At 37.8% G+C, this 55,602-nt stretch overlaps 1 protein-coding gene across 1 annotated transcript; it reads right to left on the bottom strand.

Moving 5' to 3' along the window:
* Nucleotides 1-426: 426 nt before the first annotated feature.
* Nucleotides 427-30,197, bottom strand: LANCL3 (LanC like 3; the record flags this gene model as incomplete). Its single annotated transcript, XM_033201409.1, is given in 5 exon segments — nucleotides 427-9,027; nucleotides 17,786-17,800; nucleotides 17,802-17,991; nucleotides 25,930-26,127; nucleotides 30,053-30,197. Coding segments are annotated over 5 exon segments (708 nt in total), but the record flags the coding sequence as incomplete, so codon positions are not given.
* Between the last annotated feature and the right edge of the window lie 25,405 nt (nucleotides 30,198-55,602).

The following is a 55,602-nucleotide window of genomic DNA, read 5'->3' as shown; positions in this document are numbered from 1 at the left end:
TTCCCTTGTTGAAATTGGGGGATTTCAATCTTCAGGCATCTCTGGCATTTTTCTATTTAGGAAAATAATGTAAACACAAATAGAATGTAAAGATTCAAAAGGAATCAAAACAAAAAAAGGTACAGGGAGAGAATGTGGTGGGCTGTTTTCCTGTTTTTTTATGTGGCATGAGAAAATCCATTTAGGAGTTAAAGGAAAGATTCAGCCAGCAGCTGAGAGGTAGCAGGCCCTTTCCCTAAAAGAATTACTAATGTCTATTTATAGAACACAGAAGGCCACCATGTCCTGGGCCAAGATACATACACTGCCACAAATACAGAATCAGCAGCAACACTCCACAGAGTATTTGTGTAATGTTTTACTTGACATCGTGGTTAGGTTTAAAGAAAAAATTGGTAGCTTAGAACTATTAATCAGTACACTGAGTATTTAGCATTAGATTTTATTTTAAGGCGAAGGATTATCACAGGTTTTACATTAAGTGTACTGTACATAAATGTATTATAAGGAGGGACAATAAGCCAATAAATAACATTGCTTTAAACACTATAAAGTCCAGCTTATAGCGAATTATTTTCTACAGTACAAAACGAATACAGAAAACACATTTGGAAAGATCACAGTGTTTAGAACATTGTAACAGCAGTTGTAAAAACCATAAGGTGCATCGCTAAGCTTCTGACTCTATCTTGCTTATAAAGAGATTTCACTATACCATGCAGTGGGCTGTGAGCAAACTCCCACATGAAAGGGAAGCAGTATCAACTGACTAGTACTATCCCCTCCAGAAACAATCAATAACAAAAGCTAAATTCTGATGAGCATTTGCAAGTTGATCCTTCTTAGTCTGCACACTTGCTCACTCAGTCTGCACACCAGCTAACTTGCTCCAGTGATCACGTCTTTCTGTATTATCATTTGCCATTTTGTCCTTGAGAATAATATATACCTTATAGGTTATGATTGCTAGTTTCCCTGTCAGACACCTCAGTGGGTTTTGACTAAAGATTAATATCATGTATTGCATTATACTTTTTCACTAGGACCAAAATACCCATTATTTTTTAAAATATTATGTACATAATAATAGACTTATAGAAAGTGATGTTTTGGTGTATTAATATGTAACATACTAGAATACTTGAGAATTTGGTTTTATTATAAAATACAGTAGTATGACATTTTGTGATATAGTAAAATATGTGGCAAAATATTCTACTCTAAATTTAGACCTAATTGCTGCAGATGTCTTTGAAAGAGCCTCGAAGTGCCCCTAAGGAAATATAACAATTAGCAAGAGGTCATATAACCTGTTATGGTAAAAAGACATTTTTTAAAAGGCTTACATTTTGTGTCCAAGTCTTCCAAAATTCTACTTGTGTACAACAGATAACTGCTGTTGGATTTAGTGCTAATAGAAATTAGTAGGATTTTAAAGTAGTAACAACCAATCACTAATATTTGGTAATTTTTTAATAATTTTATGCTTTTAACTCTGCATTTGTGCCAAGGCAAATATATTGCAAAGAGTACAATTTTATTAATAATACTAATTCTTTGATCAGTTCCTCAAAATTCAATAGTACTTTAAATAATAGTAGTTATTCATTCCTAGATACAATTTGCAATAAGCAGTTATACTATATTGACAGAGTATTTCTTTGTACCTCCCCATAAGTAAGAAATTGCCCTAATGTGCTGTTTGTGAAATGTATCATTAGGAAGGTGAGCTTTGTTTTTTTCAATGATACAGTTATATTTCTGTAAAATATTGTGAATTATGCCAAGAAAGCTTTTTGGAGCAGTAAATTCTATTCACTGGGAAATACACATTCCAAAACTAACATGTGGTGCTTGACCCAGTATATATTCCCCAGTATATGGCTTTGCAAAGTGCTCCCCCTAATAATTTGATTCTACAAAATCCATTTTTTAATGTTTGTTAACTTAGAGCCATTGGATTAAAGATATTAAAACTCAGACTTCCAAGTAGAGTTCCCCCAGATGTTCAAAGTTGAGAAAGCTGTACCTTTTTAAAGATTGGGCCGTCCTTCCTTATCAGATTCTAAAACCAAACCTTTGCACTTCGAATATTTAATTTCTACTGCTGAAGAGTCTATATGCAACTCGTATTACATTTGGCATTTTCAAGAACATAGGGATTCCACTGCTGCTACAGTATTCAAAAGACATCTTTAATATTGAAATAGCAAAGTCCTAAAACACAAAGACAAAACTGATGATCGAAATCAATCCACATGTTTGAATATATTCACATATAAGGGTTACCACATTCAACATGAACCAAATTCAGCAGCAGAATTAATTATATTGGTAACTGCCACTTAAGCATAGATTTTAAAACGAAATTTATGGGGACAACATCAGAGACCCCACTAAAACCAAGTTGCAAAAAGATCACTTGTTAAAGACTGACAGTAGTCAATTATAGTCTGTATCTTTAAAACTGACTGCTATGTCACAACTACTTCATACATATTACTAGAACAGTACACATTAAAGTATGTACATTAACACCACACGCAAAATATAAAAATAAAACATCAGCAAGAATTGCATTACTCTACTTAAGAAACTATATGTATTTGGTGTTTACACATATACACATTCAGATGTCCCCCACCACACCCCATATCTTTTTAGAGTGTTCACCATTTCTGAAAGAATAAGAGAAGGTATATACTTTGGTACTTTCTGAAGATCTATGTCCAAGTGCAAGAGTTTAAAGCCATCAGTTGGTTTCAATTTAGGAGGTGGTTGTTCTAGAACAAAAGAGATATTGTTCTCAGGTGATTCTGAATACAAGGATAAATAGAAATTTATCCTTGTATTCATTTCCAAAAGGAGTGGAAAAAGAGAGGAAAACACAAAGTTTTTCTTATGGAGAGACACTTGTGGCAATTTCTAGGATTCTTATAGACACAGAACTCAACAACTAAACAACGTCAAACAGGTTTCTTTACCCAGGAGAGTTTTCTCAATCTTTAAAATGTTAATGTATCATGTACTCTTCAAAAGGGGGTAAAATAATAAAACTTTCCTAACTTATTTAATCACAGAATAAGTTTTTCCACAGGGCAGCTCTTGGTACTGCTGGGCTGCATTTGGGGAAATAGTGCAGCACTCATGTAATAGGCAGGTTCTGTTTCCATTTTCTCCCATAACAACAAAGGAAGGTAGGAAGACTTTATCAATACTAGGAACCAGGAATGGAATGCAGGCCCTGCACTGTCCAATACAATAGCCAACTCACATGCGCTCTTATACACTTGAAATGTGGCTACTTCGAGACTGGAGATGTATAGGAAGTATAAAATACACACTGGAATTTGAAGACTCAGTACAAAAATGTAAAATAACTCATTCATGTTTTTATATTGATTGTATATTGAAATGCTGTCATTTTGGATATATAAGGTTAAGTTGAATACATTATTAAAATTAATTTCATCTTTTTCTTTTTACCGTTTTGATATAGCTACTAGAAAATTTGAAAATTGCATATGTGGTTTGCATTCATGGCTCACATCACGATTCTAGCAGACACTGCTGCTGTATTTGTGAAACTCATGGCTGTTATCTTCTACAGATGGTTACTAATGGCTTCAACCTGGCAGAAGTTTTAATAAGCTTAGTCAAGCTTAATAAATAAGTTTAATAAACTTAATCAACTTAGCTTGAATATATCCTTTCACTGAGATCTATCTAATAGCTAAATGTCGGCTTTTGATTCATATGCGATATTGACTCTCCTTAAGTCCGTCTCATTCTTTTTTGCTCAACTACTTACACACACACACACACACACACACACATGCACACACACACACTTGCACACAGAGGGATAAACTTTTTCCTACAGGGACTAAGAAAACCCAAAAGGCAAGCAAACAGGAAGTCTTTGCAAACTCTTTTCATAACCCTGGGTAGTTAAGCCTCATGTATCTTTACCCCCTTCTCCCTCTTCTTCGTGAGTATTGGACAGGGAGAAGAAAGAGAAAAAGAAGAGAGGATAGTCTGTTCTTTTAATCCACATAATTCACCAAACCCCAAAAGAACAAAAATATGGGTGATTCGGTTATTTTAAGTAATTTTTTCAAATTGAGTTCAGAAGGGGTAATTAATAGGTGCACAAAGGCAAAAGAAGATTCTGGGAATTCTGCAGATAAATGACTTTGCCATTTGTGGAAGAGTCTAGATAAAAATGACAAGGTTCAATGATTCAAGAAAACAAAAAGAAAATAAAACAAAACAAAAACTCTAAAGGCATCATCCACCAGGCCTCGATTCATTAGTACTTTCAATTAAAGAAACAAGAAAAGAGATCGCACGTCCAGTATGAGATTTATGATAATGGATGAGGGTCAAGCATTTAATGTAGCATCAACTTTTCTGTAACATTAAAAATAAAATTACCAGGTTTATTTATGGAGGGGAAGCAGGATAAATGCCACCACCACCCTATTCTCATGAATAGCCACATTCACTTGTGATCTGACTACTAGACCCAACTTCTGTTGCTGCTGACCTTGAGGTTGTCCACCCTTCTGTCCAAAGGGTAATCCAGCCGTATTGAGGCTGGAACTCTTAGCTAAGAACAGACATGGATGGAAAAGATAAGGAGAAAACCTGCCCTCCCAGGCGAAAGGAGGTCACATGATAGAGCAGATACAGGAAAAAACATATCACAATGAACTACAATATTTAAAGAGGATAAGAAGGAGACGTTGGTGAATCAGGGGTGGTGCTGGGTTAGAGGTCCCAGAAAGCAATAAAACTCATGGGTAAAAATGGACTGGTTCTTTACAGTGTTAAACATGCATCCACAACTCACTCTGAGATACTGAGCTTCAGCAAGCTTCCCCTCACCCACCCCTTTGCCTGCCTTCTCATTTGCTTTCCTTGCCAAATTTATACCAATATTATGTGGGCTCGGCAAATTTGAGGCTCATTAAGCTATTAATTTGGGACAGTGCTGAATAAATAGCCCAGGTCCCCAAAGGAATGCCTAATATGCAATTGAGGGTATATTTTGATCACTATATGTCACATGGTTCTGAGACTTGAATTAAAGTGCAGATCAAACTCACCCCAGAATTACTTTATTTTCCAGTTCATTTTCTCTCTACAGACCTGGCTTGCCTGCTCCTTTTCTTGAGTTATTGGCACTGTAATCTTTTGTTCTCAGCAAGCAAAATAAATATTTGCATTAAAAGGAGTTTCTGAGCTAAATCAGTCTATTCCCATGTAGTAAGTCTTGTTGAATCAGAACTTTCCGAGGCAAAATGCTGTGCTCAGGACTGGTGGTAGAATATTTTAAAATGTACACTTGGTTTTTATCCATCTAGTGACCCAGACCTCAAGCACTGCACCCACATATAGAGATTCTATTTGGTGGAAATGCTTATTGGAAGTCATAACTGGGCATGATTTTTCTATGTATATAGTGGGTAAAATATAACATCCCTTTTAAATATATAAAGCATCTGCACATTAAAAGACTCACTTATATACATTTTATCATTGACAACTTTTATAACAATCCTGTGAAGTAAATAGGGTGATTATTATTATTACTATAGTGGCCCCTAAAAGTGGCAGAGCAAGACTTTGAGATTTCCAGCACAGGGCTCTTTGCACTACTAATGGTTTTCCTTTTAATTGTGTGTTAATTTAACATGGCTAGAAATTACAAGCACATTTGTTTCATTGAAATTACTGAGATTTGCTCTTTCAAATTCGAAACAATTTCAGCATTACCATGATTAAAATCTTAATATGTCAAAAAAGTTAAAGAAATAAGCTGCCACTGGAAGAGATGCAATTTAGCACAGACCAAGAAAACGACTGTTTCTCGAGTTATCAGTAAGTAAATACTGTTACCTTAATAGCATAGTCAACTACCTAAAGAAGCACAGGGAAATGTACTCTAGCAAACCCCTGTTCTACTCAGTTATCAAGTTACAAGTGGAAGTAAAAAACTACAAACTGATGACTGAAACAGGTTTGGGCAAAATAAAAATATATAATATTTTGGGGTGTGTGTGGAAGAGATGGTATGTAATTACATTAATGAAACAAAATACACAGAGTTGTAATGGTTTCCAAAACGTCCTGCTATCAAAGTATAATGCAGTCTCCCCGTTACTGAGAGACTCTTTCAATGTATCCTCAAACATTTCCACTATTACCTTCAGGGTTTATAATTGCTCACGCTATGTAGAGTAAATAATATTAAAGTTATACTAGTGGTGGTGAAAATGCCCCTGTAGCCTTTAAGAGACAACAGGCTTAAGTACTACATTAAAAATGCTACCACAGAGAAGGGGGGCAAGTTGGATAATTAAATAAGAAGTAACATGCCACACTTTCCTACAGCAAAATGTAAGGATCTTTTTTCCCCTTCTTGGAAAAATAATATAGAAGAGGACCTTCCAAAATCTACAATTCTCTCAGGAAAATGAAAAGCTTCATCAACATGTTTAAGTGCTAAACAAGCCTATCGTTGTTTCTAATTTACCGAGATGCCATTTCATAAAGACAATACTCAAACATGGTCTTTGCTTAGATTTGACACACAAAAGGGGTTGTCTTTCATAATGGTTAGCACATCATCATCAGACCTATCAGACCTTAAAAGGGCAGATAGGCCCGAAAGTGGTCTTGTTTTTCTGAAGTTACTAGAAATGGAACTGATATGATAATGAGCTAGAGTATCAGTTCTGAGTGCTCTAGGTTTCAGGTCTCAAGGATGAATTGTGAAAGAACAGCAAATGGAAACAGAAGGTAGCTTTGAGGGAAAGGTTGTTTTGTTCACTATTGTATCCCCAGATTCTAGTCCAGAATACTGAATAAATAAACTTAGAAAGTGAAACCCTGGGTTTGAATCCTTGTTTTATCCTTTTCTAGCTGTGAGACTTTGGAGCATTTACCAAACACATCTTGAGGGGTTCTTGGACGATAAAAACTGCATGTGTTCCATAAAGCTCTGTATATAGGATGGTTATTATATTCAGCCTATATGAAAGAACTTCTGGACCCAATCTGGAGTCATCTGAAAGCTGCTATTTACGTGGTATCACCCCAAACTGAGCATTTTCACTGATGAACAACTGAGGCCAATTTGATACAGTTATGTCTGAGGATGTAAAAACGAAACAGGAAACTTAAAAGTTGTATGCATTTCAAAATCATTTTGTCCTACTTTATTGCAATGAGTGCAAACATACACAGTCATAAAATACACACAGATAGTTGTTGCCTTTCTTTGGTCAGATTCTTTGAGAATGTTATGAATGCTAGAGACCCTTATCCCCACAAAATGAGCACACACACACGAACAAACTGGTCCATACACATACACACACCAACACACTTGTAGGTTTGCTTTGTAGGCAACAGAGCATTCCCTAACTCATTCCAAAGTCTATGATTCGAGTTAAGAATTACTGAAATAAAGAATAAGTATTTGGATTTACATGGGAATACATATGGAATACACACATACATACACACATACACATAATATATCCAAATATTAATGCCTATTTAAATAAGTCTTATAAAGTACACAATTTCCTACTCAATCTGATATATGCAATTGCCACTGACCAAATTCTAGGAAAAGGGTCAACTCATGCTCTGCATATTGAAGTGACAGATGCTCCTATAGTGTTCTGCAAACCACTGTTTACTTGAAGCAATTTCACAACTTCTATGTGTTTACAGCAGGGTTGAATTTAATATGACAACTTGGCTCAATGAGTATTACAGCCAATTTCTAGTGGATCCTGTGTCTTGGAAGGTAAGGTAACCAACCACAGAATTCACTCATCTCTTCATTTAATAGTATAAAATGGAGCAAAATTATTTCCACAATCACTGGTAACTTCCCCAGCCTGTCTCCCTGTCCCAAACAAAGGCAGAAATGACACATCTTTGTAGTGGTTACCCTGATCTTTGAAATTAGTGATTTTTAGCAAGAGTATATTTTATAGTTCAGCTAATAGCTCCATCAAGATTATGTACATAAAGGCATTTTAAAAATTACTAACAATAGACAATACACAGTTCACACCTCCTATGGAGAAAAACACTTGACAGCAACACTTGCTATAGTATAAGTTTACTAGCTTATAAATTTTGCTATTCTAATCGAGCTTTGAGGAAAAAAAGGAACCAGAAAAAGAGATGTTCTAAGGTCTAAGAAAACTTCAAATTTTAGTATCTGAACTAAGCTATGATATGATTTCTTTAAATTGCCCAGGGTAATGAAAAAAAATGGAGATTCATATGCAAATATCTTTACTCAGTAAAAAACATAAATTTCAATAAATATAAGCACAGGACAACCAAGAGTTTATTTTTATACTTCAGCAACCTGACAATTCATCCCTCATAGCAGTTTTCAGCTGGGCAATTATTTTAATTTTTGATTGTCTTTATTTCTGAATTTAAGGGTAGAGGGCACACACAAATGGTCAAATTCTCATTGAGATTGCAAAGGTATTAGCATATTTTTTTGTCATAGTCCACACTTGCAGTTTGGTTTTCTATGTCATAACTGAAAAACAGATCATTTCTCTTTCCCCTTTTCCTATGATCCCTTGTTTCACATCTATTCCCTGAAACATTAATCTCTGCAGTTTTGAGATGAGTTGTGGTATCTTTATTTTGCAGGTCCTTTCTCAAATCTGGCATCATGTTGCCTTCACCTGCCTGATTCCTTCCTTCTGGTGGCAATGTTAAGGCTCATGGTTGCAATACCATTGAATGTGGTTTATGTGGAAACTGCCTTGGCTTGGCTCAGGGGATCTCTGCAGGGCCACAGTGGAAGATGGAGCCTTCTAAACAAAGACGCTGAAGAGAGGGAATTCAGCCTGATTGGGCTGCAGCAGGTCAATCAGAAAGCACACTGTCCCGGAGAAGCCTTCATACAAGCTGTATATACTTTCAAGGACCCGAGAACCGGCCTTGAATTCCTCAGTAAATAAGAATTGAGCAAACCTAAGAGAAGAAGAAAATATGAACAGTTTACATGAGTGTTTCCATATTATGGACCTTGGGTTGCTTCTTCCTCTTCTATTAAAGCTTTAGCATAATTTTATTTCCAGAATTATATAATTAAGTATTTTAAGAAACACATTTTCTCTGTTAAAAAAAAAAAAAGAAGATCCATTATATAACTGTGTATGTTTCACAACAAATTATGCTGGCAAGCAAATCCAACTATTCTTAGAGTTTGCAAAGCAAAGCAGTTTGGAATTTTCAAGGATTTCATTCTTTCTGTCATCCAGTAATTAAAGTAAAAAAAGACAGATAAATTGCTCTACTTTTATTTATCTTGAAAAGAAGCAAAGTGATATGTGACTGTTCCTTTAAAAAAGTAAATATGCTGTGTTTCTGTAGGCATATTACTTCTGAGCTGGGTTTTCATTTATATGTGACAAAAAGCAGAGACTGAAAATAAATGGGCAAGATTTTATACAATCTGTGCTGTGAGCAAACAAGGGAATAAGATGAATAGGAAAAGGCAGCAACCTTTCACAATGATAACATCAAATAGCAAACGCAGCTACAAGACAGATTATTTTTGAGACATCCACCTTAAATTAAATCACAGGCCTCTAAATTCCCTATGAAAGACCTTTTTTCTTTTACCCATATGTGCCACAAATATTATTCAGATGATTTTTAACAAGTAACTTTTTTATAGTAGTTTACAGCTTCCAAAGTGCCATTACCTACATCATCTTTTTTTACTGACTTGCTCTACTCATTCCCATGAAGAACACAAATAATCACCAATCCAGAGGCTGAAGTTCACAGCTTGGTAAGACCCAAGCACTGATACTGTCATAAATTTAGGTTACTGCTACTACATAGGGGGTCTTACAAAGGGTAATTATTTATCTGATTTTTTTTAGGGCTTTTGGAATTACATACGGCAGCTTAAAATAAATCAGCAGGAGGCCGGGCGCGGTGGCTCACGCCTGTAATGCCAGCACTTTGGGAGGCTAAGACGGGCAGATCACGATGTCAGGAGATCAAGACCACCCTGGCTAACACGGTGAAACCCCATCTCTACTAAAAATACAAAAGAATTAGCCGGGCATAGTGGTGGGCGCCTGTAGTCCCAGCTACTCAGGAGGCTGAGGCAGGAGAATGGTGTGAACCTGGGAGACGGAGCTTGCAGTGAGCTGAGATCCGGCCACTGCACTCCAGCCTGGGCAACTGAGCGAGACTCTGTCTCAAAAAAAAAAAATATATATATATTATATATATATATACACATATATTGCTGATATATATATATCAGCAGGAAACAGATTGTAATTCTGTTTGGTACAATTTTTCTATAACTGTTTTTCTGAATATGCAACAATTTAAAAATGGAATTTAAAATTTTAAACAGTAGAATATTAATGCATCATAAGAGTTACTTCTAAATTTGTAATAATATAGCCAGCATCATGATATAGCTTCAGTTGGGCTCCTCAGAAAAAAAGTTTTCAAGTATATAAAATAAACCACACAGGATTCCAAAGGAAAATAATTATATTAAAACACAACAAAAATTTTAAAGCCAAATTTGTGATATAATAACATATGTATTATTTGCTAACACATTAAATGCCAAGGTACAATAGTGGATTTAATAACCGCTAGCATTTCTAGCTAGTGATGTGAATATAACATATTTTACAATATCTACAAGAGTAATATGACATGAGAATATCTATGAATTCTATTGTTTGCAAAGTCACAGCTACTAATACTTCTGTGACTTATTACCTACATTCAGAAAGTTAGGAAATATTACATTTAAGTTTGAGATACAATCTCTTTGTCAAGCAAACTCACAAATCCTAGATTAAGAACCCCTGGTATAGTAGAAAGATCAAGGGCTTTGGCAAATTTCTCAAATTGACTTTAAAATGGTGAAGTTGCAGAACTGGATAGTGTTATATGTAAAGATAAAGGATATCATATATCAGGCTCTGAGAATATAGCAAGCATTCAATAAATCGAAAATATTACTTTTTACATAAACATGTAATAAAAGGAGATTTATAAAACACAACTGTAAAAGACGATTTGCAAAATCATAGTATAAAAGAAACCCACAATGTTGCTAGCTCTTCTTCTGACCTTTCCCCCATGCACTCATTTATTTGTTGCATTATTACATGCTATTAAGGTATATATGATTTGGTATCCTGTATTTTTTCACTTAAAATATGCTAAATATTTTCTATGCTTTTCAAAATAATTTCTAAATGTTACATAGCAACTTAAAATAGTACCAGCAATGTCTGAGAGTAGCAGTTTCATTGTATTCTGACCTGTATTGTGCCATATTATTTGTGAAAAATGTTTCAAAAATCGATCCAGTAGTGCAAAATTAAACAAATTTTTTTCTAAAATTTTCTCAGTCAAAATGGAAGTCAGCGTGCTAATTACAGAACTAAAAAGAACAGAAGACACAATAAAATATGAAAACATTTCATATCAAAACCCATGATTATGACCAAAACTGAATGTAGAAGAAAATTCATAGATCTGTGAGTTACCATTATTATTAATAAAATGATGGAATGCTTTCTAATTAAGCATGTATAAACTCTAGAACATAACAAAATGAAAGGAAGTAAAAGTAGAAAACAAAAGGGAAAAACAAAAAAAAAATTAATAAGCAAAACCAGAAGCCAGTTCCTTGAGAGGATTAACAAGATAGAAAAAACACTGGTGCAGCTGACCAGGAAGGAAAAGCATTAGAAATCACCAAGGGCACATAGCCACAGAGATAGGAAATTAAAAATATTATGGAACTATACGATCAGAACTCTATGTCAAATATTTGAAAATTCTTAAGAACTAGATGGTTTTATAGAAATATATGCACTACCAAAAAGAAGAGGTAGAAAACCTGAGTGATTGAAAAAGCATAAAAGAAAATTAAGAAGTTGTCAAATATTTTTCTGCAGCCATAAAATCCAACTGTATGTTAAAAAATAATAGGTGACAACCAAGTAATATTCATTTCAGGGAGGTACATATTTTTTAACATGCAATTGTTAAAGTATGCCCCTAGCCAACAGACAAAATGGGCTCCCCTTGGCAAACTGAGGTGCTCCAAGTTAAAATAGGACCAGGCAGCTATGGCTAGGTGAGGGAGTGATCATGTACTCTGTGTTCTGAGAAACACACTGTAAAAGCATCACAGGACCTTTCTTTCTCCAAACCAGTTCCTGTTGTGAGTGCCAAGATATGCCAGCCCTCCACCCGCCATTTGGAAGAAACAGGTGACAGAGACTTCTGGTTTTGAGCTTGGAAAGTAACTAATCAGAACACACCTAAGCCAAACAATCAGAGTCACCTGCCATGGCCAATCAGGGCTCAGCTGCACTGACCAATCAGAACTGAGTTTCAATCCTTTATTTGCATAAAAGGACCTGATCCTGGGCAGGCAACTTTGCTATAAAACCCAGCCCTGAAAGGCTGCTTCATTTTACACCACAGGCTGTGTATCCTCTGTTTGCAGACTGTTCACTGGAATAGTCTCTTTCCTACACATTATGTTTCAGAGAACTTTTGTTCACACAATGCCCAAAGAATACTCAGATATTACCTCCACATTTCCAGTCTTCTACATGTTAGTGAGAACTGTAAGTTGTCTAAAGAGACCTGGACCCTAAATCTTATATCCAAGACTCTGTAAGCTAGGACTGGCCTGCCAGAAAATACTTAATGGGTACAAAGTTCATTATTTGAGTGGCGGATACCCTAAAGTCCTGACTTCACCACTATACAATCTATCCAAATAACAAAATTACACTTGAATCCCATACATTTACACAAATTTTTAAAAAATAAAATATTTAAAATTACAAAAAAGAAAATAGAGGGGTTGTTCTGATCCCTTTTAATACGCTTTATAGGTAATAAATGAATTTCATTCATTTCTGATGAAATTTAGCCCAAAGGTGAAATCCCACTACCCTAGATAATATCCAAAATTACTTTCTTTTTCTATATTTGTGAAACAACAGGTCTGGCTCCCACCTAAGGAGATTAAGAAACCATGAATCGGCCGGGCGCGGTGGCTCAAGCCTGTAATCCCAGCACTTTGGGAGGCCGAGACGGGCGGATCACAAGGTCAGGAGATCGAGACCATCCTGGCTAACACGGTGAAACCCCGTCTCTACTAAAAATACAAAAACTAGCCGGGCGAGATGGCGGGCGCCTGTAGTCCCAGCTACTCGGGAGGCTGAGGCAGGAGAATGGCGTAAACCCGGGAGGCGGAGCTTGCAGTGAGCTGAGATCTGGCCACTGCACTCCAGTCCCGGCGACAGAGCGAGACTCCGCCTCAAAAAAAAAAAAAAAAAAAAAAGAAACCATGAATCAATTATATTAACAGATTTCCTAAACAGTGGAGCTTCAAATCGAAGACTTACATAAGTTAGTATTTGCCCTTCGGTGCATTCATGTAAATATCACGAAAAATAGTTCTGTTTTCTAAACATTAATATTAGATAAGTTGACTTGGGAAGGCCTTTCTGAGAACGTGACTTTTGAGTGAAAGTCTGAATGAAACGGGGGAGCTAGGAGATATATGTAGAAAGTGAACATTACAGGTGGAGGGAACCAAAACTTCCAAGGCCTTGAGGTGGAGTGTACCTGGCATCCTAATGGGATTACAAGGAAGCCACAGTGGTAGAGAGAACCAGGAGGAAGAAGAGTAGGCAATGAGATTAGAGAGGTAATGGGAGGCTAGATCATGTAGGACCTTTCATTCATAGGAAAGACTGGCTTTTACTCTGAATCATATAGGAAGCCATTGGAATATACTGGACAGAGAAGTGTTATAACCTAACATGATAAACATTATAAGAAGTGAATATAAAAGACCATGGTAAAACATAGAAGCATTCCTAGTAAAATCAACATAAAAGCAAGGGTGTTTACTATCACTCTTATTATTGAACATTGTTATAGGGTTGCATTGTTATAGAGAAGAACCATGTAGTGGGAAAAAAATACCATGCACATGAGAAAGGAAGTAACAGAATCATAGTTATTTGCAGATATGTGTGTATCTATTTAGAAAACCCAATATAATCAATAAACTAATAGAAACAGTAATGGAGTTCATTAAGGCAACTAGATATATTATTATGATATTTATGAAAAGTAAAATACTTATAAGATACAGTCTATATTTATATGAAAAATTACATATTAGAATTGATAAACTTCAGTGATGTGTATGTTTTAAAAGCTTTCATAAATACCAGTAATAAATGATATGAAAATATAATGAAGGAAAAGAGTCCACTCACAATAAACCTGGAAACATAAAATACCCAGGAATAAAATTAACAAAAAACATACAAGACCTTCTTCACAAGATGAAAACTTTACCAATGACATTTGTTTAAACTTAAATAAATGGAAAGGTATACCATGTTTCTGGATGGAAAAATTCAATATTCTAAAGATGTTGATTCTCATTAAGTAATCTATAAATTCAATGAAATTCCAAACAAATTTCTGTAAGATTTTTTAAAAATATGACAAATTGACTCTAAAATACAATTAAAAGAATAAATGAGAGAATGATAGGTAGAATATGGAGAAACTACGGAACTCATATATTTATATAAATTGTTTATAAAAATTAGAATTTCAAATCATGAGGGTAACTGGTCAACAGATGTTATTAGAATTTTTTTAATAAACAAAAATAGATACCTATCCGAGACCATTTAAAAAGTAATTTCTAGCAGAATCAAAAATTTTAATGTCAAAACAAAATCATAAAATTATTACAAGCCCGTGTAAACTAATAGTTTTCTAATCCTGAAGTGGGAAAGGGTCTTTTTAAGCATAACACAAAATCTAGAAATTTTAAAGAAAAGATTGAAAACTTTGACAAGAAAAACACTTAAAACTTTGGTATGACAAAGGCTACGAACAAAATTAAAAGAGAAATGGCAAAGCAGGAAAATATTTACAGCACGCATTGACAAAGAGTTACAATCCTGAATAGAAGCATCACAACAGAGAAAAAAATGGGCAAAGGATAAAGACAGGCTATTTATAGACCAAGAAATACCTATGGACCTAATGACTTCAATTCTAAAATTTCTCTGACAAGTGCTTTCGTAAGTGCCCAGAAATGTATATATTGGATATTTGGGGAAATTTTGTTAGTATTAGTAAAGATTATACAAATGTCAAGTGTCCATTATTTAAGGATTGGTTAATTATGGTACACGCATAGTGAACAACTACATAGCCATTTTTAAAAAATGAGATAGATTCATACAAAATGAAATAAAGAACGTCCCTTAAAAATTGTTCATTTAAAATTATAAGCTGCAAACATAGCGGGGAGGTGGTGGGCTCACACCTGTAATCCCAGCACTTTGGAAGGCTGAGGCAGGAGGATAGCTTAAGACCAGGTGTTCAAGGCCAGCCTGGGCAACATAGCGAGATTCTCTCTACATAAAAAAATTAGTAGTTGTTGTTTCAGTCCATTCTTGCACTGCTATAAAGAAATACCTGAGACTGGGTAATTTACAAAGAAAAGAGGTTTAATTGGCTCATAGTTCTGTAGGCTGTACAGGAATCACAGCAGCTTCTGCTTCTGGGGAGGCCGCAGAAGCTTCCAATCATGGTAGGAAGTGAAGGAGAAACAGACACATCTTACATGACCAGAGCAGGAGCAAGAGGGGAGGGGTAAGTGCTACACATTTTTAAACAACCAGATCTCTTGAGAACTCTATCACTATACAGTACCAAGAGGGGATGGTGCCAAACCATCCATGAGAACTCTGTCCCCAGGATCCAATCACCTCCTATCTGGCCCCACCTCCAACACTGGGGATTATAATTCGACATGAGATTTGGTAGGGAAACATATCCAAACCATATCAGCCACATATGGTGGCATGAACCTGTGGCCCTAGCTACTCAGGAGGCTGAGCTGTGCCCATGAGTTGCAGGCTACAGTGAGCCATAAATCGTACCACTGCACTCCAGCCTAGGTGATAGAGTGAGACCCTTTCTTAAATAAATAAATAAAATTATAAGCTACAAACAGTACATACAGAACTATTATACATATATAGTAGTAGGAGCTCATTAAAATATATATGTACACATATACATTTATGTGAACATACATTTATGCATAAAGAAAAGTCTGGAATTACAAAACTCAAATTTATACTAATAACAATGAACATTTACAGTGCAGTTACTATGCGCCAAGCATTATTTCTAAACGATTTTTCATATATTAACTTGTTTAAACTACCAAACATTCCTATGAGGTAGGCACTATTTTCCATATTTTATGAATGAAGAAACTGAGAATCACTTGTTAAAATGAGCTAAGTGACTTGTTAAAGGTTGCGTGACCTTGTTAAAGGTCACTTAACAGTCACTTAGCTCATTTTAATAAGTGATTTGTTAAATGTCACACAATCAATTTGATAATCATCAGTTGTACACTTTCAGTGGGAACCTTCACAATGGTACAGGGGCTACTCTAGCACCCCCGCCCACCTCTGCCAAGTGACAGCTCAGATTCCTGGGAACCAGACTACATGGGTGGGCATGAGAGACCACTCTGGCTTAGAAGACCTAAGTGCCACACAGGAAAACAATATCTTTTGTAACCATTCATGGCTATGGACAGCTTCTAAGTCCCTTCAAAGTGAATGCTACTTTCATGCCACTCTGCATTCAGGGAAGCCCCTACTTGTGCTTTTCATCAGATTATTTATAGTTCATTTATGATCCTCCTGGCCCAGTTTACCCAGCTTACCAGTCAGAGGTAATATCTATTTAAAGCAATGTTGTCTGGTATATAGCAGATGTTCCATCTTTATCAAGTTTACAGGGAATAAACTATAGAGGAAAATTTTATATTGTCTGTCAAAATTACAAATTATATATATATATATATATATATATAGCCCAGCAGTTTCATTTCTAGAAATTTATCTTTCAGATATACCTATACATGTGCAAATGATATATGCACAAGATTAGTCATCATAGCATTATTTGTAGTACACAATATTGGAAATAACCTAAATATCCCCGTAATACACACACACACACACACACACAACACACACACACACACACACACATATATTATAGTTTAGATATTTGACCCTTCAAATCTCATGTTGAAATTTGATCCCCAGTATTGGAGGTGGGACCTAGCAAGAGACGGTTGGGTCATAGAGGCAGATTGCTCATGAACAGATTGATGCCATCCTCCTGGTAATGAGTGAGCTCTCACTCTATTTGTTCCCAGAGATGATTGTTAAAAAGAGCCTGACACTTTCCTCCTCTCTCCCTTCTTCTCTCCCCATGTGATACCTGTTTTCCTTCCCCTTCTGCCATGAGTAGAAGCTTCCTGAAGCTTTCACCAGAAGCAGATGCTAGTGATGCTTCTTGTACGGTCTGCAGAATCATGAGCCAAAGGAAACTTTTTTCTTGATAAACTACCCACTCTCAAGTATTCCTTTATAGCAGCTCAAATGAATTAAGACATTTACTTATACACCATGTACACAGAATATCTTTGGGAAGATAACCAAAAAACTGTCTCTAGGGTAAGTCAACTGCATGGCTACAAGGCACAGTTGATGTATTTATTTTTACACTTTTCAAACCATGTGACTGTATTACTAATTCAGAAAAACAATTAGATTAAAATTTTGAAAAAAAGAGAGCTGACCTTTGAGCTCGGTAGATATTTAGAGTTTCCTGTGAGCCGGTACAGCAGCAGGAAGACATAGGCACTGCCGGCTACTCCATGGCAAATCCCAGGCCCCTTCTTTAGCAGGCCTTTCTGCCAAGTGAGTTCCCCACACCGAATACATGTGTCCAGGTACTGCGGTTTCTTGGAAACTAGATAAGCTTTGGCAAACAGATAGGCAATTCCTGTAAAAACATCAAAGACATTAGAGGTGACTTTCAGGACTTAACACTTTGGAGCAGAACTTCTAGAACTATAAAAAGCTCATGAATCCACCTGAATACTGGTAAAACACAGATTCTAATATTGTAGTTCTGATGTGGGGCCTGAGACACTGCATTTCTAACAAGCATTCTTCTAAAGACCACACTTTGAGTAGGAAGGTGCTAGAATGTTCTATAAGAGAATCTTATTTTCCCGGTGAGATTTTAATTTGTTTTAATTGTATTGCAGGCTTGGCCCCGGGAGAAAGAGCAACATTTTTATTGACGTACATAGATTGAGAAAATCTAAATTTAATTTATGAATGGGTTCATATTTAATGACACATACTCTAGTAAGCATTATGTATATTTGGTTATTTGAAATGGCTATTTATTTGTAATGAATTTGTAGTTTAAAATTTGCAATGTTTAAGTACTTACAACTATACACATTTTCTTAAGAGCAAAACGGGGAGTCTTCCAAGAAAAACAATGCTCCAGAAGGACCTTGCCAAGACTACTACTTTAGCTGTGAAGTGAGTCCTTCCCACCCTGATTGTTCCAAGGAAAGAACTGTTCCTTCAAAGCTCTTCAACAAAAGCAGTATCAATTACAAGAGAAACAAGAGAAGCAACAGCTATTAATAGAAATGATATTCCCCAAGTTCTGGGTGTTCATATTCAGTGAGGAGGTTGGTATCACAAGATCACATTCTCTCCTGCATAGCCTACCTTTCTCCTATACGAAAAGTGTGAAAGACTGAAATATAGCTGGTATCTTGACTACCTCATCAATCAGAGTTATCATTGCCTTTCATTGCTTTGACCCTATAGGCTATTTTACAACTCTGTAGAGATAGAAATTGTCTTGTAGAAAACTGATAGTAATGTAATATTTTTTGTCCCTAGAAGCTCACATTCTGTCTGGTAGAGGTTGACTTCTCTCTGCCTCTGTGGAAGAGGCCAGTTTTGCATTTATTAAGCAAACTTATTTCAGCATTCATAATGGCCTATAAAAATATATCTACTCTGGATTTTCCTTTGAAACAGTTGTAACACCTTTCTGGTTCCCTCATTAAATAATGAGCTCAGTAAAATGGTTCATACATATTCTTTTTATATTTGTATGAGAATCATGATTTCATACTCTTTTTAAGTTTATCCTTTAATATACCCTGTGATTAATACTTACACAGCAACAAGCTCTTTGCTCAGTCAGTGCTTCCTAGCCAACTACTGAGAATGTTTACCTACAGCATTCTCCTACTTCAGTTTTAGGAACAAAGTATCTTGCACAAACTAAAGGATGATATTAAAAGAATTGAACTTATTTAATCATACATTCATTCATTCATTGCGTCCACTCATTTGACAGTAGTCATTGATTATGTACTGTATGCACAGCTCTAGGCAAGGCTGGCATCATGGGCATGCCGCCTGTGCAGGCCTACAGCCCATACTCCTTAAAAGGGTCCCATGTTGAGTTTAATGCTCTGCTATTACCACCTTGAAATTCTTAATAATTTTTCTAAAAAGAACTTGCATTTTCATTGTACTATGGGCCTCCCAAATTATATAGTCAGTTCCAGCCCTGGGTGATATTAAATAAATGCTAAACATGACTCCTACCCTTCAGGAAGGCACTCTCTAAAAAGGGAGATAAAAATACATGCATATGACTGATACATAATAGGATATATAGTTCATGATGCTGCTGGAACATAAAATAAATGGTTCTCTCAATAATACCAGTGGAATCAGAAAGGTGGAAGTTCCAGGCCAGGTGCGGTGGCTCACACCTGTAATCACAGCACTTTGGGAGGCTGAGGCAGGTGGATCACAAGGTCAGGAGATTGAGACCATCCTGGCTAACATGGTGAAACTCCGTCTCTACTAAAAACTACAAAAAATTAGCTGGGCATGGTGGCGGGTGCCTGTAGTCCCAGATACTCAGGAGGCTGAGGCAGGAAAATGGCGTGAACCCAGGAGGTGGAGCTTACAGTGAGCCGAGATCGCACCACTGCACTCCAGCCTGGGGGAGAGAGCAAGACTCCATCTCAACAAAAAAAAAAAAAAAGAAAAAAAGAAATGTGGAAGTTCCCTACAGAGATAGTTAGATGGGGCCTTAAATGGAAGGAGCACTTTTTCAGAACTTTGAAGGATACATACAAAATTCCAGGCCCAAGATGAAGTAGGGAGGGCATTCTATCTAGCACCAAGATTAGCAAGGGCAAAGATATGGAGCCAGGAAGGACAAGCCACAAGAAGGCTAGTGGGGCAATGTTCTAACCAACAGACCAGTGGGGAACAAGGCTAGACTGGGTTCTGATTATGGATGGTTTTACAAATCTAATTAGATAGCTTGGACTGTACTCTGTGGTCATCAGGGAACCGATGGAAGTGTTTTTGTTGTGGATTGGTTGGCTTTTATTTTTGTATGACAATGTGATTATTATGGACAAAATGTCCCAATTTTAGTGGTGTCAGGAGAGACCTAAAGAAGGTAACAGGGTAGCTGTGAGCTGGTTGTTAGCAGAAAGACAAAAATGAAGCCAATGACCTGTACGTTCATCACAGCACTATTCACAGTAGCAAACACATGGAGTCTACCTACGTGCCCATCAATGGTGGACTGGATAAATAAAATGTGGCACATATACACCATGGAATACTACGCAGCCATAAAAAAAGAGATCATGTTGGGAACATGGATGGCGCTGGAGGCCATTGTCCTTAGGAAATGAATGCAGGAACAAAAAACCAAGTACCTACCACATGTTCTCACTTACAAGAGGGAGTTAAATGATGAGAACACACGGACACAAAGATAGGAACAATAGACACCAGGGCCTACTTGAGGAGGGAGGGTAGGAAGAGGGTGAGGGTTGAAAAACTACCTGTTTGGTACTATGCTCACTACCTGCATGACAAAATCTTTTGTACACCAAACCCTAGTGACATGCAATTTACCCATGTAACAAACCAGCACATGTACCCTCTGAATCAAAATAAAAGTTGAGAAAACAAAATATAATAAAGTGTTAATTGTATATTATGTACATTTCACCTCAATTAAAAAAAAGAAACAAAAAAGCTTCTTTAAAAAAATAGAAAGCCAATGAAAGAGACATTTTGCAGAACTTGGTGAATGTTTCTATATTAACTGGGCATCTACTATATGCCAGGCACAGTAGTAGGTGCTAAGCTTTTAAAAAGTCTCTATCTTCATGGTGCTTTTCAGCTTAACTGGAAGTATTAATTAGACTACGTGAGGGGAAGTAGAAGTCTCATGGAAGCACACAGGAGGGCCCCTAGCACACACTTGGTAGAAGGAAATGACCACTAGAGGGGTGACACCATCTAACCTGATTATTGGGGGTTGATAAGGAATTAGCAAGGTGTACTGCATGCTGTTGATGACCTGCATGGATCAGCTTTACGTTACCAGCAAGTGCCTCATTTCCCGGTTCCTGTGAAAGTTGGCAACTAACAAAGCTCACTGCTGCATCTTCTTGAGAGATTTGCCCTCAGAAAAATGAGAGGCTATGCTATGCAGCCACCCCTCACAGGGATGACACAGGGATACAAAATATCGGCTTCCTTGCCTCAAGAGAGACCCAGCTTCTTGATGTAATCTGTGTTTCTTAGCTTCTCCTCAGACTCAGGGTGAAGCTAGTCTCCAGGTAAGACATGCTCCTCTTTGGCCTATTCTGTTCCCTGCTCCCTTACAGGTTCCTCTTGATACCAAGCTCTAATTTTAGACCCTGAAGAAAGAGCTTGGTGAAGAAGGAGGGCATTACAGCCAATCAAAGGAAGGTGGGTGGGAAGGCCCTGCTCTTGCTGGCCTCCCTCAGGCTCTAGGTGTCCTTCCTAGATGATTGCTTTAGCCTCCTGTCCCCAGGTCTGCCATGCCTTAAATTCATTCTGTGGCAGAGTGAGTGACCTTTCTAGGACCATAACCTGACCATCACATTCCCCTGCTTAAACTACTAAATGACTTCCTGTTACCCAGATGCCTTAGCATGACACAGAAAGCCCTTTGTGACTGAGCTCCTTTTCTATTTTCCCACCTCTTCTCCTCCATTCCCTTCTTGAAACTTTTCACTTCAGTAGAACTAAACCACCTACAGTGCTTTCATGCTTCTTACTACCAATGTGGTTCGCTTTTCTTGGAACAAGCTTTGTACCTTTCTTGATCTGGCTAACTTACCTTAGGCATCACAACCTCCAGGAAGCCTTCCCCGGACCTGGAGGCAGCATGAGGAACCCCTCTGAGCTTTCATTGATCCTATACAAACTTTAGCACTTACACAAAACCCAACTAAAATTATCTATTTCCATGGCTGCCTCCCCTAATATAGTGCAAACTACTCAAGAGCAGAAACAGTGTCTTGTTCACTTTTTTCACACTAGTGTGTGGCATGGTGTCTGGCAAATGCCATGAACCTCATACATGTCTGTTGACCATAAAGTGTCCCATTTCTCAACCCAGCACAGGCTGATACTGGGGTATGGATGAGAGATGTAGAAGGAAGAAGGGTGAGATGGTCTAATTGCTATACCAGGCCATGAGCCCCAGACAGCTTAAAAGGTATTGATCCTGTGGTTCTGGCCAGGGTGAAAGAGCCTCTTCCTGCATCCTGGATCACAGAATGTTACATGGAAGTGACCTTGCAAAACTTCTAAACTAAAATTTAGTAAACCTGTTGGTTCCTAACCCAGCATAATGGAAGCACAATAAGGCTACTTAATTAAAAAAAAAAAAAAAAAAAAGACAATGGTGGGTTTCTTGCTTTTGATAGGAATCAGGAACCACATCATTTCATCACAGGAACACTAATTATTGTGCATTGGTAAGAAGCCTGAGTCAGCAATGATGTATGACTTTGCCAAATGCAACTGGGAAAAGGAATTAATTATTACTTAATAAATATGTTTTAAGAGACTAAACTTTTGAAAATATGGGATCTAATAGGACCTTGTGACAGCCAGACTTGGCACGTATACCTTCAACACACTGGAGAATCACCACTCAGGTCCATCCTGGGTTGTGCAATTTCGCTGAGGCATGTATTGTACAGTGTGCACTACAGAGCTTAGTGACCAATGATATCTGCACTGCAAAAGCCTTGTTGCTCTTTATTCAAAGTCACCTACCCAAGAGCCTTTACGAAACGAGTTTTTTTAAAAAATACCCACACCTGTACTTCATGCAGCGTCAAGGAAATGCACTGTCAGTGTTACCACAGCAATGATGTAACCTAATGCAGTTGAGTTTATTTTAGCCACAGCATTTGTTTTAATGATTTTGTAAATGACTTTGGTCCTGTATTTCAGAATTGTCAAGGTTATGAAGGGGTCACATAAATCTTCCTGTAATACTTTACAGGACTTATTGAGAAAATAGCTATATGCCACACAAGGTATTTAAAAACGTCTTGTTCACAAAGCTCTTGGGGCACAACCCTCAGGAATGGCAAGGGAGCAAAGTATCAACGGGGGTCTGTGGTGATCAAAAGATTGAGTTCAAAGTGCTCATTTCACAGATAAAGAGACAAAGGCACAAAAGAAACAAAGTGACCCTTTCTTAAGATCAGTAAACTGGTTAGTGTTGGAGCTGAAATTAGAAGCTGGAGTTATTAACTTAGAGTCAAGAACTATTTCTACACTGCATAAATGATAACTAGGCTTGTCACCTGTGGAGGTGGGTTGAAGGAGCATCAATAGGAAACAATTATAGGAACAGATAAGGTATCATTAATGAAGCTCCACGTTGTGGATTATTTCTGGCAGGCTTTTAATCACAGAATTAGTCTGCTGCCTCAAACCATCTGCACTGTTCATAAATCTACTCTCAAAATGTTTTCCTTAAATAAATGAAAATTATTTTATAGTTCATTTCCTGCATAGCATTTTTGGAGAGTTTACTGCTGCCAACTTCTGCAAAATCTTGGTGGTCTTTGGACTGCACTTATTAGACTTATAATCAATCTTGATGCTGTTTTTAGAGCATCTCTTCAAAGAAAGACCAATACCCTTGAGGTGGGGGTAGGGGTTGGTAGAAATAATGGGCCCCACTTCGTTTTCTATTCATTTTGAATTGGTTTCGTTTTGGTAGTCCAGTGAATACGTGGACTGAATGATTTTTCTTTAAAACTTATGTTTAATCTTCTCTGGATATTGAACATGAATGATAAAGGAGGAGATAGTCTCCAAAGTGATGAATCCTATGCTGCACTGTTATGATAAATGATTTACAAAGACAGATGGTATTTAGTGTACATAAAGGATGGAATAATTGCCCTGCAAGACATCCACATCAATTAACTGACCCAGTCATTCATTTTAGTAGATTATCTTCCCACTTTTTTCAGGACTTTTACTAGCACATTGAATCCTTTTAAGATATTCTGTGTTTAAATTGGGATGTCTCCAAAATTCAAGGATCCTTGCTGGGATACTTGGAGGATATCCAGAGACCATCACTGAGAATAATTAAAATAAATGAGAAATGGAAGAATTGAGCATAACAAGAAGGAATATCATTTCTAGCATGGTAAATAACTTGTTTTTTTCCCCAAAAAGGTCAAATTAAAAAGAAATGGGCTCAAATCATAACTGGCAAAAGTTAGCCTAGACATAACACATAATGCATGGATACTGGTACAAGCACACATCTTGAACTTCCTTTGATAGGTAAATGTAGCAGGCAGAAAAAATATGACCAATACACTGCGACTTACATTATTCATCAACTCAACACTATACTTTCAGGGATTATTATTCATCAACTCAAACTGTACCCTCCAAAATGAAATTATAGTTGGATTAAAGACCGTTAATTAATGGGAGGAAAAGGTAATGAAACTCAGGTGAAAAAGTAAAGAGAAATCAAATATATTTTAAAACTGTGCTTGTGGGATTGAAGCATGGCCTTGAAAATTAAATTGACTCAGAATCTAAGAATTTTGTATTATTTTGGTATTTTAAATCTGTCCCCTGGTCATCTAACCAATATTGATTTATTTATTTGAATCTAACTTTTTTTCAAATTACCCATTCTCTGAAGGCTTAATTAGCAGTGTGATGGAATTTCTTAAAAGTGGGAAAATATAGGGTTTGCTAAATTTCTAGTCTCAATTCCACAGAGTTTACTGGGGATGGCTATTTATGTTTCTAGACATTTTGTTTGGTACTGATGGAAATTCTTATTTGAAGAAGAGTTCTAGAATAGTGCATCCCAACCTTTAAAGTGCACACGATTTGCCTAAGGATACTGTTAAAATGTAGATTTTGATTCAGTGGGTCTAGGGTGGGGCCTGAGATTCTGGATTTCTATCCAGTTCTCAGTTGTCCATGCTACTGGTTCCAGGGGCCACATTTTGAATTGCCAGGCTCCAGATCTGCACTATCCAATGTAGCTACTGAGCACTTGAAATGTGGCTAGTCTAAATTGACATTTGATATAAGTATAAAGTATATGCTGGATTTCAAGGACTGAATATTTTTTAAAATGTGAAGTATCTCAATTTTTAAATTGTATATACATGGAAATGACAATATTAGGGGTATATTGGGAACTATAATATATACTATTAAAATTAATTTACCTGATTTTACTTTTGTAATGAGGTTACTAAAAGTGTAAATTACATATGTAGCTCATTTTACACTTCTATTGGACAATGTTAGTTTAACTTTATAAACAAATAGATATAGATCATATATTTTAAAATGTAGACGACCATTTTCAGAAGTTGTTTACTGATCAGGACATTTGGCTTTGAAAAATTTCATCTCGACCCTTTTATCTCACATAGTAATGACATAAGATGAGATATCCTCACTTCTCAGAAAAGGAACCACCCTGTGGCTAACCTAGATGAAAGGCAATGTTTTTAGATAACAGAGTGTGTGAGACCTGGAGCGCCATGGCACCAGTGCACCAGCTCATTCTCTCTCTCGATGGTCTCGCCGAGCTCAGGTGGCCAGTTGCAATTTTGTTCCTGTTCCATGAGAAAGTCCACGCTCTGCCATACCAGCTCCCGATCTGAGGGCTTGAGATGCTCATGGTAAGAAAGAAGCATCTGAAGAATAGACGACAATCCATGAGCTGCCCCTGTATTAACAAACAAGGCATAAAATTCACACAATTGGGAGGACAGCTAGTTTGATTTAGTGAAAAGATCGACAGGATAAAAAACAATAATGCCAATATTACTTGAAAGCTCATATAGCAATGTGATAACTAAGTTGCCTAAGAACGAGGCTTCTAGCAAACTATAGCCTGCAGGCCAAATATGGCTCACTGCCAGTTTTTCTAAATAAAGTTTTATTAAAGAATAGCCATGCTCATTCATTTGCATATTTTCTATAGCTGCTTTCTGGCTACAACAGCAGCATTGTATTTGTGACAGAGACCGTATGGCCCAGAAAGACAAAAATATTTACTGTCTCTAGCCCTTTACAGAAAGTTTTCTGACCAATATCTGTTTTAGAGAAGAGATCTTTTCAAACTTTGTAATTGAAATGTCAGTAGCTTTCATGAAAATGCTCCTAAAATGCTTGAAAATAATTTGGTCTAGGTATCCTAAACATTTATTCTTTTATTCATTCATTCAACACACAGGTATTAAGCATCTACTCTGTACAAGATACTGCTCTAGGTACAGAGGATAGATCACTGCACAAAACAGACTAAATCCCTCTTTTGTAATGTTAACACTAGTTATTGATATTCATTTACTTAATCCTTTACATTTAGCACTTGCATATTAGGCACTGTCTAACCCTGGTTATACAGATAAACATGATTTGGTTGATACCCTTGAAGACCTTTCCATCCATTCCAGTGAGACGGCCAGATTTGTAAATAAATAATTAGAACATGAGGTGATAAGTGTTCTGTGAGAGATGTGTACCAGGAGTATGATGGTTAATTCTGTGTGTCAACTTGACTCGGCCATGGAGTGTCCAGATATTTGGTTAAACATCACTTCTGGGTGTGTCTGTGAGGGTGTTCCTGGATAAAAATAACATTTGACCCTGTTCACTGAGCGAAGCACATTACCCTCTCCAATGTGGGTGGACCTCATCCAATTCAGTGAAGGCCTGAATAGAACAAAGAGTCTGAGTAAGAAAAAATTAGTTTGTCCTGCCTGACTCTCTTTGAACTGGGAATTGGCCTTCTCCTGCCTTCAGATTTGGACTCAAACTGGAACTTACATTATTGGCTTTCCTGGATCTGGCTTTCTCAGCCTCCATAATCATGTCAGCCAATTCCTTATAATAAATCATTTAGTTATATAATAAATCATATTCTGTTTGTCTAGAGAACCACGACTACCACAAGGACTAATAGAAGGAATGGAGGAGAGCTTAACTTTGCCTCAGGGGTGGAGGGGATGCTGAAGGTTCCATACAGAGAGTATCATCTGAGCAAAGTCTTGAGAATTCCTAAGATAATTCTGAACTAGCAATGGGTATTGAACTAGCAAAGTCCTGAACATGCCTTTGGAAAAGAAGTTAGCTTAACAAAGGTAAAAGTCCAGTCCCTCTAGGAGTTTTCACTCATTCCCAGTTAGTAGAATCCTGATTAGTGGGTGGTACTAGGGTCAATATATTCTGATGGCTTGCTCTTTAAACTCAACTCTATAATTTTAAAGCTTTGTTTTTGCATTCAGGCACCTTTTACTTTGCCATACTCAGAACTCTTGACTCCCTGGAAACAGTTTTACAGTTTGTATTCAGTCAAAATTTCTATTGCTCTTAAAATTTGATCATGAAATTTGAAAATATCTTTATTTTGCTGGATTTGAAATTGTTGGGAAAAAAAGATTGCTTTTCAGGAAAATATTTATGCACTAGATAAAAATCTAGTTTAAGCTATATATGTAAAAAGCCAGAATGTTAATTTCTCTAAAGAAAACCTGAAAAATACTTGGAGGCTGAGGTGGGAGGATCACTTGAGCCAGGAATTCAAGGCCAGCCTGGGCAACATAACAAGACCCTGACTCTATAAAAAAAAAATTTAAGGATAAAAATTTGACCAGGTATAGTGAAGCAAGCCTGTAGTCCTAGCTACTTGGAAGGCTGAGGCAGGGGAATCACCTGAGCCCAGGAGGTCGAGGTTGCAGTGAGCTATGATCACACCACTGCACTCCAACCTGGGTGACAGAGCGAGACCTTGTCTCAAAAAATAAAACCAGAAAAATGAATGGAATAGATTAGGGGACTATAGCAGAAACTGTCAGTGCCCTGGCTCATCACCTCATCTACACTCACCATTCAGATGCATCTTTGTTCCTGCTTCATATCTCAAGCATCTATCATTTTGCCTGAGGCTTTCTCTGGCCACAGGAGTATGCCCTGCCCAAAGGGGCAGGACAGAATTGCTAGGGAATTAACACTTCTAAGAGAAGCCAATCAATAAAGCAGAGAGTTGGTGGAAGAATACCCCAGCTTCCTCACCCCTTGGGTGAAACAATTCTGAGACGTGTTCTATAAAGTCTCTAAGATTCCCTAGGGAAAGTGAGCCTCAGTTGTCCATAGTTGCTCATTATTACACTCTCAATTAGCTTCTTTCTCTTTCTTGTCTCATTTCTCCGCTCCTCTATCAACACTTTCTGAAATTACCTTTCAAATAAACCTTTTACACCCAAATCCTTGTCTCAGGGCTTGATTTTGGGGAGACTTAAACAGAAATATAAAATTTCTTTGAGAAAACTCATTGAAGTTGTTTATTAGGTATTCATTCATTCATTTGGGTTCCCTAATTATGTGCAAGCTCTGTAGTGAGGTCTAGGAATCATGAAGATAAATGAGAGAAAGTTCCCATCCTGAAGGTGCACAAAGCCTGCTTAGGCAGTTAGGCAGGTAAGCCACTAATTACAGCGTAATAATGGCTCCAACAGAAGTATGCACAGGATGACAGCATGTTACCCAGTTTTGCTTTGGGAGAAAACCTGAAACTTGTGAATATTTCTCCAGAGAGGATTCAACAACCCTTTTTCCAAAAGCACAGAACATTTTTCAGCAGATTAATGATGTTTGAGCAGAGTCTTGAAATCTGGGTATAATTATTACAGATTAGATAAAGGGGTTGGGGGAAGTAGGGCATTCTAGGCAAAAGGAACATGGACAAAGGTAGAAAGAGAACACTGCATGTGGGAGACTATGCTGGACAGAACCTGGAGGGTAAAGATAAACCTTGAGTCTAGAGAAAGAGGCAGGTGGTCCATAAAGGGCCTTGCAAATCTTGCTCAGTAGTAATGGTGAGGCACTGAAGGACTTAAAAGAGGAATAACTAATTTCTTTCTTTTTTTTTCTTTGCATGGCCCAGAGCTCACCATTAGCCATTACAATTCAGTAGTCTGTTATAAATCCACTACTATTAAAAACTTTAAAATGTTAGTGGCTTAATCCTACCTTCCTATTCAGAGGCACTACTTTCAATCGTGTGTGAAAAGTTTTTACAATGTTTCAGCAAAACTAGGCCAATGAGCTTACAATCTAGAATAAAGATACTAGTCTTGAGTGAAAATAATTGTTGAAATAGCTACATTTCTGTCAGGTAGACTATGAAAACAAATATTAACTTGTGATTTGTGTTATCTATCAGTATAGGTTTTTAAAGCACTTTGGGAGGCCGAGACGGGCGGATCACGAGGTCAGGAGATCGAGACCATCCTGGCTAACACGGTGACACCCTGTCTCTACTAAAAAAAAATATATATATAAAAAATTAGCCGGGCGAGGTGGCGGGCGCCTGTAGTCCCAGCTACTCGGGAGGCTGAGGCAGGAGAATGGCGTGAACCCGGGAGGCGGAGCTTGCAGTGAGCTGAGATCCGGCCACAGCACTCTAGCCTGGGCGACAGAGCGAGACTCCGTCTCAAAAAAAAAAAAAAAAAAAAAGAACATTTTAAAGTATTTCTTATTAAATGAATAGTAATGATCTACGGCCAACAAAATCTTCCAGCCTTTATTCGGTATTAATATTAGAGACTTTCTCCACCCTAAAGGCCCATGCCAACACCTTTACTTACCCAAGTATTCAGTTCCATAGTAAGAATACATCAGGGGGAATGGTTTCCTCTTCTTTATGGCATACTGCTTCCCAGAGTCCAGAATTGCCTGGCAAATTGACTTGATCTGTGCTGGAGTCAGCACCTGAATAAGGAAATCCAGAAGTAGAAGTCAAAGCAGGATCTCCTTTTTCCTTAGGCACTGAATTTTCTTGCTTAAGAAGTCTAGCATCATATCCACAGAATCCTGTACTATATGTAAATAAACTTAGTCAACCACAATTTATTCTTTTTTTTACCACCGATCCTTCCTTTGTTGTCAAGTTGTCAAATCTGCCCTCTTTAGAAAACTTGCTATTTCGGTGGAAAACACACAACTTTACTGCTATAGGTTGCTATACAATACAAAGACTACCTTATGGTTGTTATATCATTAATCCTTGTCACAGGAACAAGGATTTGCTCAGAAAAGAACAAATAGCGGTCCTAACTGATTATGCTTAATAAAGCTGTTACTCCTGGTGTACGATGTAGGTCTGGCCCAAACAACAGATCTTCAATTTGTGTTATTTAGACTGTGCTTATAAAGACTGTACTTATAAAGCCATGATTCTGTGATAAGCTGCAGTATGACGGACTCACTCTAGGCATTTGTACTACCTGAATGAAACCAAAGTCCAATAGTGTCAACACAAAATAACTTCTAATATCAAAATGACTCTGAATAGAGAATGGCTAAAATGTAACGACTTGTAGTCTTCCATGTTTTATTCAATCTGTCCAGTCAGTTTTAGGATTATAGAGATTAAAAAGTTCTCAAGCCTTCAAAGCATCATTGCATTTATTAAGATTCTGCTCAGGTTAGCCATGTGTTTTGTATCCTGCCCTTCCTGGGACAAATTAGACGTTCCCTTTGGCACACTCCCTTTATGACAGTGACATTTGCTCTGGTGCACAGCACTATTGTGTTAGATCTCTCTCTGTTGTGTTAGATCTCTCTCTTTCTCTCTCACTACTATCGGTTTTTTGAGAGCAAACACTGTGGCACCTCATAATTTTGGTATCCTTGGTGCCTAACACAGAATTTGAGGGGGGTCCTTCACAGCTGATGAGTGAGTAAATAAGTGACAGGTTAACTGGGATGAGATTCAGAGCCCTCCCTCCCTTCGCTCTTTATTCCCTTCCTCCCTCCCTCTCTCTTTCCCTCCCCTCTGCGATTGTTCCTTAAGTGCCTACTACATTCCAGGCAAGATTGTTCTGGATGCTGGAGATACGACAATGAGCAAGATAGACAGGACCTGTGCTCTCATGAAGCCAATCTTCCCAAAAGGTAGACCTGCACAGGAAAGGTACTGGTCAGATTAACCAAAACTAAAAAACATCTAAGTTTAGTCTGATTGAATGAATCTGGGATCAATAAAAAGTCCGTTGGATTTTGGCCTCTCTCCTAAAACTGGCACATTTAATTTTCCTATCCAATATCCAGCATTAGACCAGCCAATTCCTTTTGAAATAAGTTTCTAATGATTTAATTCATAAATTGCTCCTCTGATTTACCTGGTATTAGAAGGAAAAAATATAATCCGGTTTTGGTTTCCCAAAATCTAGCATTTAATTTGGAAAAATAATTACTTCATGAGGACACCATTCATCAATTCTGCCAATTAACATTTATTGAGCTACTATTCCAGTAAGGTACCACAATAGGTATTGTGGAGAAATTCAAGAAACCATAAGACATATTTTTTCCCTACAGGGAAGTTACCATCCAGCACTGGAGATGAGATATAGACAAGAGTCTACAATAGAGCAACTAAAGCTCATGAGCCTAGAGATAGAAAGAAACTTTCTCTCTTTTTTTTTTTTTTCGTTTGCTGAAATAATGATGTCATGGCTTTCAACTTAAATTTCCCTTTTATGAACCACTCTCTCTGTCTCTTAAGTTTACTCCTCCTAACATTCCTGAAGACACTATCTTCCTATGCGGCATCCCCACTGTCCTATCATATCAGCCCCAAGTCTTCTTTCCTTAGCTTAATAGCAAATTTCTCCTAAATGATTGAATACACCCATTCAAATTGCTACCAGAATTTTCATTTGCTATTGAAAACATTTGCTCTTTGTGCCTTTATCAGTGCCAACTGATCTTAACTACTTAAAATCTTGCATCATCATTTGTCTCGAATCAACCCCTCTTTCTCAGAAACCTGCTAAAACCCCTGAAGGGCATGCGCTTAATAGGACTCTATCCTGATTGAATCCCATAGTCTTCTGGGAATATATTCTGGCTCTGCTCAATATTGATTCTGAATCCATATGACAGAGGCAGTTTTTGTGGTAGGAAGCAGTCACTGAATTTTCAGGGATGTATTCATTTGCATTACTAAAATTTTTCCTATTTGACTTTCACGCCTATAACTGAAAATTGGCTTATTATTTCCCTAGCTGAACATTTATTCATATGTTGTGTGTGTGTGTGCATGTCTGCGTACGTTGTGTTTGCCTACTTATTTTTAACCCAGAAAAAAATCAACTTATGCTGTATGTGGTGCCCTCCCCCTTTCTTTCTATCCCGAATCCATAGCTTAGAATAGGGAAAGAGTTTATAAAATATTATTTCAAAACCTCCCATGGTCATGCATCATGTCTGGGTGGTTTCCTCTTATCTCTCAGAAACACTGTGAAAAACAAAGAGAAACCAGCGCTTGTTCAGCTGGATAGAGACCAGTTATGCATGCAGTTCTTTATCTCTGGGAACAGACAAGACCTACCCTTCAGCTTATTGATCAGCAAATAAAAACTAGAAACACAGCCCATTAAAAGCCTGTGTGTGGGGAACACTGAGGAAGAGTATTTTTTGCCCCTGAACAAATAGTACAGAAAGAAGAAGGGAGTTGAGATTCTGGGGTAAGGGCTTGAGCTTGTTCTCCTGTGTGTCTGCTTTCCCAAAGATCCCTCCAGTCTCTAGTAAACAGGAGCACATGCATGAGCATACCCACTGCCTCCAAGAAGATGGCCTATGTGCTTTTGAGACACTCTGAGATCCTGGGAATGAGGGAGCAGCATTTCCAGTGGGGGAACAAAAATGACTAGGAATGGCAGGGAGGGACTCCCTGGCCATCAGGCCTTCACCAAAACAAACCCAAATTATTCCCTGTCCGTAGTTGTAGCCCCTAAGATCAAGGCATTTGTTGATATTTTGGATGGAATAGACTCTTTTCTTTTTACATTGAATTAAAATAAATTAAGATATCTCAAAAATACAAAGCAAATCTGAGGTGGTTTGGTTTAAATTATTTTATTTAGTTTAACTGATTCACTTTACTGACCTTGTGAAATATTCCTATTGGTTTGACCTCTGAGTATGAAGAGACAAGAGAGCAATAAAGTTCATACTATATTTCTTGGCCCTGCCTGAAAGTCATGCTATGACTGAACTACCTCCATGCAGAGGAGAGATGACTTTCTTTTCAAAAAAGTGAATAAAAAGACCAAACCACCATTGACTCCTTCCCAAGGCAAGAGTCCTACCTACAGCGCCTCTGAAGTGGCAGTCATTGCTAGCTATATTTCTTTTTCTAGGCATCAAACACCTCCTGCCCCTTCCCCATCAGCATTGATTGAATATGCGAATAGCAACTAAATCTTGGGTGTGCCAGTGTCCTAAGGCATACTATGCCAATCAAATTCCTCCTCTCAACAATTTGAAATGCATGTTCAAAATAAATAAATAAATAAATGAAGCTGTCAGTATTCCCAGCTGCTGCTGAAGACAGGTCAGGAATGGCCCCATGCATAAACTGAGGTCAACAGGGAGTAAGCAGGGGCTGTGAAGGAGAAAAACAGAATAAACCACCCAGCAGTGAGAGTGAAAGGAGACTGGAGCAGATATGCTAAGAGAAACAATGATACCAAAAGAGAAAGTTAGAGAAAAGTAGAGAAAAATAGCTCCCTCTTCCTAACAGTTTAGGGCTACTCCCTTTAGGGCTTCCTGCCAATTTTCCATACAATACTCACCCCCATACTCCTTCCCTTTCCCTTTAATCATTTGAGAGTCTCAGTTTCTTGCAAAAAGAGCCTAATTAGAATAGACATGAATATAAAGCCAAACCTTTCATTTGTCACTTCATCCCTCACATAAACAATCAGCTTTCCTACCTACCATACTAGATCCTTTCAGTCAAAATAACAAAGATATCTGCATCTAAGGTGCATGATAAGGTACATGCTAAGACTCTCTGGGCATGGGACCCGGCATTGGGATTTTTTTTTTTTTTTTTTTCCCTGAGACGGAGTTTCACTCAGTCACCCAGGCTGGAGTGCAGTGGTGCGATCTTGGCTCACTGCAACCTCCGCCTCCTGGATTCAAGCAATTCTGCCTCAGCCTCCCGAGTCACTGGAATTACAGGTGCCCACCACCACACCTGGTTAATTTTTTGTATTTTTAGTAGAGATGGGGTTTCACCATGGTTGGCCGGGCTGGTCTCAAACTCCTGACCTCGGGCGGCCCGCCCACCTCGGCCTCCCAAAGTGCTGGGAATCCAGGCGTGAGCCACTGCGCCTGGCTGGGATCTTTTTTAAGCTCCCCAGTGGATTACAAAGAGTGGTCAAAGTTAAGAACTACTGCCATAAAATACTAAGTGAATACAAAAATAGTTTTTAAAACCAAAGTAATAATAATATAATGTAATACAATATAATAATAATGATGATGAAGAGGAGGGCTAAAGGGAAAACTAGCAAAAGAACTCCCAGGTATAAAGAAATTCCTTTGGTCTGAGTCATGGAGGACTCAGAATATCTGTCCAGTCTTAAATTGTCTGTCCTCAAACTTCTGTCAGTAGCCCATTTGAGACCTCTGATATCTCTAAGAGATATCTGCTCCTCAAAGTGTGGTCCATGGACCAGCAGTAAAGGTATACTGATAGAAATTCAAATTCCCAGGCCCCAGACCAGACCCAGTGAATTAGAAACTGAATTTTATTTGTTTTAATTTATTTTTTATTGTTTTATTTTACTTTAAGTTCTGGGATACATGTGCAGAATGTGCAGGTTTGTTACATAGGTATACGTGTGTCATGGTGGTTTGCTGTACCTATTGACCTGTCCTCTAAGTTCCCTCCCCATGCCCCCCATCCCCCAACAAGACCTGGTGTGTGATGTTCCCCTCCCTGTGTCCATGTGTTCTCATTGTTCAACTCCCACTTATGAGTGAGAACATGCAGTGTTTGGTTTTCTTTCCTGTGTTAGTTTGCTGAGAATGATGGCTTCCAGCTTCATCCATGTCCCTGCAAAGGACATGATCTCATTCTTTTTTATGGCTGCATGATATTCCGTGGTGCATATGTGCCACATTTTCTTTATCCAGTCTATCATTGATGGGCATTTGGGTTGTTTCCATGACTTTGCTACTGCAAACAGTGCTGCAATAAACATACATGTGCATGTGTCTTTATAGTAGAATAATTTATATTCCTTTGGGTATATACCCAGTAATGGGATTACTGGGTCAAATGGTATTTCTGGTTCTAGATTCTTGAGGAATCACCATACTATCTTACACAATGGTTGAACTAATTTACACTCCCACCAACAGTGTAAAAGTCTTCCTATTTCTCCACAGCCTCGCCAGCATCTATTGTTTCTTGACTTTTTAATAATTGCCATTCTGACTGGCATGAGACGGTGTCTCATTGTGGTTTTGATTTGCATTTCTCTAATGATCAGTGATGTTGAGATTTTTTTCATGGTTTTTGGCCATGTAAATGTCTTCTTTTCCGAAGTGTCTGTTCATATCTTTTGCCCACTTTTTGTAGGGTTTTTTTTTCTTGTAAATTTGTTTAAGTTCCTTGTAAATTCTGGATATTAGACCTTTGTCAGATGAGTAGATTGTAAAAATTTTCTCCCATTCTGTATGTCGCCTGTTCACTCTGATGATAGTTTCTTTTGCTATGCAGAAGCTCTTTAGTTCAATTAGATCCCATTTGTCAATTTTGGCATTTGTTGCAATTGCTTTTGGTGTTTTCGTCATGAAGTCTTTGCCCATGCCTATGTCCTGAATGATATTGCCTAGGTTTTCTTCTAGGGTTTTTATGGTTTTGGGTTTTACATTTAAATCTTTAATCCATCTTGAGTTAATTTTTGTGTAAGGTGTAAGGAAGGGGTCCAGTTTCAGTTTTCTGCATATGGCTAGCCAAGAAACTGAATTTTAAAAAGATCACCAGATGGTATTTTGAGAAGCACTGGGTTAAGAAACATTAGCTATAAATTCTTTAAATTTCCCAATGTTAGGTTAGGTCCTGACAACACTATATATCTGGAGTATATAAATCTGACTTTCCACAGATTATTTTTTCTAACTATTACTATCATGGCTTTGGTTTCTATATAAAGGAAAGGTTGATTTTTTTTAAAAGACAAGTTTTTGTAAAACTGCTATTGAAGATATTGTTCACAGTTTTCTAACGCCTCTATATGAAGGCCCAAGTGATAAGCTACCCTCATAGCCCACCTAACAAAGTGAAATGAGAGTTTGTCTTAGTCTTGAGGGCCAAGAGGCAGAGCTAATTCCTGTGCTTAGTGCAGAAACTTCCTTTACCCTAGGGGTTTTGCTATAAACATTTTACCTCTTAAACCTTAAACCATGTTGAATGGTTAATGGTTTCACTGTATTTGTGAATTTTTGTTGTAAACCACCCCAAACGCATTTTTGGAAGTGGGTAGAGCCCAAGGAAACATTTTTACAATATACGGAATATGCGTCGTAAGGTGACAATGAATTATTAGTGTCGAAGTACAGTTCTAAGTCTTACCTGACAAGCAGTCCTCACAGACTCTGAAACAACTGTAAGGAGGTGCTAGACTAGACTTCCCACCCTAGGCCTTGCTCAAGCACCACCAACATTATCATGTAATAGTCCAAAATGCCCTGAGTGCCCATCTGCATAGAATGCAGAGTCACTCTGATATCACAGCAAACACATATGTAACCAAGTAAGAATCTGATATTAACTTAATGTTTTCGCCCAGCAATTTATTTCACCCAATCCTTTGCCTCATCATCCTGTTAGTAGCATAGGCTTCTGCCTAGAGAAAGAAAGAAGCCATCTGACTATCTAATAAACATCAAAATGACTTTTTTGTATGTATTTTTTTAAAGTTAGAGCTACTGGAATGAGACAAATGACTTTTGATACCCATGGACAATAAAGAAAAATGTGGGTTATTAGATCCTGGATTTTTTTTTTTTTTTTTTTTTTTAAGATGGAGTCTTGCTCTGTCGCCCAGGCTGGAGTGCAGCGGCATGCTCTCGGCTCACTGCAAGCTCTGGCTCCCAGGTTCATGCCATTCTCCTGCCTCAGCCTCGCAAGTAGCTGGGACTACAGGCGTCCGCCACCATGCCCGGCTAATTTTTTGTATTTTTAGTAGAGACGGGGTTTCACCGTGTTAGCCAGGATGCTCCCGATCTCCTGACCTCGTGATCCGCCTGCCTCGGTCTCCCAAAGTGCTAGGATTACAGGTGTGAGTCACCACACTCGGCCTCCTGGGTATTTTTAATACTTAAACTATAAAACAATAGATTTGAAGGATAGTTCTGAGTAAACTCAGGATGGAGATACAAGCTGTTCAAGGTGGGATGAGTTGACATGGAAAAGAAATCAGAAGTTGAAAGTCAGTGTGAGTGTGGTGTCCTGCTTTCCTACCTCCACCCCATCATGCCAAGCCTTAGGAGCCTTACAACAGGCCTCCAGACAGGTTTGGGAATCTACAGTTTGTTAGGATGTGTGCCTCCCTTTTGCCTAGAACTCAGGAAGATGGCAGCCTCAGAGGTGTGTCTCTTGCTTCAGGGTCTGGGACCAGCAAAAGAGATACCACCACGTGGCCTATCCCACATGAAACAGCAGAAGATGATCCTGAGTTTCCTATGGACACCAGAACAGAGTAGAAAAACATCTCACCCCCAAAATTAAATTTACTTTTTAAAATGTCCAGTCCAAATCATTTCAAATTAAAAAGTTAGAGAAATTGTTTATACAAAGTCAATATTCACAAGTGGTTAAATTTTTACTTCGTATATCTCTTTGGGGTTGTAGTTTACTTGGAACCCACTAGGTTACAAGAAAGAGCCAGGCCTTTCAGGAAATCTCTGTAGCAGATAAGATTTACTTAAGGTATTGAGAAGACAGAAATTTGGAGGAGCTTCTTTGAGGCAGAACATCATGAGCACTCTTATAGTGCATAGTGACCTCCAGAGAACATCATGAGCAGAGAAGGTGTTGAGCAAGCTTAAAGAGACAAAACAGGGCTAAAGAAAAACTTTCAAGTAGGAAACTGATCTTGACAACTGAGTAACTCATGAGTATTATGTGCAAAGCCTATGCTAAGTTGGAGAAACATGGAATCTTAATAATGAGACTAAGTAGACATGCAAAACATATAAATAATGAAATATTCAGCATTCATTTAAATCCTAAAAGTAGTACGCTACAGGAGTAATGTGAATGGAGTAAATATTGAGGGCCTCACAGAGGAAGAGGAGTATGAGCTGAGCTTTTGAAGGACAAGTAGGAAGTGGGTAAATGAAAGCATGGGGAAGAGAGAATTTTTAACTTATTAGATGACGGGGGGAGTCCTGTGTATTGGGGCAATGCTTCAAAACCCTCAAGGTGCACACATATTACTTGGGGCTCTTGATAAAAAACAAAGATTCTAATTCAGTAGGTCTAGGGTGGGGCCAGGATTCTGCTACTAACAAGCTCCTTGTTACAACACTGGTGATGCTGAGGCTGACACTGCTGGTTCATCAACCACACTTGAAGTAGCAAAGGATTATGAAAATAGAGAGGCTGGTTGCAGCAGAGGATTTCTTTTGGAAACGGTGAGACGTTAGACTGAAGGAACAATAGAAGTTCCCAATGATATTCAAGGCAGCAAGAGGAAGCATTAAGCAAAAGTGTTGCATATTATCATTTAAATGATTAGATTACCCAGAAAAGGGACACAGCAACAACGAGAAATTCTCTTCCAATATTCTCATGTAAGACAGACATGTCCATATTTGCATGCTCCACTGAGGAGCTCTTTTAGCCAGTGTGGCCAGGTTTGTTATTTTCTTAATTGGTCTCTAAATGGGGCATGTGTGCTGATGCAGAATGAGCAAGTCCCTTCCATCTGGTTTTCCTGATGCTCCCTGACCATTATTATGCTGGGCTATGAGGAATAGGAGGCAGGTTGCTCTAGTTGATGATTATCCTCCCATCATTAAAGGGATTCAGCATGGAATTTCAGTTATAAATATTTGGTCCCAGGTACCATTTCACAGTTGTTTCTTTTCCCTTCTCATGTGAAGAAACACAAACCGAGAAAACACTAGAAACCAGAAAAGAAAAACAGGTTTTACCCCATTCTTACAGCCTGACTGCTGGCTTTAAAGATTTATTAGAAGTAGCTGGTAACCCAGTCTGCACCAAGTGTCACTAGATGATTTTATTCTCTTTCTTCTAAGACACTAATGTCTCAGAGCACAAGCTTCCTTATCTACAAAAACAGGATTATGTGTGTCCCACCTATCTCCTCAGGTAATAATGAGACTTATGAAAAAGCAGTTCCCAACGTTTGACTGCATACTGCAATCACCTGGCAAGCTTTTAAAAATCCCAACGCCCTGTCCACACCCCACACTGATTACATCAGACTCTGGGCGTGGGACCCAGGGATAAGTATCTTTTTTAAACTCTCCAGGTTATTACAAAGAGTGTCAAGGTTGAGAACTACTGACATGAAATACTGAATTAATGCAAAAGTAGTTTTAAAAAGCAAAGTAATAATACTATGATTATGATAATGAAGAAGAGGAGAGCTACAGGGAAAATATCGAAAAGACCTCCCGAGTACAGAGAAATTCCTTTGGTCTGAGTCATGGAGGAATGGAAGGAGAAACCTGATGTGCACATGAATGAACATGCTGGGTCAGGCCAGAAGTCCACTAAATGCCATCCAGTGTTTCCAAAACAGGCACCAATGCACATTGTGAGAGGCTAATGAGGAAACCACAGAACACAGCAGACAGTGCACTGGACTAGGAATCAGGAGATTAGGGCTTGAGGCTCCATTGGCACCATACTCATGGTTAAGTCATCAGACCTCCATTTCTTCATCTGTAAAATAAAGGGGTTGGACTAGTATCTACTCACTAGGTCACAGCTTCTCAAATGTTAGTGTTTCTAAAAATCATCTAGTGATCTTGCTAAAACACAGCTTCCCAGGCCTCACCCTCAGGGATTCCGACTCAGTAGCTGTGGAGTGGGGCCTGAGGTCTTGCATTTCTAACAAGATCTTGGGTGATGGTGATGCTCCTGGCCAGAAAAGCACCTCTTGAGTAGCACTGTACTAGGTGACATCTAAGATGCCTCTAGGTTCCAAGCTCTATGGTTCTCCAAAGCATTGGGGGAATCTGGTTTTTGAACATAAAAAGGAGAATAGCGTGGTGATAAACAGGGACTTGGGGGTCAGATACACCTGGATTCCAAACTTAGCTTTACCAGTTTCTAGTAGTGTGAATTTGTGAGTTACTTATTCTTTCTTAGCCTCATTCTTCTCACTTGTAAAAAGTCATGATAATATCTACATCACTGGATTGCTGTAAGGATTTCATATAAGATGCTTAGCACAGTTCCTAGCATAAAGCACATGCACAATGCCTGCAAGTGATAGTGAAAAGGGGCATCTGAAGTTCAATAGTGACTGAACTCCAGGCCTTGGAGGTTTGAGATCAGCATATTTCTCATAAAAAAACCATGCTATTGTCTACTTCTTATACCTCATCTTCCACCCAAGGACCAGCTTATGTCAGCCTGTATTCCTAAATTGTTCTAACTTATAATTCATAAACTAGCAATGTATGACCCTTCATGTCTGTGTATTTACTTTTCTCATCACCACACTTGCAGCCTTCACTGTCCCACTTTTCCCAAAATGACATTCCTTTGCTCTTTCAAAATATCTCTCAAGTTTATCTGGTTTCTAGATACTAACTAACTATATAACTTTAGACAAATCATGCAACTTCTCTGGACCTCAATTTCTCATCTGGAAAAATAAGAAGTCAGGCTGAGGTGGTCTTTAATGTGTCTTTCACATACAGCATTTTATGATTCAAGTCTTTATGACATTTATAAATCTATATACTGTATACATATTTGGGCTGTAATTCTGTAATGTGAACATGATAGTATGTTTCAGCAGTTTAATTTCTTAGAGAAAAAGCAAAAAGTCATTTGTGGTGAAACTAGAACACAGGTTCAACTTGTCCTATTCTAGGCATTTTATCAATATGCCTATTTTCTTATGTACTTTCTTCCTAATAGAAAGCTTAAAGGACTAGAACTCTTTGTAGCCTCCTGGCATCAGTTACTTGAATTATCTGCAGTTGTCAGTCTCCTGATGTACCCAAAGTGAACAACGACATTAAGACTGAATGCTTTGTTGACTATTTCACATCATACCTTTCTCTAAGTCACTGTTAAATGAGTATGTCATTACAGTATTCTCAAACCATGGTTCAAAATGTTCAAGTGCCTGTTTGGTACATGATAACGTACTAGAGAGTATAGAAGTATAGGGATGTATAGTTGCTTATTGTCAAATATACAGTACATGCCCTTCTTATTTTAAAAGGCCAATTCTGAATTCATAGTGGCTTACACTATTAGTTAGTGACATCTCTTTTCCCTTTATTTCCTGCTAACTGAATATCAGTTTTATTAGGCTGGCAATTGTGTCTAGCCCTAAGTGACAGTAATTAGCCTTGGCCAAATATGTAAATCCCATTGTCCCTTGCCAAGTACCCTGCATTCCTTGTAGCTAGGGTTGGCTATGTGGCCTCACTTGATCAATGGAGGAATCTGCAGGAGCTTCATGGAAAGCTTTTTGTTACATAATACATGGAAATAAAATGGACATACATGGCTGTTATCTCCCTTTCCTTTTTTTGGCTGCCTTAAATGCATATGTGAGGCCTGAAGTAGTACACGGGCAATTTGCATCCTGCAGCAATGAGCACGTGGATGAAAGGTCAACATTCTGAGAATGATGGGGGAGAAACAAAAATCCTGGGATTTTTGGACATCATTGAGCATCTGTACCACAACCAGGACCACCTATATCCAAACTCTTGTTATAAGAGAAAATCTAATCCCTTTTTTAAAAGTCACTGTTCATTGGGTTACTTACAGCCAAGCCCACATAAACTGGGTAGCCATAAAGTGCCAATCTAACAACACTGCTAGCCTTCACTACCCTGCAAAGCAATTTTTGCCCACGTCCACCTCTGTTGTCACAGAAACCTCTGACTCTAAAGCTCTTTAAAGTGGGACCGACTGCCTGAGTAGGCAAATTTAAATCCAGTTCTGACCGCACTCACAAGGTTGCAATTGATTTTTCTCGTTAAGTGCTATCCTAGAGCCCAGGGACAAAGAGTAGAAAACACTCTTTGCTGCCATTGCCCTGGGTGACCTCCCTATTTCTTCCACTTATCCAGCTTCAGGTCGGGGCAATGGACACCCTCCAATCTGTCACCATGATAGTAGATCCTCAAATCCTTAAGTCACTTTGGGAAGACAAAGAGGAGGCCTGTGGGAGCTTCAGCAATAAGTGCTATGAAGCAATTATCTTCCTTTCCAGGAACCACAGTTCCTTCCACTCAAGTGACTCTATTATGTACTACCTATTCTGCCATCTTAGAGAGGTATTCACAAAAATGGTCCTGGTTGAACAATATGTGAACAATTTGTGAAATTTTAAGGCTTAATAGCTCTTTCACCTAGATGCTTTCAACAGAACAAGCTGAAAAGGTATCTTTTCCCGCGTTCTTTGACATGTGCCTGTAGGATTGATAGATGCCCTGAAGGTCATAATTGCAGAAGGGAAGGCAGAGATACTTTAAAATTGCTTAGATATTTCTTCCTTTTTTCTTTAGTACCTTAAAATACATTTTAATAAATGTATTCCTTGAATATAGGGGAAGCAGTGTGATATAGTGCTGGTTGGGCCATGAACGGTAACTTTTCTGCATATAACATGAAACCTAAAGCTACAGGGTATATGGGGGGTCTGGTAACCATAGTTGGAAAATTCAGAACTTCTAGCTTTGTCATAATATGGCCCTGAGTAAGTGATTTAACCTCTTTGGCTTCACTGTATTCATCTGCAAAATGAGGTGGCTGACCTAGTAACTTCCCAGTTCCTTTCTGGCATACATATATATGAAATAAAATGGACATATATGTTTCCATCCTTCTCCCCTTATTCATTTATGTACTGTAGGGAATCCATCCTCTGTGTGATCATGTCCAAAGCAGCAGTTTTGTTATGTTGACATTTTCTGGTATTTTAAAGGGAAAATGTTTCTGTTTTCTTTTTCTGGCTTCTTTTAATAATTTTAACCAGTAATCTTTAGGAGAGCTAGATTATAAAATTCAGGTATAATCATTTTCTATGTAAATGGCATATCTAAAAAGGATATTTGATGTGACCAGAGCATGAAGGTGTGATAAAGGGAGTTGCCGCCACCACCTGCATCCCCTTACTACCAGGAAAAAAAGTGACACCATGGCCAGATTTAACTTTTGTTTTACGCCTAGTGGAAGGAGAAAGGAATAGAGGACTTCAGGAGGAGCTGGCTCTATGGCTGAAGAGGAGAGAAGGTAAATTGACACCCTTATTCTGTTAAGGGTAAGAAGTTCCCCAAAGTCTCTTCCGTAGATTTAATATTTGACAAGTTTCAAATGGTCACTGTCAAATGAATGCAACTGAGGAGCCTACTGCCCTTGGAATGGCTCAGATGAGCAACTGAGATATGTAACCAATAGTAGGCAAAGCAGGATTTATAACCATGTAAGTTAGTAACTAAGGTCTTTGTCTTAGACAAAGATTTATTCTGTGATAATTATTGAGCCCTGCTATGGCTTACTAGGAGAACATCAGTGAGCAAAAGAAAGAAAAGTCTCTGCCACTATGGAGATGACATTTGACATGGTTTGGCTCTGTGTTCCCACCCAAATCTCACCTCAAATTGTAATCCCCACATGTCGGGGGAAGGGCCTTGTGGGAGGTGATTGAATTACGGGGGGCGGGGTTCCCCATTGCCGTTCTCAGATCTCAGCTCTCAGGAGATCTGATGGTTTAAAAGTGTGGTACTTCCCTCTTTGTGCTCACTCTCCTGCCGCCATGTAAATAAGTGCCTACTTCCCCTTCCACCATGATTGTAAGTTTCCTGAGGCCTCCCCAGCCATGTGCAACTGTGAGTCAATTAAACCTCTTTTCTTTATAAAGTACACAGTCTCAAATAGTTCTTTATAGCAGTGTGAAAACAGACTAATATAATATTCTAGTGGTGTAGTCTGAATAAATTCATATCATGCTCCATGTTTTATTTCACCAAATGTGTCTTATTCTGCCACTGTCCATAATTGTTATTATTTTAATGAGGGCATGTTTATAAAGTAATCAATATTAAGTGAATTGTGTACTGTCATCTCGTGTTGCCTGGGGAAAGTTTAACAGGAGATAAAACTCATTCATAGCCTCCAATGTGAATTCAACTGAAGGCAATCGCCAAGATTTTAAGGATGGACATATGAAAGAAGTGGCCAGCTGCTATAGCACATAATTACACGGTGAGTTAAAAAAAAACAACAAAAAAAAAACAGAGATCTCAATCTAGATCAAGACTTTGGGGGAAGGGAGAGAGAAGAATCAGACACTCATTTTTTTTAAAAAGCTCCACATGTGATGCTGGGACACAGACACTGCTTTACAGGGCTTTGCATTGCAAATCCAGCATTATTTAATATTGCAAATGGTACAGGTGGTTAGAACAAGCAACTGAGCTTAATCTCATGTGGTTCACATAGCATAGCTGGATATATTCCTAGTCACAGACTAGACTTTTAATTATAAGCTTAATGCCAGGTACCCTTACTATAAGTTTGCCTCCTTAGTTGTAACACAAAATACAACTGACCATTTATCACTTTTTAAATAAACCAAAGCAGGCTTCCCCATGATACTGAGTAGCTTCATGTTTAATATATAAAGAGAACATGTTCACTAAATATGTAATTGGTCATGAAGCAGTACTTTAAATACATGGTCTCCCAATTACAATGTGAAGGAACAACTCAAGACAGAATTTACCAACATACATGCATGTTTTATATATATATATATATACACACATGCATACATCCATATACATACAGACACATATACACACTTGTATGTTATATATGTGTGTGTATATATATGTATTCTGTTGATGTATATTTAGGAAGTTTCCAGATTTTAACTCTTATGGATAAAGCTGCTGTACACATTCTTATACAAATGGGCCTAGGCATTTATTTCCCTTGGACATTGATGCACTGTAATAGATATCCATATTTTATATATATTTTATATATGTATCTCCATATATGCATACATACACACATATACATACACATATATATGCATATATACATATATACATGTATACACATACATGTGTATATACATATGTATATGTACATATATACATACACACATATATGCATATATACATATATACACATACATGTGTGTATACATACATGTGTATGTATACATGTGTACATATATACACATACATGTGTATATACACATGTATATATGCATATATATGTACGTATATATACACATACATATATGTATATATGTATATATACATATATACATGTATACACATACATGTGTATATATGTGTGTATGCATATATGGAGATATATATAATATATATAAAATATGGATATCTATTACAGTGCATCAATGTCTAAGGGAAACAAATGCCTAGGCCCATTTGTATAAGACTGTGTAAAGCAGCTTTATCCATAAGAGTTAAAATCTGGAAACTTCCTAAATATACATCAACAGAATGAATAAATAAATGATGGCATATTCATACAATGGACTATTAATTAACAATAAAAAAGAGAACCAATTACTGATACATGCAGCAACATGGCTGGATCTCATAAACAATGAACAAAAGAGGTGAGACACAAAAGAGTATTTGCTGTATGATTCCATCTCTATGAAGTTCAAAATCAAAGTTTGGTGATAGAGGTCAGAAAAGTGGTTACCTACCTGTTTGGTGGTTTGGGTGTGTGTGTTCAGGATGAATGATATTCATTGGGATAAAGGAACCTTCTAGATTGATAGAAATGCTCTGTATATTGATCTGGTTAATAGATACATGAAATGCACAGTTAATTCACTGAGTTATACCCTTAAGATTTGTACATTTTGCTATATGTAAACTATACTTCAATTTTTTAATAAAAAAGCAAAAATAAATCAGGGTATTGAACAGCATATCTATTATATGGTAGAATGAATAGTTTAGTTGTCTGTTAATACATTTTATCTGAATGTCAAGGTCCTTTGGTTGTAAGTAGGAGGCACCAATTTTACTAGGTATCCTGAAGTAGGGTCTTCCTAAGACTATTGGAAATAGAAAAAAATATACACCCTACTGGGAAGACGAATTACATAAAAGAGCACATTACCTCCAGGCTGACACACTCCCTGGCCAGGGCTTGGTGACCAGAAATTCATGACTGAATTTCACTTCCCCTGCCCTTTTGACCAGGTGCCTTTATACATGGCACAACCATGCCTGTCCCCCTATCTGGAAGAAAGCTGAGTGAGCTCCTGAAACCTGAGGGCAGCTAGGACCAAGAAGGAACCAATGCTTGGACCCAGAAATCCTCCAGGCTGTAGCCAGTGTTCTCTCTCGGTGACATGGGTCTCTGCCTCTCTTTCACTTTCTACAAGTCTTCTTTCTCTACTTTTCTGTGGCTGAAGGTGACCTCCCATCATACTATCTCTCTGTCTGTCTCTGTCTCTGTCTCTGTCTCTGTCTCTCTCTCTCTCTCATTCCAAGTTTTAACATGTCCCTCGGTTTTAGTCACATTACAGGATCAAATAGAGTTACTGAAACCCAATTTTAAATTCCTGGGAGAATCTGATAGGTTCAGCCTTATTCAGGTTCAGCCTCATTCAGGTGTGTTTACACAATGGCATCCACTCTAGTTGAAGGAGGGGGGCCAAGTAATTCAAGATGGCTGCAATGATCCACCCAGAGGAGAAGTAGGATGAAACTTCACAGAGAAATGGGGTTATTCTGAGCTAGGCAGACATTCCCAGAAGGGTCTACTCTATTTGTATCAGGAATGTGTTTAACTTAAATGAACAGAAAATCTCACTTCTAGTGGCTTAATCAAACAACAGGTCATTTTTCTCATGTAACAAAAAGTCTAAAACTGGCTGACTGCTGATATTGCTTAGCTTAGTGACTTGTGATGTAAGAGCCAGGATGATACAATTTGCACTTCCTTCCATCATGGTGGCCTATAGGCACAAAACGGCTGCTGCCAACTCCAGACACCATGTTTACATTCAAGGTGGGAAGAAATGGGAGGGAGGGGCAATGCACATGTATTCTCTTGTATCAGAAAACCAAAAGGTTCCCAGAATACCCCAGCATATTTACACTGACATGTCATTAGCTAGTACTGTATGACATGGCAAACCTGAAAGAAAAGCTGAAAAATCAAGCAATTATTGGCAAAAATTGCTATGTCAAACAAAAGTAAGGTTATATTAGTAAGGACAATGTGGCAGAAAGAGCTCTGGTTAGCAATAGTGTCTCACCACACTGAACTATAGGAATCCATATTGTCTGAAAATTTGTTAGCCATTTATGATTGTGTCTGAACACAGGTGATGGAAGGCACACTTAATTCCTTTTTCAAAAATGCACTGCTTCTTGCCACACACTATGCCATTATATATTCAGTTTTGCACTCCACCACCTAGGATCCTTTGGCTAGGATTTGCTTTCTATTTCCAAAGCTGTTGTGGAGATAATTGGTCAAGGCCGGTTTCTCAGCTCTGATTATGACTGTCTAACCACTACACAAAGGCCTTTTCTAAACCAAAAGTAATATACAACTATAGAAAGCATGCTTAGAGGATGCTTGGCTTTCTCTAAATATACTACTTCAGAAGTGATCTAAAGATAACTATTATTTCAATATATGCAAATAGATAATATTCCATTTAAAATCTGTTCCTTACTGTGAAACAGGTGCAAGAGATGAAGAGAGTGTTTAAGTAACTAAGTGCAAACAGTCTTCACCTTTAAAAGGAATAGATGGGACTAGATGGCTTCTAGACACCTCCCCCCCATGCTCGATATTATACTTTCTAAATGGACTGCAATCATAGTCGCTCCATATCATGAGGGACATTTCTAAGAATTGTCTAGATTAGCATTATTCTTCAACTGAGAGTCAATGTATTCTACGAGGTGAGAAAAATGTCATGGAAGAGGACAGACTGTACTTGTCCATATGATAAGTGAAGAAATTCAAATTTCTAGCTGATGTTCATATAAGATTGTCATGAAAGACAATTACCTATGCTTTTAAAAAAAAGTTGTTTTTACTAACAGATGCTGGTGAGGTTGCAGAGAAAGGGAAATGCTTATACGTGGCTTGTGGGAATGTAAATTACTTCAGCCACTGTGGAAAGCAGTTTGGTGACTTCTCAAAGAACTTAAAACAGAACCACCATTTGACCCAGTAAGTCCGGGTATATATGCAAAGGAATAGAAATCATTCTATCATAAAGACACATGCACATGTATGTTCATCACAGCACTATTCACAATAGCAAACACATGGAATCAAACTAAATGCCCATCAATGGTAGACTGGATAAAGGAAATGTAGTACATATACACCATGGAATACTATGCAGCCATGAAAAGAATGAGATCATGTCCTTTTCAGCAGCATGAATGGAGCTGGAGGCTCCATCCATTATCCTAAGTGAACTAGCACAGGAACAGAAAATCAAATACTGCATATTCTCACTTATAAGTGGGAGTTAAACACTGAGTACACATGGATGCAAAGAAAGAAACAATAGACACTGGGGCCTACGTGAGGGTTGCAGGGAGGGAGGAGAGTGAGGATCAAAAACCTACCTATCGAATACTATTGCTTATTACCTGGGTGATGAAATAATTTGTACACCAAACCCCCCATGACACACAATTTACCTATGTAGCAAACCTACATGTGTACCCTTGAACCTAAAAGTTAAAAAAAATTAAGTAATAACTGTACATATTTATAGGGTACATAGTGATGTGTGTGTGTATATATATATATACATATATATTTTAAATATAGTGATCAGATCAGGGTAATTAGCATCCATCATCTCAAACATTTGTGATTTGTGTTGGGAATGTTCGAGATCCTCTTTCTAGCTATCTCAAATTACATAATAAAAAAGTTGATCTCATAAAAATAAGTAGAACAGAGGATACTAGAGGTTGGAAAGGGGAAGGGAAAGGTGGGGATAGGGATAGGTGTGTTAAATGATACAAAATGACTATGCTTACCTATGCTTTTCAATGTTTAAATATTTTATTATACACATTTAAGGACAAAATCTGGGGGAAGATCATGTTAATTGTGTGTGGGGAAATGTTTAGATATTTGTTTATAGAATATATATTCATGTCACAGCATATTTATCATTATTTGTTAATTTTGTCCTTACTTCACCTCATATTCTAACTTAAAAGTGTAGGAACGAGAACAAACTTTGGGTATCCATTCAAAAATCAACAGGAAAAGAATCCTAAATGTCTGCAGGTGGAAACTATACTAATTATCTTTGGGCAAATTACTTTAGCTGTCTGGATGTCAGTTTTCTCATTCATGAAACGGATCTTAAAAGTCCCTTCCTTGCTCTAAAGTCCAGGTTTCTATTATCTCTGTCAAAGAAGTCTGTCCAAATCAGAATTGTTCCGGTAACATCAAGTTTTCACTTCCAGTTTTCAAGGTTTCCATGCTACCCTGAGTCTTACGTCACTCTTTTTTTTTTTCAATTCTGTGAGATTTCCCAGTATCTAGTAATAACATGCCTTTGAATTTATTTTTATTCCTACAAGTTTTGTATATAATTCCAAAGAGTTTTAAGAATAGTACAAAAATTCTCATATACCATTTACCCATGGTAATATTCTGTTAACATTTTGCCACATTTGCTCAGTCACTCTATCTGGGGAGGAAAGGTGTTTTGGAGTAAGTTGCAGACGTGATGCCTCTTTATCCAGAAATACTTCAGTATATATTTCTTATAAACACAGACATTCTCCTACCTAACTACAGTGCAATTATCAAAATCAGTAAATTTAATACTTATACAATACTATTATCTAATCTAGTCTATATTTAAATTTTTCCAAAACTCCCAATAATATATCTTACAGCTATTTTATTTTCTGTCACAGGAACCAATCCAGCATCACACATTACATTTAATTGTCACTTCCCTTCATACTTCATTAATGTAGGATAGTTCTGAGCCTTTCTCTTTCTTGACAGAAGTTTTTGAAGAGCACAGGCAATTTATTTTACAAGATGTCCCTCAATTTGGATGTGTATGATGTTCCTCATGATTAAAGTTACCTTATGCATTTGGGGCAGGAAGATCTCAAAAGTGATATCCTGTCCTTTGCAGAATATCATATTGGGAGAGACATGATATTTGACCCATACTGGTGCCCCCTCTTTTAAAATTATGTTATTTCAAGTTGAATTTCTATTGCCTAAGATTGAAAAAGTTATGACCAATTTAAGGATTTAGCTGTTAAAGACCCACAGGCTCTTTTAACACTATCTCAACAGTAAGGTGTGGTTACATTAAGCCTGGTTACATTCAAGCTGGGAAGGTCTACAACATAGGAGTTTGACAAAGATCACCAGCTAATAAATTAAACGTACTATGGAAGTCAGCTAAATCAGCCAAGTCAGTGGAACATAGATTGGTAGCTGCAAGAGGTCAGAGTCCATGAGGTCAAAATCAGGAAGCACCAGTCAACAAGGATACTCAGGACTTATTTCAGGGCAGAGGTTGTGGGCTTACTGTCCACTGTTGTAAAGCTAATGGGTGGAGCTGGCCCTGGGCCCATGGGTGTTAGTCATAGACCTTAGTGGAATACAAGAATAGGCTGTTCCTGGCTATGACAGATTCTGAGGTGTTAGCACTCTCTCACTGAGTAATGCCAATACCTCAGTGTTGGCATTACTGTGTGCTTTCCTCTTACTCTAGACCAGTATTTCCCACATTGTAATGTACATGCTGATTCCCTGGCAATCTTGTTAAAGTGCAGAGTCAGTTAGGTGTGCTGTGAGGCCTGAGATTCTGCATTTCTAAGTCCCCAGGTGATGCCAGGGGATGCTGATTCAGAGCATCCTTTGAGTTTCAAAGCTGTAGGAGAACACTGTTTTTGGCTATGGCAGGAATGGAGGTGCTACCACTACCTCACATGCCCTGGAGTCAGCATTACTGTGAGATTCTCCTCTATTCTACACTATCACATAGAAGCTTCTTTTAATCAGTCAGTTCAGATCTTGCTGAAATATCCTACCATGTAATTTAAATAGAAAAAGTGACTCCAAAAGGATGAAGAGGTGGGAAAGGAGGAGACATATGGCATACTGCCGAGTCAGAAATAAAGAGAAACTCCATAAACATTAAACAATGAATAATGGCTTTATTTAAGGATTCACAAGAAATCTCATTTTGACAGCCTTGACAATGTGTATGTCCCAAGAAAGGATGGCTCTCCCTGGCAAATAAGTGTTGGCTTTGCATCCATCCTCATTTTTTCTACAGAAAATCATAGTCTACCTACATAACATAGCAAACCTGATGACTAGGGATCATTTCCTCTTAGCAAGTACCTCTAAATAGGCCCAACACAGCCTTCCCATAATACTCACAGATGTTCTAAAACTGAGAAGGTTAGAATTGAAGTAACAAGGGCATTACTCACAGGGAAGAAGTTGCTTATTATTAATTCACTTTCCTGGACCATTCTTTAAAATCAGTGCCTTTTGTAAAGCTCTGTTTTAAAAAGAAGTACCAGTCAGTATATAGCTCTGTGACAGGTAAATTTGGGACATGACAGCAGACGCACTGTATGAAAAGGCAGTCTAGCAATGCAGCAAATTGTTTACTACATTTGCTTTTGATTAAAGGGAAAATATCTTGAAGTCTTCAGGAAAAAAAAAGATACCATTTTACTCCAGCCTATGAAGCAGTCAAAATCAGTCTTAAAATATCAGTGTTCATATGATCTTGTCAGAGTGAGTTAAGGGTTATTTGCCAAAAAAAGAAAAAAAAATCCAGTTATTGAAGCATGAAAAAGCATGACAATGACCTTGAAATAATGATTTCAGGTGCTCAATACTTGCTTAGTGAGTAAATAGTTTGCTTCCTCCTTCAGGGAGCTGTCATATTGGTGACCTCATTCACTCATCAACTCATGGAATGCCAATATTAAGTCACACACCTATCTTCTGGGAGAAGCTTAGATAGTAAACAATCAGAATTCAGTTGTGGGAGTGAAGAGCTAACTTTTGTTAAGGGTCTCCTACGGCAAATGATTTCTGTTTATCTTTACACCAACTCAGAGAAAAGGGCCCACTGCCATCTTGAGGATGAGGAAACTAAGTTTCTGAGAAGCTAGTAGCTTGCTTACGTTCACACACCTAGGAAGCGTGAGAAGTGAGAAGATGGAATATTGTTCAGTCTTCATTGTAATGTAATAGGATTATATGTCCACATCTTTGCCGTGTAACTGCACTGTTCCCCACTGTGGCTGAAGCATATTTCTGTACCCTATTAATGGTCTTGGCCATGTGAATTGCTTTGATCAAAGGAATGTTAGTGATATAAGCAGTGTTAGTGATTCAAGCAGAAGCTTGAAATGGGCTTGCATAGCTTGTCTTGTCCTGAAACACATAAAGTTGAGTTGAACCCAGCATACAGCCTGAAGCAGAGCAATCCCAGATGACCTGCAGACCTATTGGCTAAAAAATCAATATTTGTTATTGGAAACCATTGAGATTTTGGATTGTTACAAAGCAACAAATGACTAGTACAACACCTCTGTACATACCTAGCCCAAATTTGCAGATGAGAACACTGAGGTACTGAAAAGTAGCTTGCTCAAACAGGAAAAAAAAAAATTCAGGGACACCTGGAAGAGCTCTCCTGATATTTCTTTAGCTAGAACTGTGTAACATGGCTACCTATAGCAGCAAGGAAGGATGGAAAAGTATCTGACATTGTGAGTCTCAACTCTGGGGACTAGGATCCACCACCATGAAAGGAGGAGGGATAACAGTGTCTGCCATTCCAGTGTTGTGAGGCTCCAAAGTCCATTATCTTTATCAGTACCCTGTGTTGTGTTCTATTATGGGTACGCAGAAGCTACCGGGAGGTCCCTTCAACATGGCATTTGTGAGCTCAATATGGTGGTATGGTTTTGGCTGGTCCTTTGGAACTTCTGCAATTTCTATAAAAAGAAGATGCTTTGGGTAACTGACAGTCCAAGAAGAACAGGACAGACATACATGCAGCCAAGCTGAATCCACACAGAGATGCCCCATGAGTGAGGAAAAATAAAAACTTTTTGTTATTGTAATACACTGAGATTTAGGGATACTTGTTAGGTATTTAAATACAACTAACTAAAACAGTGCTCATCCTGTTGGATGGACTTGAAGTTCATCCAGTCCTATTCCAAACTAGTGATACAGTTGAGCTTCATTTGTAACCACCCAGGAGTGTCACCATATGGTACTGCATGGTAGCTGCCATAGTCAATGAGCTCTCCAAAGAGTCTTTTATAACTTCCCCTTCTCCCTAGTGCCCGCAGCCTGATCAGGATGCAATAGTGTGGGTTTTCCTCTATACACAGGCAGTTGAAAAGTGGCTAAATCTCACAAGGGGGTGCCATGAAAGTGGTGAATGTGAGCCGATACACTTCTTGGGGTTACTCAAGGCTCTGAGCATCTTGAGGAGGAAGCAGTGAAGGCCAGGGTCAGTGTTGACTCCCTGATCACCACTGTCACATCCACCACTGCCAACCAACTGCTAATGTTTCAGTAAACGGTGGTATGACCTCTTATTCCTCAGAACGTCAGGTCAGAGAAGCTTCTTAGAGGAGGCAGATAAGAAGAGCAAAGAAAATCCCGCAAATGTGCTACCCATTATATTTTGGCCACAATTAGTACTAAATAAATGTGTCTGACACTAGGTATACAATGGCTAATGAAAGAATCTTGGCCTCTGTTTTCGTGGAACTTATAGTGATCTAAATTGTGTTATTTTTACATTAATTTAATAAATTAATTTCCAGATCGACAAAATATTTAAACATCAAAAAAGTAATCATAAAAGTTACAGTAGAACAAAACACAGAGGAATGATTTTATATATGTTAGCAAAATATATAACATGATATTAATATTTTAAAATTTACAAAGTAGTTAGAAAAAGAGCAACAATTCAATGGGAAAAATGGGAAAGGACATGAACAAGAAATTGCATACAATAATATGCAAAAGACTTAAAACATATGCAAAGATTATCTTCATTCGTAATTTGAGAAATGCAAATTACAATGAGCTACCATCTTAATCTTGCAGAGTGGAAGAAATGGGTAAGTAAAATTTATATCACATATCACAGGCAATTGTGGGGAAACAGGCACTCTCATACACTGTTGAGAGAGGTCAACAGGCACTACCTCCTTGGAAGGCAATTTGGCAACATTGATAAAAAATTGTCTTAATTCCAATAAATATTTTTTCCGGATATACAAAGATGTATGTATAACTCACTGCAGTGTTATATTCAATGACAAGACTGGAAACAACCAAAATGTCTGTTACTAGGGTACTAGTTAAATGAAGTGTGGTACATCTATATACAATGAAATACCATTCAATCATGAAAGGAATAAGGCAGATTTATATGTATTGATATAGAAAGCTACCCAACATATAATGTCAAATAAAAAAACAGGTTACATACAGTATGCATAGCATGTTCCATTCACATATGCATGTTCATGGATATGTTTAGAATATTCCTGGAAAGATTCATAAACATGTAAAATTTGGTTGCTTGTGGGAATGAGAACTGGATACTGGGAATCTGAGGTGAGAGAAAGACTTAACTCTCATTTTATATACTCTTAACTCTCATTTTATATACTCTTTTGTACACTTGGATGTGTTTTTATTTTTGTTTTTACCAAGTACATGCAATACTTTTAAAAATAAATACTAGTTAACAAAAATAAATCATACAATAAACAAATAATTGAATAGTCCTAAAAGTATATTAAAAAGCAAACAAAAACAAAAACTAATAGCCTTTAAAAATCAATGCTTTTAAAAGAATCACTTTTTAAAACAATGATCTAGTGATTAGATTGTGGAAGGCTGAATTTTCAAGGACTATTGAATTTCATTCAGTAGACACAGAGAATGACCTGAAACGCAAACTAATGACAGTTTTTCAGCTAGGAAGGGAAATAGGGTTATTTACATAACTCTGAGGACACAGCAAAGATAATGTCTACGTTATCTTGGTGCATCTTCTACTACAGAAAG

This window comes from Trachypithecus francoisi, unplaced genomic scaffold (assembly GCF_009764315.1).
Source record: "Trachypithecus francoisi isolate TF-2019V2 unplaced genomic scaffold, Tfra_2.0 Lachesis_group6, whole genome shotgun sequence".
Lineage (NCBI taxonomy): Eukaryota > Metazoa > Chordata > Mammalia > Primates > Cercopithecidae > Trachypithecus > Trachypithecus francoisi.
The sequence above is the reverse complement of the archived record's forward strand: the minus strand, read 5'-3'. Positions and strand labels throughout refer to the sequence as shown.